Raw genomic sequence first — 72,089 nt, 5'->3', positions numbered from 1 at the left:
GCAGGGATGTCCATACTTTTCTGAATAAATCGATCATCAACAGATCGATTTTTTTTCTTTTACACTTTCGATAATACAGAAAAATGCGACTGCTCCAATAGAAGCTGTTCCGCATACAAGAAAATGCTTGCGGCGCGTTAGAATATATTGATTCAATTTCTTTTGAGTCGAAAATAATTGCAAGCATTAGCTAGTTTTTCGTAGAGGCCTGAATAAGAGAAACGCGGATAGAAAATATGAATCTGCCAACACTGCATTCAATCTTCTTTATCAAAGAACAACACATGAAAAGGAAGAAATGGTTTATGTAGATAAAATCTCACAATCGGCTATTTTATGTGCCCACATCACATAACAATAGAATCCTATAAACAATGGAATTTCAATTCATAATCTATAAATGACTTGCATATATCATTGGAAACTAATGTAAAATACATTCAATTTTGTTTATTTAAAAATGGCATAAAATCGAATTTGGCCGTTTTCAGTATTTGAGCCAACATTTTGGCTGCTTGACAGGTCTCCTGCTCGATTGGCTGCTGTTTTTTGACGGTTCGATTGGCGGCACATACCTATCCGCGTTTCTTTTATTCAGGCCTCTAGTTTTTCGCAAGATTTTTTATCCATAGTTGCCAGCATCCAAGTGCTAACATATATGCGTGGAAAGCAATGTTTAGTTTTTAATAAACCACCAGAAATTTGCATCACATGCAGGTGTTCTCAACAGTTTTTACTTTTCTCGAAAAATGTATTTGATGTTAGTTAAGCAGGAAGGTTTTCGCAACTTCACCTGCCAAAAAATGCCAAAAAAATCCGAGGGGGGGAAGACAAAATAGTCCTTAAATATTTGTATCGGCCTTAAAAGAAATCATATGGACTCGGTGGCCAAACTTAGTTTTATTTACACATTGCATTATTTACAGCAATTCTAGCAATTTGGAGGGCTTTGCTTCTTAACTGTTCAAACTGATCGATTTTTTTTGGAAAAAAAGCTTTTTCAGGATTGGTCATGTTAGGCAGGTGGTGGCTAAAACCGGTACAATTACCCTCTATCAAAATCAATTTGATTCATTAACGAATTCCCCCAGAAGTACTTGAATTATTTTCTACGTCCGTATATGTTTAAACCGTGTGATCAATTTGGTTGACTGCAAACTGAATAGCTAGTTTGCAGTCAGCCAAATTCCGAATTTTCATATTGCGTTTTAGTTAGTTTCACGAACCCGTCTTTACTCAAAATTTTCATTTAGGTTTTACTGTCCTACTGTCAAATTTCAGCTGGATTACTGCCACATTCTAAATAAATTTGAGTGCGATTGTGTTGGTTTTTCACGGCTGTTGTATTTTGTGTTCATATCCTACCATGATTCAATCAGAAAAACAATCTTAGAAATGTGAGTTAAAAAGTGACAAGGGATATTTCAAATAATTTTGTGAATAAACAGATGAATAAATAGATTCAAAATGTTTCATATTTGTAAATTTATTGAGTATTTTCAGAGCGTGATATCATTTTTTTCTCAGTAAAAATTAGGGTATCCAATCATGGTTTAAACCAAATGGCGGGTTTCAGATGAGCCGTCAAAACAAATTTGATTTATTTCATTAAAGGCACATGTTACAACTGCGATTTCTAGTTTATATGAGGGCCGAAAACCTCATTAATAAAGACAATAAAAAATAGTTTATATGGAAGCTTAGTTCATTATCTTTCTAAAAACATCCTGGGTGCACATATTTATGCTTAGTTTCATTGAAAAAAATTAATAATTACATAACTTTGATTCGTACCATGGTTTGAACTACTGCAGCAGCCAGCAGCTCCTAAATATAATACTAATCACATGCATGAAACGCTGAGGAAATCTATAGAAAAGCAAATTTGTTATACTATTCATCTTCTCGCATTAGATTAGTAACTCGAAACGTGTGAAAATCGTCTAAATTATCAATATGAAAATTGCGATTTTTTCATATTGGAAATGTAAACAAAATGCTCCAGCTAGGCGCATGCAGCGCTCCTAGCGGACAGCAGCTTCAAGTTCAAACCATGGTACGAATTTAGTTCGAACCATGATCATTTTTTACCTTGTATAAATGTTACTATTTTAACCATTTGAAACTGTTTCTCAATTGTATGATAATGTCAATCGATTACAGATAAAAATAGCGTTCTTTTGATATATTAATCTCACTCCTGTGTCATAATATGCGTCCTTTACGAGCTTTTTGAAATTATGCCACTCACTGTTCGGTAAATAATTTAACTGATTTTCGGTGATTTTGACAGTTGAGCAATGGAAAAAATTACAAAAAATCTGTAAAATAAATTACCGAACAGTTCCGCTGTTGAGATTTCGGTAAAATTTACCGAATTCGGTGAAATGAGGTAAGTGTGCTGACAGGGGGTATTTAGCGCAAATTCAGGACGTTTTTAAATCGCTCCATTTTATTACTTAAACAATATGTACGAATGTTTAAATAAACTCTATAACTTCCAGTATACCTAAATATGCCATTCATACTGTTTTAGGTTCATTTCCTGCCAATGAGATGGTAATTTCTACAGATTTCAAAATGGTTCAAACCATGATACGCTTTTCACTAGTTCAAACCATGATTGGATACCCTAATAATAAATAATTATTTTCTTGCCTTGTCACTAAGTTAACCAAAATGTTCATCGGGAGTTGATAAACGGATGATAAGCCGTGCAGACAAAATGTCATTCGACTATCATGATAACACTACTTTTGTCAGTAGTTAGATAATTATGTTATCGACACGTGAAATGTCAGCAAGAAAATACAAAGACATGTCACAAGCTCGTAATCTGAACTAAATGCTCGTAAAATTTATATATGTAAATAGTAAAAATGCATGAGCAGTACGATATAATATAAAAATTTCTTTTTCAAATTGATACTTCTCAAACGGACAGAAAAAGTCATTTTAACTACACTCAAATAGTTGACATCCAACACACAGTCGCCAATATTTCACAAATTTGAATGTGCGAATGAATAGGACGGTATGTACACGAACAGCAGGAAGCGTCGAATCTCGGTGTCAGCGTTGTTTTGTGCGGTGTCAAAATCAATCTTCAGTTTAGTACATTGATATTCAATTTGAAATCTCAAAATACTCATACTGCAGTGCATGGATTTAACATTTTCAAGTCAGATTCTTAGAATATAATATAAATCTGTTTAGTATATAAAGTAAAATAATAATCATTCATCGGTGCAAATCAACCGCAATTCCAAATATTCATTTCAACCCCGGTAGATATTCATTTTCTACGTTCGATTATCAATCGGCTGTTAAGGATCGGGTGGATAATTTGGTATGTAAGTTTGACAGCATGCTGCGAGATATTCGTGCCTGCATTGTCGAGCGTCTGATCAAAACGTCTATGCAACTGATAGTAAAACGAAAATTTTCGTCCTTGAGTATAATCTTGTTTTTTCTCTCAGTCGATTCTTTGACTTTTTTATTGTCAAATTTCCCAAAGAACCGTATTATTTGATGCCTTTAAATATTTTTAAAATTAAAACAACAAAAAATTAAAAATATATGGCAGCCAAACGAGCTGCAGAATTGGGCCAATGTAAGATGAAAACCGGCAAAAAAGTGTGAGAACAGAGAGCAAGTATAAAACGAGATGTGAATGCAGAATATTAAGTTATCACTTCAACGGCAACCTCTTATCTTTCCAAATGTTTCACCGTGTATCGATATGATGTACCGGCGGTTCAACGCGCAACATCTAATTTGTTATACATATTAGTAAAAAAATGTCTACCAAATTTTGATTTTGACATTTGATTTTCCGTTGGTATTCGATTAACTTTAATCGATTATGTGCACAAAAAACATAAGACATCCCTATTTTTTGTTGTGATGACATTTTGAAGTGTAGTTAGTAGTTTCGTTTCAGCGTGTATCGATCCTTTTGGGCACGGATGGCGCCACATGCGGTGTCGCCAAAAGATATTTTAGTTACTAGATAAAGATTGTCGCTGTCGTCGCTGTCCGAAACATCTTTTGCTGGCGAGGATAGGGGAGCTAAATGTCAAAGAAGGAAAATCCATACGATTTGACAGGTATGTACCACACATGTTTCGGACAGCAGAACAAAGGGAACAGTAGCGACAATCTTTATCTAGTAACTAAAATATCTTTTGTGTCGCCAAAATTTCGTTAGAGTGAATCATATTGTTAATATAGTATATTTGCTTTTGGTCTATGCGCGTAACTAAAGATCAATTTGCCGGATTCAAATACATGCTCAAAGTGGTTCAAAAGATAGAATGTATTCACAACAAAAACATTCTTGGTGATCAAAAAAAAAACTTTCTGTAGTGTAAGGCCTTTTGATTTATACTCGTAGTCATAGATCAGTGGTCCCCAGTGTGCTTACTATCTAGGGCTGCATAGCAGTTTTGAACTGTTGAAGCGGCGGGCCGCAGTACATTTGCATGCTTTATTTTTCATTTCATGTAGAATTTTACAGTTTAATCAAAATGGTTTTTAATATCTGTTTACCGAAACGTTAAGTAACATTTGTTTTCTTTTATTCATATATTTATTTGGTAGGCACTCTGTGTTCTTAACCGCTACTGCACCGTGATCTACTATGGTATTCTACTGTACAGAATCCACACATAATCTATTTACAGATATCCATTATTCGTTATTGTTGTCGTTGCCAGTTCATCTTGTCGTGAGTCCATTGTGTCCGTTTGTCCATGTCGAGTATCCAATGATCGTTGCATTGCACGGTTGCCATTTAATACGGGTAACGTTGGAGGAATGCCTCCGATGAGAACAAGTTGTCAGTCGTCATCAGGCAGCCGTGACCGGTAAGGCGCGTACCCCAAACGCCACCGTATGGGCCGCGGATCCGGCGACTGACAACGGTGGTGGAGGGGCTGGGAATCGAACCCATGACCATTCGCTTATAAGGCGAAAGTGTAGCCAACTACGCTACGGGACCCCCCTAAGTAAAATTTGTTGTGATGTATCTTCTTTAAATAACATATTTGTATAAACATTTTATTCTACGGATTTTATCACCGTAACTGACAGAAACTTTTGTAGCAACGGACTTGACACGAGAAAAATCTTTCCGCAACAACATGTTCAAGAATAATTTGCTGAACATATAATATATTCATCTATGTCTTCCGATTCTAAGATTTTGAATTTTTGTTGACAGATTATTGTTCACTGCATACAACAGTAACGATTCCATAAACTTATTCTATTGGTTTAAGGATATAAAATAAATTTAAATATGCAAAATTTATGCGCGGAATAAAGAAACTGATAATTTTATTTCCTATTTGAGCAGTCGAATAAATATGAATTCCGCACTATTTACTTTGTTTTTAGATTCCAGATCAATTGAATTTTACAGAAAACTTGTATTCATTAGCTAATCGGAGCATGAGAAAACTCTTGAGTTGTTAAATATTTTAGGTACCATCGTTCAAAGGTTCTTTTGCCAAATCGGGGGCTATTTTGGACATTTTGAAACAAGAATTATAACGTAAATTACTCTCAAATTGGCATTATCACCATTCGGGTGTCGTGTTGAGAGTTGGATGGCAACTTTCTGTTTCAAATTTGATATTTTTTTCCGTTTAGTTTGTTTTAGAAAATAAGAATTCCCAAGTAGCTTCCGTAGTTAAAAGAAGCCTTGCACGACGATAGCGTAAAGTAGGTTCATATTCAGCTTATTTTCTGGAGTTAAAAATAAAGCAAATTTAAATATTGCCAAACCCTAACTTGTTTTGGATGTTTTCTCATTTCAGAGCAGTATATGGTGTAAACTTGACAGATTTCTTGAGTTTAACAAAAAACTGAGCATGATGAAAAGCGTTTCGTGTCGTGTAATGCTTATCAACATGCCACATGTAGTGTATATTCTGAAATCCTTCACGGGCCGCAGGAAAAGGCTTCGAATGCCGCATTCTGCCCGCGGGCCGCACTTTGGGGATCACTGCCATAGATCAATATGCTCGATTCAAAATTGGAACATGCTCTCCGTAGTACAAAGGATAGGGTGTCGACTACCTGGAAAAACCTGGAAAACCTGAAATTATCAGGGAATTATTGTCAACCTGGAAAAATCAGGGAATTATCAGGGAATTCTTGGGACAATCAGGGAAATCACCAAGAGAGAAAGTGAACATGTTATAGTCACATAATTTACTCAAAACTTGAATTGAGTTCAATTACAATTCAAGAAGAAATGTGTTTCTTGTGGTCTTGAACTTTGGCGAAGTTGAAAGGAGGCACGTGACCCACCAAATTAAATATTTATGTTTTTCACCAATTTTATTCTTTTTCAAAGAATTTTTGATGAAATTCCTGCAAAAATTGACGAAGGAATTTCTGAATTGCTTCTAGAATTTCTTCAGGAATTCTTTCGGACATCCTATCAGGTTCTCAGCGGACATTTTTTTTTTAATTATTTCAAAATTCCTAGAATTTTTTAAAGAATTCTTGTTGGGAATCTCCAAAAGAACAGAATTTTTGGGGGAATGGATTTTCCGGAAGAATTACAGAAATAATTGCTGAAGAAATTGTTCGAAGGATATCTTAAAAACTTCAGTAGGAATTCCTGAAGTAATTTCCGAATGTATTTCCACAGGTTTGCTTCGGAGTATTTTCTAAAGAAATTTCCGAAAGAATTCCTTCTGGAATTTCCTAAGGTTTTCCTAAAAGAGTTTTCGATAAAATTTATGGATTCATTTCCGAAAATAAAATCCGGGGTAGGTTTATAATAAATTCCTGATAGAATTTCTGAACGTATTTCCTAAATAATTCCCTAAGGATGAATTTATGAGATAACACCTCGATGTTTTTTTCTAGATATTTCAGGAGGAATTTCTGAAGGAACTCCTGAAGGAAACTCCTAAAGAATTCCTGGAATTTTGAATAGAATAGAATAAGATGTGCCATGAAAAACATTCCAATGAATTTCCGGAGGCTCTCCCAGTTAATTACTTAACCAGAAGATACAATTCAATTACAAGTTCGTGTAATGTTTAAAACTGCCTATAGTGTGCCAAGAAAGAATTTAAGCATTCAATGTTATAAATTCATCATAGTTTCCGAATTATTGTGACAGTTGCCTACAGTGAAACAACGTTTTTACTGATTATTCGCTTATCTGATTAACCTGCTTTTATAATGGCAACCACTTACATAACTATTGATTTCCTGATTACCCTTCAAATTTATTCATACCGTTTTTCAAAAAATAATAAAAAAATCTGCAACATATATGACATAATACCGTGAAAGCTTTTACAACCTTTTGTGTGTATTCAACGTATTTTATTTTATAATCCTGGAAATTTAACAAAAACCCTGGAAAAATCAGGGAATTTTTCTTTAGAAAATGAGTCGACAGCCTGATTGAATCTGTTGACATCATAAGTTTTTAGTCATTCAAATAATCCTGGAGTAAGGCCTTTCAGTCGATAAGCATGAACAAAGTTCAATTTGCCCGATTCAAACATGCTGTCTGTGATACAATGGATAGAATGTATTCACATCATACGTTCTTTATCATACAAGAACTCCAATGTAGTAAGGTCTTTCGCAAGTTCTTTCAGAAGCTCAACGCATCCCGCAAAGGCTTCGTGCCGCGAGCCGAAATGTGCCGGGATAAGGATGGGAGCATCTTGACGGACGAACGTGTGGTGATCGAAAGGTGGAAGCAGCACTACGAGGAACATCTGAATGGCGCTGAGAGTACAGGCAGTGAAAGTCAAGGCAGCGGAGGAGATGACTACGTCAGTTCAGCGGACTATGGAAGCCAACCAGCCCCCACCTTGAGGGAAGTTAAGGATGCCATTCAACAGCTAAAGACCAATAAAGCAGCTGGTAAGGATGATATCGGAGCTGAGCTCATCAAGATGGCCCCGGAAAAGCTGGCCACTTGCCTGCACAAACTGATAGTCAGAATCTGGGAAACTGAACAGCTACCGGAGGAGTGGAAGGAAGGGGTTATATGCCCCATCTACAAGAAAGGCGACAAGCTGGAGTGTGAGAACTTTCGAGCGATCACGCATCATCTCTTCGTTGATTTCAATGCGGCATACGACAGTATAGACCGCGTAGAGCTATGGAAAATTATGGACGAGAACAGCTTCCCTGGGAAGCTTACCATACTGATCAAAGCAACGGTGGATGGTGTGCAAAACTGTGTGAAGATTTCAGGCGAACACTTCAGTTCGTTCGAATCGCGCCGGGGACTAAGACAAGGTGATGGACTTTCGTGCCTGTTGTTCAACATTGCGCTTGAAGGTGTCATGTGGAGAGCTGGGTGTAACAGCCGGGGTACGATTTTTAACAGATCCAGTCAATTTATTTGTTTTGCAGATGACATGGACATTATCGGCCGAACATTTGCAAAGGTGACAGAACTGTACACCCGCCTGAAACGTGAAGCAACAAAAGTTGGACTGGTGGTGAATGCGTCAAAGACAAAGTACATGCTTGTGGGCGGATCCGAGCGCGACAGGGCCCGCCTGGAAAGCAGTGTTACGATAGACGGGGATGCCTTTGAGGTGGTCGAGGAATTCGTCTACCTTGGATCCTTGCTAACGGCTGACAACAACGTTAGTCGTGAAATACGAAGGCGCATCATCTGTGGAAGTCTGGCCTACTACGGGCTCCAGAAGAAACTGCGGTCAAAACAGATTCGCCTCCACACCAAATGTGTCATGTACAAGACGCTAATAAGACCGGTTGTCTTCTACGGACATGTAGCATGACCAATGCTCGAGGAGGACTTGCACTCGGAGTATTTAAGAGACGGGTGCTTAGGACCATCTTTGGCGGTGTGCAAGAAGACGGTGTGTGGCGGCGAAGAATGAACCATGAGCTCGCCCAACTCTACGGCGAACCCAGTATCCAGAAGGTAGCTAAAGCCGGAAGGGTACGATGGGCAGGACATGTTGCAAGAATGCCGGACAGCAATCCTGCAAAGATGGTGTTCGCTTCCGATTCGGCAGGTACGAGACGGCGTGGAGCGCAGCGAGCGAGATGGGCAGACCAGGTGCAAAACGACTTGGCGAGCGTGGGACGTATCCGAGGATGGAGAGATGCGGCCTCGAACCGTGTATTGTGGCGTCAAATTGTTGATTCAGTGTTATCTGTTTAGATGTAAACTAAATAAATGAATGAAGGTCTTTCGATCTACACGCGTAACCAAAGACCAAAATATACGAATAAAAAATGGTACATGTTATAAACAAGGATAAAATGTGTTCACAGCATATGGTTTAGTCATCCAAGAAATCCGTGGAGTTAGACCTTTCGGAGTTAGATCAATTTGTCCGATTTAAATATCATATATACTGCAAATTGCTCGAGTAGATCTGAATGCATTCACATCTGGAAATTCTTGGATAACCAAGAACATCTTCTATACACATACAGGGGATGTCAATATTAACTGGGACAGGCAAATTTCTGGTATAATCTATACCGGGGCAAGTTGAAATGGTAAGTTGAAACAGAAGCAGTAATTTAGATCGGAAATGACCAAATTCTCCTGATTATTTTTCTGAACAAATTAATCCCCTAAAACACACCTTCTGACTGGTATTCTCGGAAAATTGGAGCTATTAAAAGGAATTCTTGCCATTATTGTTTAGTTTTTTTTTTCTGTAGTAAATTAATAATAAAAGTTGTAAAAAAATACAAAAAATTGCAATCTTCTAAAGAATTTACATAATATTTTTTATCTGCATGTATTGCTATGGGACAATTAAATCGACCGAGTAAATGGACGAGTAAATAGGGGAGCTTCTCCATCTCACTGAACATATATTCATCTCATCGCAAAACAGAGAATCTTGTCGCTTCTTTTTGCTAACATGCGTGCTAACTGCTAAAAAAAAGCACTAAAATAAAAAACAAATCAAATTACTTTTCATTGCTTTGTTTTTGATGGGATGGAAATGGGAGCTATGAGATGAAGTGCCGAACCGTTCCCCTATCAAGATAAGACAACACAAGTATGATTTGATTTCAAAATTTCTAGAACAAAGCCTACTATTTTATAAATTTTTCTTAAACAGGAGACAATTTTAAGTTAACTTCTGGAAGATAAACAAAATAGTCACCGTGCATCTTGAGTCTCAATGAGTACAAAAATCAACTTTGAAAAATCGTTTCAACTTGCCCCGGTGCACTGTAATTCTAACTAAGTCAATTATTTTCCGATTTTGACAATTTAGAGATGTATGAACTACAGATTTAAAGTAGTTTTACGATCTGTTCATGGAACCTTGGTCATCGGATACCGGATGGATTAGGATTAGGATTCCCCGGGTTTTTCGAAGGTAGATTCAGAACCGTAAATTTGTGGTGAGTATTAGGATTAGTTGTGGTTAAAAATAGAATAATATTAGTAACTACAAAAAAGTAGGGCTCTTGCAGGTTGGAACCACATCGGACCAGAATCAAGTGAGATATGGGTAAGGCCAAAATTTCATTTAAATCAAACTATTTGACCGATCTTCCATCATGGAAGTCTTATGTACGTCAAGAATGGAAAAATAAACAAAAAGTCGGATCCTAAACTCACTGAGGTGCTCCCGAGGAACCTGTAGAAGGGGACATTTCGGTTTTATTTCCAAAATTAGTCATTCGACCGCTTCTTTTTCATGATTTTCGATCAGGTAGCGAGGTATGAATGTAAAATGAACCATTAGCGACTTTGACCACTTCCGGAACATATAGATTGCCCCAGAGGAACACATAGAAAAGGACATTTCAGTTTTAGCGCCAAAACAAGTCATTTTACGGCTCAATTTTCATGGTATTTGATCAGGAAGCGAGGTATGAAAAAGAAATGGACCATTGACGATTCTGACTGCTCCTGGGACCGGATTTCCCTAGGGGAAACTATAGGGAATTTTTCAGTTTGAATGTCAATATCAATTACTTAGTCAATCGATGGATTGTTTAGAAGCTTTTCATCAGTAAGCCAATTATGAAGAATAAATCATTCATTGACGATTCAGACCGTTTCCATGACTTTCAAATTATCTTAAAGAAGCACGCAGAATGTTATATTTCAGTTCCAGCACCAAATCCAGTCATTTGCTGGCATATCTTTCATGCCTTTGACTCAGACTATGTCATTGACCTACGAGTTTCACCTGCAAATCAGTAGAAGGGGATACATCAGATTTTATGCCAAAACAAGCCATAAGACGACCCTGTAAGTAATCATCTGGTACGCTAGGTAATTACCAAGAATTGGGAGGAGAAGGTTCTACCCAGAGAGAAGGTGTCGTATGTCCCATCTATAAAAAGGTCAATTAGCTGGATTGTGGCAACTGCCGTTCAACCACATTGCTGGAAGCCGCCTACAACGCACTCTCACAAATGTGATGCCGTCTACTAACACCAATTGCAAGAGAGTTCGTGGGGAAGTGTTCTGACGCTTGTTTTGCACTCACCCAGCGTCGCACGAATCAGCCTATTAAGCTTTGCCGGAAAACAATGTTCCAGCATTATATACCCCAGTTCGTTCCGTTTTACTGACTCGTACGCTGCCTTCAAGTCCACAAACAGATAATGAGTCCGCCAGTTATTTTAGTTATAATTGATAAGAATCTGTCGCAGAGTAATCAATAATCATCTGGTCCGTTGTTGATCGTTCTTTTCGAAAACCACTTTAATAGTCTCCGATCGAAACAGTTTCTATCTGCCACTGAAAGTGATTTCCCCAAAAACTAATTATTTTCTATCAAAACATGTTTGTGTCATAAAATATTACTACTGATGGTTCTCGTCATGCTGGTTCCTAAATATTATGCATGTTTTTGTCTCCATTAAAACATAGCCAGTGCTTTACCCCGCAAAGTGTTAGATTCTAGGAATTAGTAAACTTAATCCGATTTATTTGTCTATTGAATTTCCCTGGTTCAGGTGAGATAGATAAATTTAGGTAACTGCTAGACTTTCAGCCCGAAGCTGGTTTGTATCTAATAGTTAATTGTATCATGAACATATAATATTCATGTTAAGCGTATTGATAGGCAGATTGAACTTGATCGAATCTAATAGATTTTTAATTGCTTTATTTTACTCAACGAGTATTATCTTCAGTACTGCCATCTATTGAAATTTATCGATTGAGTTCAGCTATGGAATAACGGTTTGGGATTGAGAAATGTAATATGCAAGTTGTTTAAAATTTTATTATTTATTTTGTGTACACACACGACAGTAATTAGCAGTTAGACAAAATTTGTCATGGTTTGAATTTGATATGAATTTGATTAATTATTGAAATTTTAAATAAACTTGTATTTGTTAAGTGGAATGGTACGATTATTCTATCAGGAACTTTAGGGAGAAATTAATGTGATTGAAGCAGCGTTCTAACAATTTTTGAACTGCCCATATAGTTTACGTATCGTTCATAGTTCAAGCAAATTGATCGTAAGAAGTTAGGCTAATGAAGTCAAAATATATTGAATAATGCGACAAACACTTAACCTTGAACCATTCTGATGCACTCAATCTTACAATATACATCCTGAAACATTCCATTCAATGTGCAATTTCTAAAAAAAACAACAAGACAAAAATACCAGAAGATACGTGGTTAGTGTGATTTTACCTAAATCGTTGCCCTTGCGTCTCCTGCATGAAGGGGCGACGGACGTCTGACTGATCAAGATCTTTGTCCTCTTCGCCTGATCCGATTCCTGCTGGTACATTGTTTCGGCATTTCCTCTTTCGCCGTATGCATACCGTAACGCAGATTGTACGAAAAAGTCCGGACACCCCAGAAGCAAAGCTCTGCGCACCAGCCAGCGCTGAGTGCTCTCAGGCCAAACTGATTCAAGTCCAGGCATGTCTCAGACTGGTAAAAATCGAAAGAATGCTGTTGGAATTTCTTTGATACTGCTGGATGGTCTCTGGCAGCGCGGAGACTTTTTTCCGTTCTTGTTCGTTTTCTGCTGTATAGAGGAATCCTTGACGCTCGGTTAAAAAGACATAAAGAGGAGGGATAAATGCGTCGATACACAGCGAATACGAAGACTGTAAAGCGGGAAAAAACAGAGCAGCGCCCGACTGATTTGATGGACGAATGCGTTTAAGCATGAAAAAGGACAACATAAACATCGGTGTGGTATGAGGTTGCATTCGATGTTGGGATTATTCGAAATTTTGATGGCAAATGGGTTCTTGCCAGGTAAACCGAGCTCTGAATGTTGTACTCGCTACCGATGCCCTACAAGCTTCCGATCTAAAACATGTTTGACGTTGTGATATGAGAAAGACATTATTATTTTTTTTCCAATGATAGAAATAGTCAACACTGCTATTTGGAGCAGCTTTTGGCACTGAAACGAAATGATACGACGAAATCGTGCAATACAATCATCATCATTATCAAATAGTGAATTAGAATCTAATCAACTAGAGTTTGTATGAGAAATTGTGAAAGTGAAATGCCAAAATTGTTTACTTCAATATAAAGCATTTAATCGATCCCTACTTCTGCTAAAATTTTTTTGTAAGGGAAGTTTTCGAAAGTTTCTGGTGTTTCTTCAAAACGAGTGAAGTAAAAATATTTTCTTCTGCTGCTGATAGTTATGACAATACAAATTATTTCAAAGATAATATAATGTTGTCTCAACTGATTATAAAGAAATGAAAACTATATTAATCCACCTAGCATAGATAAAACCTTTTTTCCTCATTATAAAATGTATCTAGAAAAGTTCTTTAGAGAAGTCAAAACAGCACAAATATAAAGCAATTAGTGGCTAAGCGCTGGGAACTGTATACACCCAACCAGCGACTGTTAAATTTTGTAACAATTCTGTATAAGAACCTGCCAAAACCTGCATAAGAATTGGCTATATGCGAAATTGTACAAAAATGTAAGCCCACAAACAAAATTGTAAGGTCTCATACAATATTTGAATAAGATTCTAGCACTTTCGCATATGCCTACTTCTTATAACTTTTTCTTAAAACCCCAAATCCTCATTTTTGATGAAATTTATTTGTTTACGATAATTCTAGCTACGGACTCATTTTGGGACTCAAATTATCTCAAATACTATTCACGGTTGGGTATGAGGAGCTAGTGGTAGATAGGTGTGGGTTACGCCAGAAACTAACCGGGCGACTAGATACTTTGAATCGCTGTGATTAAGGCTGAGCTGGTCATCTCGTAACTCATACTCTGATTTGTGTCTAGAAAGCAGGCATTGCAATATCATCTGAGCACATGATATCATCTTTGCTTGTGCAAAGATATTATCCCTAATCAAAGAGCACTCTGGAAAGATATTATCATTTGAGCATTTGATGATGATCCTGATAGCCAGCGCGGTTCGGGGTTTGTTCACGTTGTGAGGGCGTTGCTACAACAAAAGCAGTGAAAAAACCTTCCTCCATGGCGAACATTACACTTTGTTTACTGAGCAGATAGATAACTAAGATCGATATCCCAGTATATCATCAGTATCTTTGCTCAGAAGATCGAATGATGGGATAAATTGCAATGCCTGCTAGAAAGTCAAATTTGGACCACTTACACCAATATGTATCCAATTAGTCCTACGAATTTAAAATTCCACCGTCCAGGCCACCGATTTTTGATTTTTTTGAAATTTGCTGTGGTTGGCTGTTGGAATAACATCTCAAGGCTTTAAATAGGTACACGAAGGAAAAATTGAGGATAAAAAAGTAACGGATGCTGGGTCATTAGGCCGAAGGCCGTTAGGCCGAATGGTCACTAGGCCGAACGGTCATTAGGCCGAATGGCCATTAGGCCGAATGAGAACTGGGGAGTGAGAAGTGAGTAGTGCGCAGTGAGGAAGAAGTAGAAAGGAAGAAGGAAAATGGAGGAAGAAGTAAAAAGTAAGAAGGAAGAAGGAAGAAGGAAGAAGGAAGAAGAAGAAAGAAGGAAAAAGAAAGATGGAAGAAGGAAGAAGGCAGAAGGAAGAAGAAATAAGAAAGAATTAGGCAGGAGGAAGAAGGATGAAAGAAGAAAAGGCGGAAGAAAACAGAAGAAAGAAGGAAGAAGGAAGAAAACGGAAGAAAGAAGAAATAATAAAGAAGAAGGAATAATAAAGAAGGTAGAAGGAAGAAGGAAGAAGGAAGAAGGAAGAAGGAAGAAGGAAGAAGGAAGAAGGAAGAAGGAAGAAGGAAGAAGGAAGAAGGAAGAAGGAAGAAGGAAGAAGAAAGAAGGAAGAAAGAAGAAGGAAGAAGGAAGAAGGAAAAGGGAAGAATGAAGAAGGAAGAAATAAGAAAGAAGATGCAAGAAGGGAGAAGGTAGAAGGGGTAAGATTAAGAAAGAACTTCTCATTTTGCACTTCTTGCTTCTTTTTGCTAATTCGGCCCATTGGTCATTCGGCCTAATGACCATTCGGCCTAATGGCCATTCGGCCTTCGGCCTAATGGCCTGACACCAAAGTAACGCAATTAGAAAACGCTCACTTCCACAAACATTGAAGTAACTAGGCCATTTCTTTAGAGAATATTTCTGTGCCAAAGGAGCAACAATTTTTTAACAAAATAAAAAAAGAATCCACAAAAAAATACAAACATTCCCCAAAAAAATCAATAAAGAGCAAAAAAATATAAAAATTTCCATTGAAAATATAAAAAAGCAATTGAAGGTGATTATAGAATAAAGCCCGTGGTGAATTTCAAATTCACCACACATTTATCTATTTACATTTTAAAAAGCCCAAATCTGGCGGAATAGTTTTCGTACAGTGCCGAAACTCAAATTATGATTGTTCAGCATAACTAAACAAACGATCTACCATTATTTCAGCCTCATACGCGTTATGGTTCTTTCATCTCGTGCGCTTGAAAAAAATATTGGAAAAGCACGTGGTTTACAAAATGGCCGATTTCTGGCTTCATTCTATAATCACCTGAACTGAGCATTTTCCCATAGATGAATCCTTCTTTAAAAGCGTTTCAAGTTCATGGAAAGTTTTATCAATATTGCTTTTTCGTATTTTTTAAGGAAATTTTCTAATTTTTTATTGCTCTTTTATTTATTATTTTGTGGAAAATTTTCAATTTTCAGTGGAAAAAATAAATTTATTTTGCTAATATTGATTTATCTATGGAATTAAGTTTTTTTTGTGAAAAATCTTGCAATGTTTGCTTTTAAAAGTGCTAATTTATTTTTGTTTGTGGAAAATTCTTAATAGCTTTTGGAAAGTTTGAATTATTTGTGGAAGTTTTATATTTATTAATTGCTCATACTCTGATTTCTTTATTAGCAAATTCCTATTTTTCTATGGAAAATTTCTAATTCTTCTTGGAAATTTGTTCGGCTATAACTTTAAGCATCATTTTCAATACAAAACGATGGAACTGCATCGTAAAATGCAACTTGTTGCAATAAATCGGCAATGCTAAATGAATAATTTATTTGAGAAACTGCAACCTAGCAGTGATGGTGCCTTTCTCGACCGTAAAATGTGTGCGCTCGAAAATAGATGAGCTAGGAGCTAGGAGTAAAATAGAAAAATTTCTGCGTCCGTTCTATGAAAATCGGATTATTTCGGGCAAAGGTATGCTAATATGAATTATACCCTAATTTTGTTTTATCCACTCACATATTTTAAGGATATCATTCTTGGAGGTTCGTTAAACTGAAGTTTCGATCACATAAAAACAGGAAGAAAATGTCATTCCCATAGTTCTGTGGATCAAAATAAAGCAACTGGAAAGTTAAGTATATACTTCCCGAATCTCGTCCCTTTCTTTGGTTCACGGTTGGATCAAAATTTGAATTGGTTTTGATCTGGTTATGATCAAGTGATGGGCGAATTCCCTATTCAAGAAGTGGTAGACAGCTCTAGCGAAGGTTTCGTTGTCGCCAAAATAAACGGGATCTTCGTGTGTAGCTGCTACGCACCCTCAAGGTGGACTTTAGAGCAATATAACCGTTAGTACATTTCGCAGAGACAGCAGGGAGTCCATCATTAACGTGACGTTTTGCAGCCCGTTACTGGTGAGAAACATGAGCTGGAGAGTTTGTGAGGACTACATTCATAGCGATCACCAAGCGATCCGGTATAGTGTTGGAAAACGGCAACCGACGACTCGGAGAGGGATAAGGACTACCGGGCGAAGATGGAAGACGAAGGACTTTTACAAGGAGCTTTTCATCGCAGCACTTCGAGTTGACAGCGGCGCAACAAATCTGGAAGCAGATGAACTGACGGAAACGTTAGCGAGGGCTTGCGATGAGTCGATGCCAAGGAAACCGGAGCCATTGGATAGCCGACGTCCAAATCACTGGTGGAACGAATCTCCTGCCAATCTTCGTGCTGCCTGTCTCAGGGCCAGAAGACGTTTTCAGAGAGCAAGGTCTGAAACGGTAAGAGAAGAGCGTAAAATAATTTTCCGGGAAGCTAGAGCGGCTTTCAAACGGGAGATCAAAGTCAGCAAGTGCAACTGCTTCAATCAGTTGTGCTAAGAAGCTGACGCAGATCCTTGGGGCTATGCTTATCGGGTCGCAATAACGAAGATCAGAGGTCTAGCGACGCCAGCGTAAATGTGTCCTGACAAGCTGAAGATCATCGTTGACGGTCTCTTCCCGCAGCATGATTCTACAGCATGATTGCAGGTATGCAAGTCTCCAACGACGAGCTGTCATCAGTGGCGAAAGGTCTGAAGATGAAGAAAGCTCCGGGTCCGGATGGAATTCCAAACGTGGCTCTAAAAACTGCGATACTTGCGTTTCCAGATTTGTGCAGGATGGTGCTACAGAAATGCCTAGCAGATGGTAACTTTCCGGATAGGTGGAAGATCCAGAAACTAGTGTTGCTGCCGAAACCAGGGAAACCGCCGGGGAATCCATCATCTTATAGGCCCATATGCCTGCTGGATACACTGGGGAAGCTTCTGGAAAGGATTATCCTTAATCGGCTGACGCGGTTCACTAAGGGCGAGACCGGCTTATCGCAGTTGAAAACTGGATGAACGGAGTCAAGCTGCAGCTAGCGCACCACAAAACAGAAGTGATGCTGGTTAGCAACTACCGAGAGATCCAGCGGATCCAGATTACCGTAGGAGGGCACAACATACCGTCCGTGCGGGCTTTGAGGCATCTAGGAGTGATGATCGACGACCGGTTGAATTTCAACACCCATGTGGACTATTCTTGCGAAAAGGCGGCTAAAATGGTCAGTGCGTTTGCAAGGATCATGCCGAACGTGGGTGGTCCTAAAAGCACGGAGCTCCAGCCTGGGGAGCTGCGCTCAAGACGAAACGTAACCGCAGAAAGTTGAACAGCGTGTTTCGCCTAATGGCCGTTCGAGTCGCGAGTGCGTACCGAACCATTTCCTCGGAGGCAGTTTGCGTTATCGCAGGGATGATTCCAATCTGCATAACCCTAGCAGAGGATATCGAGTGTTACCAACGGAGAGATACCAGAAATGTGAGGAAGACGATGAAACTGGACTCAAGTGGCAGCAGGAGTGGGACAATGCGGATAATGGAAGTTGGACTCACCGGATCATCCCCAATGTGTCGACGTGGGTGAACAGAGAGCATGGAGAGGTGAACTTTTACCTCACACAGTTCCTGTCCGAACACGGTTGTTTCCGCCAATATTTGCACCGGTGTGGCCATGCGTCATCGCCATTCTGCCCGGCGTGTATCAACGAAGAGGAGACTCCAGAGCACGTGATATTCGACTGCCCGAGGTTTGCGGAGGCACGTAGAAGAATAACATCGCAGAGCGAATGTGTCGCGATGAAGGTACGTGGAATGCGGTAACCAGAGTCGTGACGCAAATATTGTCAGAGCTGCAGCGTCGAGGGACCAGCAAGTAAGCGTCGGTTTGGAGGGAAATCCAGCACAGTGAGCAGTGTTTGGTCTCGAGTCATCGGGGCGCCAGCGACACAGAAAGATTTGATGATAAGTTCGAATGAGCTCGTAGTAGAAGACGCATCTTGCGGTCCCGGGCAGGAGCAAGATAGTAAAGATAGGAAAGAAGGTTTTTTTTCCCTCATTTGAGGTTTTTCCTCCCATCACAGTGGAAGCATGTTTCCATAGAAACGGGTCTGGGTCATTTGGCATAAAGTCATTTGGCATAACGCCATTTGGCATAAGGTCATTTGGCATAAAGGCCATTTGGCATAATGGTCATTTGGCATAACGGACATTTGGCATAATTTTGAACTGTAAGAAAAGAGTGGGTCATTTGGCATAACGGACATTTGGCATAATTTCGAGCTGTGAAAGCGAAAGAGATATTTCATGTAATGTTTAGCCTAGATTAAGTAGGTCGAGGCTGTTTTCTGATAAATTTAGATTGATGGTAGACATTTCCGAGAGAACGAAATAACAAAACGGCAGAATTACTTCCGAGAGAGGGATCACGAGAGAGGGATGACTTATTCCGGGCACATGCCTACTTTTAAAGTAGGGATTACACCCACCATTGCTTCAATCCGAGCATGCGCCGTAAGACCGGATCAAATCCACCATTGTCTTAATGCGGGTAAGCGCCTAACTTTAAAAACTCAAGCAACACACTTGTCGTAGACGAGTTACTAAAATCAATCAAGTCACATATGAGTTATTGCAACCAAATCAATCTGAATTGAGCTTTTCGGGGAAGAGATCACATCTGCCATTGATTTATTCCCGGCAAGCGCCTACTTATAAAGAAGGAGTCACATCTACCATTGCCATAATCCGGGCAGGGCCTACTTTTAAAGAAGGGATCACATCCACCATTGCATTGCCACAATTCAGGCCACACACCTACTTTTAGAGAAGGGATTACATCCACCATTGCTTCAATCCGGACAAGCGCCTTCTTTGAAATAAGGAATCACATCCACCATTGCCTCAATCGGGGCAAGCGCCTTCTTTTAAAGAAGGAATCACATCCCCCATTGTCATAATCCGGGAAAGTGCCTACTTTTAAAGAAGGGATCACATCCTCCATTGCCATAGTCCATGCAACCGCCTACTTTTAAAGAAGGGATTGCATCCACCATGGCCTTAATCCGGGCATGCGCCTACTTTTAAAGAAGGGATCACTTCCACCATTGCCTTAATCCGGGCAAACGCCTTTTTTAAAGAAGGAATCACATCCAACATTGTCATAATCCGGGCAAGCGCATACTTTTAAAAAAGGGATCACATCCTCCATTGCCATAATCCATGCAAGTGCCTACTTTTAAAGAAGGGATCGCATCCACCATGACCTTAATCCGGGCATGCGCCTACTTTTCAAGAAGGGATCACTTCCACCATTGCCTTAATTCGGGCTTCTTTTAAAGAAGGCATCACATCCACCATTGTCATAATCCGGACAAGCGCCTACTTTTAAAGAAGGGATCACATCATCCATTGCGATAATCTATGCAAGCGCCTACTTTTAAAGAAGGGATCGCGACCACCATGACCTTAATCCGGGCAAGCACTTACTTTTAAAGAGGAGATCATATCCTCCATCGCCATGATCCGGTCAAGCACCTACTTTTAAAGAAGGGATCACATCCTTCATTGCCATAATCCGTCAACACGCCTTCTTTTAAAGAGGGGATTATATCCACCACTGCTCTAATCCGGGCAAGCGCCTACTTTTGCATTGCATTGCAAATGTATTCTTTCCACGGGAGGACAATGTCTATTTAATATTGTTATCGACGGGTGTTATATTTACTATTCCGGGATGTTTCCCGCACCACTTAGTCACCATTTAGCGAACGCAAAGAAAAATTATGCCAAATGTCCGTTATGCCAAAAGACCCTCACTTTTGACGTTGGTTGCAATTATGCCAAATGTCCGTTATGCCAAATGACCGTTATGCCAATTGGCCTTTATGCCAAATGACCTTATGCCAAATGGCGTTATGCCAAATGGCCCGCTCCCCATAGAAACAAGGATTACCTAATTATAGGTATCATAGCAGGCGTGAGCCCCAGAGTCCAAATCCCCCTAGCAGGCAGCAAGGGGCAGTTTCCAAGCAGTTTTGCGAGGAAGTGCAGACAGAAGTGTCATAACTCAATAAAAAAACACACACACAGACGTCACCTCAATTCGTCGAACTGAGTCGATTGGTATATAACACTATGGGTCTCCGGGCCTCCTATAAAAAGTTCATTCTGGAGCGAACATATAGCCTTTACGTATACTTTGTATACGAAAAAGGCAAAAAAAGAAAAAAAATGGCATCCCGAGCACTTCAACCAGGGCTATAAGTTCTACTATGTCCAGCAGTCTACAGCACAGATGTCACCCAAACTCGACCCCTCAAGTGATTTCCGCCACAACTCTGATCCTCAAGATGGTATCTTCCCCTTGGACAACCATAACTCTACCAACACGTCGGCCACCTTGCCCCTACCCTCAACTAGATCAAGTCAGGATAGTTTGTTTGCCAATCTTCTTCAACGGCCATTCGGTTACCGCCAGTCGGTCCATTCTCCCCATACTCAAGTGAGAAGTGTCTTCGGACCTTTTTGGGAGCAACTACTTCCCAATAAAGGTCACTGCTCACGCCTCACCTCCTAGCACCTACCGAAGGCCACGATGGCGATACGATGCCGCCGACTGAAAAGTCTATTACCTCCACCTCCGACACGCCCTTTTTTTTTTTTTTTTTACAAGGGAGAATGCATTTACACACTAACCCAGTACACGTGCATTGTAGTTGCCAAACTACCACACGGAAGTGTACTGGAGTGTCGGACTCCACCATACCGGTAATACCGACTAAACTCCCTTGGGCTCCACCATCGTTTCCCCCAGGAACTACCTCGCAGTACTACTTCTGGGGGATGGCAGTACTAAGCGTACTCGCTCATTATCGCTCACACAGGCACTCGTCCCACGCGAGACTGACTTGGGTGCTCGCACACCATTCACTCCATTTGAGTCTTACTTGGATGCTCTCCCGGGCGCTCCGCTGCCATGCCTCGAGGTGTCAATAGCGGTAACTGCCTGGGCCTACAGATATTACGCTACGACACTCCTGCCTCAGCACGAGCAGATCAATCACACCACTGCCGAAGCAGACCACACGCTACCCTGCCGAAGCAGGGACACTCCCCATGCACCACATGTGCACAACTGTAGGTGTGTGGGTACAACCCACTGCTACCCTGCCGCCGAAGCAGCTTCTCCAAAGACCATTCGCTCCATGTGACCCTTTTTCGGGTGCTCACTCTAACACTCCACTGCAATGCCTCGAGGTGTCGAGGTGTCCACTGCAATGCCTCAACTCCTACCTCAGCATGTGCAGTCCATACTCAGACTTCTGCTGCGCTTCGAGGTGACAATAGCGGCGACACGCTATGACACTCCTGCCTCAGCACAACCAGATCACTCACTCCCTGCCGAAGCAGCTCACGCGCTACCCTACCGGAGTAGGGACACTCCCCATGCCAATTGGCACTCCCTGGGCTTGTGCTTTTGAAGCGGCACACAGTCGCTTTGATAGAGTCTGATTACGGGCACTTGTGGTTTTTTTGGGAGGGATTTTAGCAGAGCCCACTGCTAAATCCCACCACGCCCTAGGCAGTTCTCCCTGACTCGCAGACAGCTGGGGAGGGGTCGTCAAGCCCTTGGACATGGTCCATGCTGTCCCTGCTGTCCCTGCTGCCCCCTCCGACACGCCCTTGAGAATAGCACTCCGTCAACACTATCAGAATTCGCCCAGGTCGTCTTGGATGCTGCTGGGACGTTTATTCCACAAACCAGAAGCCGACCTGGGCGTAAAGCCCTTCGTTGGTGGTCGAACGAAACGCGTCGGGTGGTAAAAGCGCGTATAAAGGCCCTCCGATTCCTTAGGAGACATCCCGCTAGTCATCTAAGAAAGGTAAGTGCGCTACAAACATACAGAGAAACACATTACGAGTGCCGTGCCGTCATCCAAGAAGCCTAGATAGAGCATTGGTAGGACTTTCCTTTGAACCAGATGGGATAGGATACCCGATGATTAAAAACCTTCCCTTGTCCCACTAAAGCCTTATTTCTGGATGTGGTCAACCAAGAGGGCCAACTGGTCGGGCCAAATCTTTCCAGAAAAATGGCGGCTCAGCACGTCATCCCAATACCGAAGGATAGCGTCTCACCCAGGATGCCTCGAAATACCGCCCTATCACGCTAACCTCCTGAGTCTCTAAGGTTGTCGAGAGGCTAGTTAACCGTCGTCTACGCGAGAAACTCGAGGCCGATGGAAGATTTGGCTTTCAACCACATGCCTTTCGTCATGGGTTCGGAACTGGAACCTACTTCGTCGGCCTAGGAAATGTCCTTCAGAATGTCTTCGAGGAGGGTAAACATGTTGATTTGGTATCCATTGACATCTCGTTCAATCGGTTGTGGACATTGTTAGATATGCAGCAATTCAGCGAATGGTGATTCCTGGGTATTTGCTCGGAATTTCCGAAAAGGGCGATCGTTTCAAGTCGTCATCGCAAATCAGTCTTCCGGAATCTACCAGAACTCGCGTATCCCAAAGGTCGGTTCTGGCGGTCACCTTATTTTTGGTCACCATGAACGTTTTCATAATACGCCGACGACATCCTATTGGTCGTCGTCGAAGATACATTTTTAGAGCACAATCCACTGCAAGAGCCGTCCTCCATTGCACAATGGAAAAAAATGTCCATAACGCGAATAAATTCAATATCTCGGTTCGGTATGGGCGGATTGCGCTGAAATTTTGTATTTTATTAAGTTCGGAGTAACAAATAATCGACAAAACGTAACACATTTGACCTCAAATTTTGCCAAAAATTGTGTTATGTGAGATCTGTCTACTGCACGATGTTGGTAATTGAGATCTTGCTGATTTTACCCCACGTTCCCATATTCCTCAAATTGCTTACTAATAACCTCACAGTACTAGTCTGATCTATTAGGCCCTCCTTAGCCGTGTGGTAAGACGCGCGGCTACAAAGCAAGACCATGCTGAGGGTGGCTGGGTTCGATTCCCGGTGCCGGTCTAGGCAATTTTCGGATTGGAAATTGTCTCGACTTCCCTGGGCATAAAAGTACCTCATGATATACGAATGCAAAAATTGTAACTTGGCTTAGAAACCTCGCAGTTAAAAACTGTGGAAGTGCTTAATGAACACTAAACTGCGAGGCGGCTCTGTCCCAGTGTGGGGATGTAATGCCAATATGAAAAAGAAGAAGACAAGTCTGATCTAGATTTTTTCAGACAATCGAGTGGAGTTATTTTTGTTCACCGCACGACGCTGTATTGAACTCCTAGAATTAAAAAAACACATAAATAAAGTTAAAAAAAATCACCACACGACAAAAAAAGCTAAAATATTGCTCATTTGACCTAAGGTTCTATCATTTTTGAACTACTACCCAAAAGGCCAAGGTTTTTCGGAAAGTATAACAAATTAGGGACATTAGGTTAAAACAAGGTCTTGCAGCTTCGAGCAATCGCCGTACCAAAAATCAAAATCAATTACGTCAGTTTGAAAAAAGACCCTAGATTTGCATCCTAGAATACTAGCAAGTAGAAAGTGCACAACGATCTGATGGAGGTCAACAAGTTTATCCTTCTCAACAAGGAAGGATATGTCACTTGAATGCCGGTATAACTGTTCGAGTTCCGAATTTGTAAGATCCACACAAAGAGGGGTCTGACTCGATTCGAAGAAAATGTTTGTCCCTCGCTCGAAGATAATAAAGATCTATTTTCCATTGGAATTTTTTGCCTGCACTTCATTCCACACACCTTATATTAATAATGACGACGACGATGCCGGTCGGAATGAGCCTCTAGAATCGTTCTCGGAATTTAGAAATATCAGACAAATGGGCAGGAGGAACTACACGCTGTGAGCTATAAATGTGCGCAGCAAAACTGGTCCGAACTAACGCATCGGAAGCCTGTCTGGGAGGTACCGGTCTGATGCAATGGCAAATTGAGGTACCTGGAATTTAGAATGAGATCACCCTCATTCGCTTCGGCAAAGAACCCGGGAAGGATGGTGACACATCGCGAGAACAAAGCGGAACGCATGTTTTGAAAGGTCCAATTATTCATGATCACAACATCCGCCGCATTCAGGTCGGGTAACCTTAGAACTGATTTTATGTGCTCGCACGTCATCCCCTTTGTCGCCACGGTTGTCGTCGTCGTCGTCATCGTGATCAATGAACGGCTGCTTCCGGGAACCCTGGACCACCACAATCTGGCGCAATATATCACCTCAACAGCAGATCATTCAATAGGATCAAAGTCTGGCGTTATAGCATGAAAAAGTAGGAAAGGGATCATGCACTAATTACGTAAGAAATTACTTTGATTGTCCACCCCTAGGTCATGATAGGACTTTTTATAATAAATGAATTTTGATTTAAAAATTTATGTTCGGAGCGTGAGAAAATGCCAAACTTCCACCCCTCTATGTCCTTACATTATTAGTGCATGACCCCGAAGCTCTGCGCAGCTTCAAGTTGGGTAGGTTCCGCACTTCAAGAAGGCAGCTGAGCTGAAAAAGGGCATCTCACGCACGCGCAAAGTCCATTACCCGCGGGAGTAGGTACGTGAGTCGAGACATTTTTGGTTGGAGCCCGGCAGTCAGCGCAGAGCGCAGCGAGCGCGACATGCGACTGATAATGAAAACATCTATTGGCTTTTAGCACGCATTAACCTAGAAATCACGAATGAATAATGCTTAGTTATGGAGGCGCTTGCGAGACGGTGCATCGTATGATCAGCAGGGCGCAATAGTCTGCTGCAGCACTTATGCAGTTTTAACGAAGCGCGTTCCGCCGTGCTAAATTACAATCGACTGAATGTCCCTTCTATCAAACGGCCTGCCTTTTGGAATGCATTTTTGTCGCGTCACTAAGACCCTATGCATAGTTCAATTTACAGGCAATTAGAAAATACACCATCCAAATAGGCAGAAGAACTGAGGAAGTTAGAAGAAAAAGGAAGAAAAGAAAAATGAAGCAACGGAGAAAAAGGGTTGAATAGCAGATAGAAGAATTAAGATAAAGAGGGAAAGAGGATATAAGAAATAAGAAAGAAGATACAAGAAAGTAGAAAAAAAACATAGAACTAAGAAAAATAGTCAAGAAAAAAAATATCAAGGAAAAATAAAAGAAAATGAAAATTAGTTTAAGCTTTTAATGGAGTATCTTTACTTGTCATAAGACGGGTTTGTACGATTCCATTTAATTCTAACAACTTGATTATGCCGTTGGCAGATACGTATTTCGTACAGGTACAATCAAGTGGTGGAATTATTTAGAATTGTACAATATCGTCTTATGACAAAAGAAAATGAAAAAAGAGATAAAAACACAAAAAAAAAATAAAGCAAAATAAAAAATAAATATAAAGAGAAAAAGAAGATGCCACAAATAAGGAAAGAGAAATACAAGAAAAGAGAAGAAATAAGGAAGAGGAATACGAATGAAGAAGAGAAATTCGAGCAAAAGGATGAAGCAAAAGCAGAATGAACAAAAAATAAACTAAAAGTAAGAAAGATAGAAAGAAAATTTAAACAAACCAAACCAAATTATGGTTTTACACAGATGATGAAATTTTGAACTATGTTTTTGAATGGATTTCACATTATGGAAAATTAGCTCAACACGCGAAAATAATCGGTCAATTACAAAACATCTGTACAAACACCGTTCGATTCATGTTTCACTTACTCACCCTCGCAAGATGTCAATCCGAAAAGAAACTTTCGATGTTAATGTCAATGAGAACATTATTTGATCGTATAATTCCAGCCGAGATATCATTAATCATGTTCCCGTCCAAGGCATCGCTCGCACCGTGTGGTTTCTGTCGCGATTTGCGCAGACCCACTCTTACCCGGATTTTTGGCTGGTTTTGTTTTGAGCTGCTGCACTCCCCACGACGATGATGACGACGACGATGGAGTAAAAGATGAAACGATCGATGGATGCAGCAACTGTCCATTATCGCACAATCCAACCCGGACCAGGGACCGCCTCATCAACCGCTATGACAGCATCGGGCCAGCAGACAGTCCGCTGAACAACTTAAGCGATTCGAACCATTTTCTCAGATAGATAATCGATTGTTTGATTTCAACTAATGGATCATTAAATCGATCGTTTTGCATTGCTTAGCTTTGCATTATTTCATTGCTTTACTTGGTTCAGAGTGACTATCTTTTGTTTTGTTGGTGATTAACTTTACTTTGCTTTATCTTACACACCTTTTCTATATTCTGCGTTGATATACTTTGATTTGTTTTAAAACTATGAATCCAATAACTACTGTTCTAATACTCAGAACAAAGTTTAATTGTACCTACTTGATAAATTCGATCTGCCGCTGAAACATGCCCAATGCTACAACTGCTCTGCACTCTGTTCGATATTGGTTTCCGTATGCATTCGCTCAGTTTTGGCAGACATCTCGCCAAAAGCGTTAATTTTTCACAAAAAGTGCTCAACCACGCGAAGCTTGCACCGGGTACTTAATCATAATTTAATCGGTGGATAAACTGCTCATTTTACGGTGGATCCCTCCTCTCGCCGTCCTGCCATGTTGCCGGTCATTCAATGCACGGTTGAACCCTGTTGGACGGACAAAAAGTCAGCGAATCACTTCAATCAAAATCGGAGAAAAGAAAGGCTTTTCGTTTCGCTGCTGATGCACCTGCTGGCCGCTCACTGTGAATGGGAAGGGTAAGCTCGCGCGTTTGCCCACAAATAAGAGATAATCATTGTGGTGAGATCATTTTTGCAATCGCCTGGCCTGTGTTAGCTACTCACGTATTTGGTTAGGATTGCTTCCAAAGGAGGTGGTATAAACGATGGGTTCAATGGTGTGTGCAGGAAGGGATTACAACAAAAAATCGGATAAAACACCGTTCCATATTTTCGATTTTTCCGGTAGCACCCTCAACCCCGTTGTAAACGTTTATTACTGAGCCTCAGTCCAAAAAAATACTCAAAAGCATCTTAAGATTTCTAACGATGTCAATTAGTTGAAATTCGCTTAGAACAATCCTTTATCAATACATTATCTATTTTTAGGGAACAAATAAACATTATTTAAAAAAGATTTTACCTACTTTTTGCACTGGTGCCCTTATAATTTTAGAATTTTTCAATTACTTTTTGAACAAGCATTATGGTCATAACTCCGATTTGTCATAGTATAGATCTCTGCCTATCTAAACCTCCCCTTTTTTATCCGCCTCTGGCAATGGCGATTAGTATGATGCAACGTCCCAAATCGGAGGACCTGCTACCAGCTACCAGAAGCTCTTCCACCAACAGTTCGACAATCCAACGGTGAAGATCACATAAAACTCCGAAGACGGTTGTTGGTCCCGGGTGAGGTTGGTGCGATCTCATCATCATCATCATCATTGCGCATCGACCTCCAGTATCTGGTGCGGTGGTTGTTGGTCTGACGATCTCACAGAGGCCGGCCTCTTTCTCTCAGCCCTCACGTCGGCCGATTGACCGACCGACCAACCATCCGACTACACATGAACTAATGCATTAAATGAGGTTCGTTAATTTAGCGATGGTAGTTTTTATCCCTCCCTTATTTGTGATATTTCAATTTTCACTTGCAAATTGATGATTTATAAGCGATAAATTGCAGAAAATGAGTCTCGCATGTGCGGACCTCTCACCCGGCCGGCGGCAATCGATGGACGGTCGAGGGAAGACGGACAACCACGCGGCCTGATGATGAAAGCGGGCCGGGTCGGACTTGCACGGGTGTAATCAGGTGAATCGCCGAAGCATCGGACGCGCTACCGTGTAAGTAGGTCTAATTCGAGTCAAGTGCTTCGGCTGCATTCCAGGGGAGTGGAAGGGTCTGTAAGTAGCCTAATCGAGCGTTTTGTGTAATGACTTATTTGCGTTGATTGTTCCGGACAAAACGATGGCGAACGATGAATAATTGCTTTGATCTGTGTGAACAACAAAAATTTCTTAGTAAATAGTTACTGAATTACAAAAATACATAGGTTGAGATTCTGAAACTGTTGAATGTAAATGTAAATGTAAAATACCAGCATACGATGAGTTTAGGTAAACGGTAAACTTTCGTACTGATGTAGATGGACTAACATATAGTTAAAACAAAACTCTCTCACAATAAAAAATCGAGTAGAAATTCACAGAAGGAACTTTTCAAGGATTACATTCTATTCCAGTTACTTTGGGGTTACAATGAGGAATAATTTTATTATTCAACACCACAACAGCAGTTGACATAAATGATTAGTCGATAAACAAGTCAAACCTCACAAAGCCGTATCGTTTTAAAATATATGTCTATTTCATGCTTTTGGGCTTCTTGTATGCACCACCTAATAAATATACATAATTGTAGGACGAAATTGTGAACATTTTAACATGGGAGTTTTATTTAGTGTGCAGTGTTTTTCCGTTCTGTTAATCAATTTATTATTTTTAATGTCCATAATTGTGAGTCCCATGTTAAAATGTTCACAATTTCGTCCTACAATTATGTATATTTATTAGGTGGTGCATACAAGAAGCCCAAAAGCATGAAACAGACATAGGGGTAATGACGGCTTTGGCAGGTTTTGTTCTATTATTGGCAGGGGGGTTTTTATGACTGAAATTTGGCCCAAACATTCTTTGCATATCAAAGAATATTGTGGCCAAATTTCATAAAATTCGGTCGACAAAAACCCCTCTGCCAATAATAGAACAAAACCTGCCAAAGCCGTCTGTTCCCCTATATTTTAAAACGAAAAACGGTTGATTGAGTAGGTTTACGTTCAATAATTGTTATGTGTTAAGTTAACTAATTGTGCAATGTGTTATTTTTAGTAATTTTCCCTTGAAAAAGGCAGAATACATCCTGCCGAAACGTCGGGCAATTCAAAATATAGCCGTTTTGATCAACCCATAGACTGAGTAAGCCAGATCCCTAATGCAACAATTTTTCCAGTCGTTAATTAATAACACATATTCTTTTATTTATAATTTCCGTAATGAAAAAAGGCGAGATGAAACAATGAGAGGGTTTCCTAGACTCTGTGAACACGTCTCAATCCACCGCCGAACTTTGAAGAAAAGTTTGCTCCAACAACGAAAAGCAAAGATCTGCTCTCTTCCACTTGAGTGTTTAAAATTGGATCATCTCCGATCCTCAGGAAATTGCCGTCGCACTTGGTGAGTACTATGAGTCTCTTGTCATGGTTAGTGGATACCCCGCAACTTCAGCTACCTATCGTCACTAGAACCCTGACATTGGATAACTTTCAAATCCCTCCTGACTTATATAAGCAGTCCTTTGACATATCCTGGAGCAGAGGTAAGTCATCTGGATAGAATGGAATTGGATACTCCATGCTTAAAAATCTCTCCTTTTCCGACGAAGCCCTATTCTTGGAGCTGATCAACACAAAAAGGCGTGACCGCACCGCAGTTTTCCAGATAAGGTGAGACATAGCTATGGTATACCGATTCCAAAAAGCAACGTCCTTACTCGGAACCCGCCGCAATTCCGGCCTATCCCACTAATCTCCTGTATCTCAATGAATGTATCACAACACAAGGGTCAGTCTTGGCGTTTACACTATTTTAGTCGCCATGCTAGAAGTATTCCGCCATCTACCATAAAACATCAACACCGACTACATTCTGACGGTTATTGTCGCTAGTGGAGTCCTCTACTGGGCTACATCCGTGGGATTCCCCATGACAGGGAGCAAATGCGTTCATAGGCACCTATACCAGCTGATAGGTCCCAGCATCAGGCTAGGTGAGCAACTTATTCTTAATCGGAAGATTGTGATCGATCGAACGAGTTCTGACGTTCCTTCCCCATTGTAGCTCCGTAAAGGTCATCTGCCGTACAATAGTCAATTTAGACCCACAGAGTGGACAGTGGACAGCAGACAGTAGACTGCAGTATGGACTCAAGCTCACCAGAGCCTTTCCCACGGGGACCCAACAGATATTCTGCCGCTGACATTCAATCAATAAATTCAATCTACTTCTGAACTCCTGGGTCATTGATGTCACCGGCAGTCTGGAGGTCGTAGAGCAAAATCGTTCAGGAAGGCTTCTTATATTTTAGTCTTCTTGCCCTCAGATACATTCAATCCATTCTACAAGCATTCTAAGTGGTTGAAATAATGACCTATTCTCACCCCCATTTGACCCATTGTCACCCCCGACGATGGCATATATAAAAAAAAGTTTTATTGGATTTCGATCAATACAACTAAACGACTCTCGTTGGTTCATCTAGCAACAAATATATGCAACGTGTTTAGAAGTATAACTTCGACTCACACAGTCTTCCCGACTTCGTTCCACTTTAAAGGGGACAAGGATGCAAATAAGCATTGTGCCAATTCCACTAACATCGCTCTTCGCTATCTCTATTACCCTTCTACTTGTGATTATATGATAATTATCACATTCACATAATACAGAACAAGGATTGTGAAAATCTTCTATCACTGCTTCTCCCGTCATGTGTATACACCCAATATTTTTTTTACACGGTTGGTATTCTTTAATTTCCCGGCTTACCTGATTTTTCACAGCTTTCCAAATACCACCTGAATTTTCTTTGATTTTTTGAGAATTTTTTCATGGGGTTAACTCATAGTTTCATCAACGCTAAAGGTCGAAATCAACTAAAACCCACCCGTGTAAAAAAAGAATCGGGTGTGGCTAACGCGTCAGTTGAAAAGCGCTAGTCTTGGTGGAGGGCTTAGGTTCAATTCTCGTCATCGGTCAAGAATATAAAGAATTGTTCCTCGACGAAAGTATGAAAATAGATTCTATGTAGACACAAACGCATTACTTTTACTTGATGTGCTACAGTTATTCGATGAACCTACGCCGAATGGAGTATCCTTCTCCACTGGACTCGATCCTGGGTCAATCGCTTCCAGTCGCCCTAAACATCGAGCGCCCTCAGGCCCTCTTCAACTGCAAAAAGCCATCGTGTACGCGGCCTTCCACGAAGCCTGCGGCCTCTTCCTGGTTCTCTATTAAATATTATCTTTGCATCACGTTTTTCCGGCATATGAACAACGTGTCCAGCTCACCGTAGTCGGCCGTGTTGTATAAGCTCAATAATATCCTGAAACTAAATTTTCCTGAATTGTCAACAATCAATAGCCAGGCCAGACCAGGGTCGGCTAACTACTGGGTAATCAAGGGTTTTTCTAGGTAAACAAAAACTAACACCGGGAACTTTAACTTTACTTGCATAATTTTTATTTGTTCCTAATTGTGGCGTGTGCGTGTTGTTCTGTGTAATAAAATTATGTGTTAATTTGTTATGTGTAACCTAATTTAACTGTTGGTACCGGGTACCGGTACATACCGCTGCTGCTGGTGGTGACGGGAGCAGAATGGCCGACACAGCGACTCCTGTAGAGTAGAGTGGGGCAAGAGTACGCACTTAGTTTTCAATCGATCATGTGGCCCTTATGAAGCAAACTTCTGCATATCAAATCAGTGTCGATGATTCATATACTCTTCCTTTATGGTACCCAGTGGAAAAAATATTGAAATTATTGAGATTCGTTTTAGTAGAACCCTTATTGCAAGACAAGTTAAAAACGCACTCTTACCCCACCGGTGGGGTAAAAGTGCGCATAGGGTGGGGTAAGAGTACGCATTTATCCAATCATGTGCTTTAAATATATATTAACACAAACAAGAGTTAATAACATTTAATTGATGTTTAATGAGCATATATTAGGGAATGTTTAAATATTACGTAACTCTTAAAGGGGAAGGGGTCCTAAAAATGTGCACTTTCATACGAAAAACCATTGTTTTTTTATAAATACAAAAAACTACAGAGGTAAAAATATATATCACGTTTCGCGTGGCGTATACAAAGGCATTTTCCTTAAAGAAAGTCCACCAATCACGTAACGTAAAATTTGACTATTTCATCACCCCTTCCCCCTATCTTACACTATTTGTATGAATCCTCTAAAAATTATATGGATCGTCACACATCTCACAACCCCTCCCAGCTAAACGTTGCGTAATTTATGAATGTTTCTTTTGATTTAATGACATTATCATTTAGATGAAATTGTGTTTTCGTACTATGTTTAGGTGTACAACAAGTCCTAATACAATTTCATTATTTCGCTTCAGTGCTTTGTTCGCTAAGTCCTTTCTAACACCGAATTACTTCAACTTATCCTAAAAACTTGTGATAATTTCAAATTCTGTCCCGTTTTTCTTAGTTGTGGATCTTTACGCTTTGGAAGAAGTCTTATTTCGGCCGGAGATACGGGTTTGACATCATAACTTGAAGATTCATATGCGTACTCTTGCCCCACCGGTTCCTGCGTACTTTTACCCCACAGTCCCAAAAATGATTCAAGTAATGGTTTTGACTTCTTGGAAAACCAACCGGATTGGTGTTCTGTACCATAAAGAACTCTATAAAATAGGTTATCGAAATGGTATAATGTTCACCTGATTGAACGTATATATGGTAATGAAATACTAGTTGCGGAAATCCTAATATTTTTAGCAAAATGACCAAAAAGGTTTTCTAACTCCATATCTCCCTTGTTGTTTATTCAAATCGTTTACAATTACACATGATAATAGTTGGCCAGAATACCTGTCAAACTGATGCAGAACTGCTAGTTTATCTTTTTTTATTACTTCAAAAAACGAACAGTGGGTAATGTCTGTGACATAACCGCTAAGTGGACGTAGGACTTGACTTGACCATGCCTTTAAGATACATAATATGTCCAAATTTCTTACATCAACTATTTTGGATAAATAATCGGCGTTGCATACCATTCCTTGGCAAAATCTTCTCATCAAACCGACACAGAAATCAAATCTACCTCGAACAAGAATCATCAAAAAAATTCAGGAAGTATCTGTCCGGTCACGAAATATTAGCCTCGACAGTGGCAACCTTCCCACTGAAGGACTGCCTGAAATAAACCACAAGTTGGCTCAGCAGGGGATGTAGACTGTATCTCAGCCCTTCCACTGAAGAGCCTTCTAATCCGAGCGATAGCGACTGAAGCAGAACATTATTTTGAACTCTTAGAGCCTTGAAAAAGGCTGTTTGCTTCGGCTAAGTGCAAAAAGTAAGAAAACGATCTTTTCAAAAAACCGCGAATTTCTAGTGATGGTATAAAAAAGACTGAATGCTCTGCGAGCGAATGCACTTTTATACCCTATCTTGAATCTTCTCTGCTTCCCAATTGGTGGGCCAATCAACTAGTGTCTTGTATCCCGCTTCTTTGTTAGCCAAAGCGTCATCATCATCAACGCGTTCGATAAGGGCTTCTTCTTTTTTACGCTTGTTGCTCGATGCTGGCGTCTATTTCCTAACGGGACTTTTCGCTAGATACAGACCAATAAGCCGGGCAAGCGAGCTTAGAATTGCAGTTCAGGTGGGAAGTACGTGTTCTTTTCTGAGACAACATTGTTAGTAGTAGAAGGAAGGAAACACCCGGACATGGGATTTCGGGTGATAAGATTTAGAATTGGTAACATGGGATGATCATTCAGTCACGTTCGCTTTGTGTGCGGTCAGTATCAAACAATGTTTATCTACATATTTTTTTATCAATGCCAAAAAATCCAACATTTGATGAAAAATCGATTGATAGTTTATTAATGTTTGAGCTGTTATCGGTGTTTTTTTTTATCCAAATAAGATTATGTGTGAGATTTGGACATCTTATGAATCTTTAAAGGCATGGTCAATCGAAGTCCTTCGTCCACTTCGCGGTTAAATCAGAAAAATTATCCACTGTTAATTTTGACGCTATTTATGAAAATCACGCATAAAATTTTATCTCTAGAATATTGGATTTGTACAATTTCTATCCCGAAGGGTATTGAAAGCATTGATATTGATCTCTATTATTAGCTCTCTGAAGAACCGTTTGTTTTTTGGACATACATGTTGCTGCATCATGTGGCTTTTCTTCAGCCTGTCTCGGCTCAGCACCGATGCCGGCCGGTCTCGGCTCGACTCTGCTGCTGCTGCCGGTATCTGCTCAGCATTGCTGCTTTGTCGGGTCTGTAGGGAGGACTGCTGATGTACTGGCTAGGTTTCGGCTGATGATGGTCGCTTCGATGGTGTCGAGCCGAAAAAGCGGTCGGTGCAGACTTCATTCCCTGTTAAAAGGTGTGAGTGCTGTTCAATCGATGATGCGGTTGCTTCGCTTGTCCCGGTCAGAATAAAAGGGAAAAAATTGCGTTGCGCTATTTTATGGCTTCTCGGCAGACCCAGCGGCTGCTCATTCGCTGGTGTCTGCACCAATCAGAACGTGGTAATGGAATGATGCAAGAATTATGCGGTACCCATATTTATAGGTTCCCTTGATCTCAATGTTTTCAGGGTGGCCACTGAAATTCGATTTTCAAATTCCCGGTTTTTTCCCGCTTTTCCCGATATTTTTTGTCAATTTTTCCCGGTTTTTATTTAACTTAAAAAAACATGGAAACAGTTTTAAAATTTTGATTGGGTGTTTTATTTTTTGTCTAAATTAGCGGCCAGTTTTATATCGAAGCGACTGATAATTTGTAACGAACTTTTGAAATAAATACTTATATTTACCAACAACGAGTAATGCAAAATGCTTTAATCTACAGACACACTTAAACTGTGCGCTTCGTGGTCATGTAATGGTAGTGTCAACGGACATTTAATCACCACAATACCACATAAGTACCTTATTACAAAGTTCTTATTCTTTTATTGGTTGCAAAACTTTCGTAAGTTTCCGACAGAATCAATGGACATTGCATGCCAGTTTAGTTTTATTCATATTTCTTAGTGCATAATGATCACAGAATAGAGTACAAACGTATCTTATATAGTATCTTATAGTACAGCAGAACTATTATCAATGTTCAGTTCTCTATTTGATCTTATTCAGACTATAGCAGTGACAGTAAAGACAGTAAAGCAGTGGATAACGTCATCATAGTTATTGGTATTGCTTTTTTTTAAAGCACAAAATTATAAAACAACTAATTTGAACACAGCTTAATCTGGCGACCCAAATCTTTATTTCCGATCAAAATCATTATTTTGTTTTCAAAAATATATTTACCAACATTTTGGGTAATTCTAGGCATTCGTAATTTAATCAATATTATATTTAAAATTTCCAAAATTTGGCGTTCTGATTTCTAGTTCTATCCATTAAAATAAAATCTTGAATTTTTTATTATTATCAATTCAGTGCAAATCCGAATTATAGCCGCTAACGAAGTTGGATTTTTCTCACAATCCATACGTTAAACCTAACTTCGGAAGTAGTGCGCTGTTTTCATTTGGTGATTTGCTATACAGCGCACCACTTCCGAAATTAGGTTTAACGTATGGATTGTGAGAAAAATCCAATTTCGATAGCGGCTATAATTCGGTTTTCTACTGAATTTATAATAAAAAGTTATGCAGAAATGTGTGTTTCAATAGTATGGGAGGGGACTTGAACCATCGTAGAAACATTTCTTGTCTTCAAAAACTTCGACATGCCAAATTTAGTTCCACTTGCTCGAATAATTCTCGAGTTAAGCAGACGTTTACGTTTATTTTATACGGGAGCCCCCATCTTAGAGTGGGTAGGTGTCTCGAACCCCTCATAAGAACCTTCCCTGGCCCCAAAAATCCCTGTATTCAAATTTTCACGCCGATCGGTTATGTAGTGTCCATGTCTATAATGGCCAGACAGGAGGTCCTTCATAGCTTAGTTGGTTAAAAGCACCAGTCTAGCATACTGAGGGTTGTGTGTTCGAGTTCCATCAAAGGAAAGTGGTTACCTCCAATACATTTTTCAAATTAAAATAATGTGTACATATTCACATCTGAGTTTTCAAAACATAGTAAATTAATGTCAAATTCGGGTGGCATAATACCCGGAAAATAGGCAATTAACTTTGATTGAACTGATTTTTTTTTTTTGCTTTATTAATGTGTTTTTTTAATTCTAGGATTAAGTTCAACACATGATTGAACTGAATATGTATTTATGATATACTTGCAGACCCAACGAACTTCGTTTCGCCTAAATTTGATTTATTCGCTGATTAGTTCTCGAGTTATGCAGAAATTTATGCTTCATTTGTATGGGGGGAGCTTTCCTAAGCGGGGAGGGGTCTCGAACCATCTCAAAAATCTTCCCCGGCCCCAAAAACCTATGCATACAAATTTTCACGCCGTTCGGTTCAGTAGTTTCCGAGTCTATAAGGTTCAGACAGACAGAAATTCATTTTTAAGTGTATAGAAGATGTCATTCGAAATTGATATCAAAATGAGCTAGTGGCAATATAAACTGGATTAGGAAAAAGGTCTACCCATTTTTTGTAACTCACAAATACCATATACTGAAATCAAATAATTCAGTTATAGCTTAGCTTAGCTTAGAATGCCACTGAGTAATAAACATTAAATAATAAATCTCAATAGATTTGAATGTAACTTGACGAAAATTTATTTTTCCCGGTACATGTCCTGAATTCCCGGTTTTTCCCGCTTTTTTTCCCGGTGACTTCAATTTCCCGTCTTTTTCCCGCGTTTCCCGTTTTTCCCGGTTCGGTGGCCACCCTGTGTTTTTCATTGAAAACAGTCTCATGCCTATTGAAACAAGTTTTTCGGGTATTATCAAGCATGGACATGGAAGGCATACTTGAAATCTGTCGATTGAGGGGCTTACCGCAGAAATTCGTCCACTGGGACGATCGCTATTAACGTTTAAAATCTTTCAACACAGCGTAACGCGGTCGATTTGAATATTTTGAAATGACACCCTTTATAATGAAGAGAGACGTAAGTCCTACGTCAAAAATCGAAAACGTACTCTTACCCCACGCGCACTCTTTCCCCACTCTACTCTACAGCTGTGCGACCAGAAATCTCGCTGGAATAGCGAGGCGAGCGGTGAACGGGCAATCTTTGTCCGACGGGGCCAGCGGGCGTTGCTGGACGATGGTGGGCAGGCGTCTTCCCTCGTCGGCGCAATCAGCCGGCCGTGGCTTAGCCACCTTGGACGGCCGAGAGGGGAAATCTCCTTTTCGGTTAGGGCCTACGGCCCGAGATAAAGTTCCTCCTTTGAGGATCCACGATCTTTTACGTTTAGGCGCGGAAGCCGATTGGCTTCGCGGGCTGAGCCGTGTGCTGAGCGGAATCTACCACAAAAGGTAGAGGAAGAGACAAAAGAGAGGTCCTAAAGGACATATTGGTATTAAAACCGAGCTTTGCAGCGAACAGCGTCGGATTACCTGAACTCTTTTTCCCAACTATTGAATCTAGATCCTGCTAGTAAAAGGGGGAGGTGGTAGGGAGGGGTGGTTCACTCACTTTATTACACTGCACTTTAAAATTCACGTCGTCAGCACACGGACGCCTGTTTTATTAAAAGGCCGAAATTGGGCAATTGCTACTCTTTTATAACAAATTCCCACTTTATTTTCCCGCTATTTTCTATCCATTTTCCGCCAACATGACATTTGCTTCCATAATGATGCCATGTTGAATAATTGGTAGCATGTTCATTCTTTTACAGCGGCACAATCCCTAACGCTTCTGTCGTAGCATCTACTGTTATTGCACAAGAAACGTGAAGGTTCCGACAAAACATCATAAAAACAAAACAAAAATCAACAATTTGTAACCAAACGGTTACAATCCAACTCTTTATACATCTGGTACAACTCGTATGCGACACCACCAGATACCGTTCTCCTGTTTGCCGCGGAGTTTTGTCCTGCAGCACCTTATGCTCAAACACTCCTGTGGAGCTTATTGTGGGAATAGGCAAGCGGGAGTCTTCCGGAAAACTATCACTCCTGTCTGCGATGGTTCACCACATGTCTTTGACTGACGGCAAATTGCCACGATTGCTTTGATTGATAATTTGGTGGCTCACCGTTGTCGTTCATATAAAGCCTACTTCGATACTTTCAAATCAATTAGATATTTCCTTTCCATACTTAAAACCCAGTGCCATTTCACTGCCACACATTCCCCCTCTTCTCAGGGATTGTTTTGTTATGGCAAGTAACATTCTAAAACTCTAACGCCAGCTGACCTTGTATTTGTTTAACAGACGGCGAGCATCAAAATATTTCAAAGGCAGGCATCGAGATTTTTTTTTTATCTGGCATAAAACAGAAAGATAATATAAACACAACATACTCAAAAAAATTAACAAAGTAAATCATGTACCCATAAAAATAGGTCAATTGCCGATAATTAGTATTTGTTAAACAAGAACCTTTAACCCTAAATGGGTGAGAACCACGGTAGAGTTCAGAAATGTCAGCCACAATAGACGCTCTGACAATAAGGTACACATTATAATAAATAAGTGATCAACAAATTAGAAAACTATGTTTTAGTACTTGCTGCAAGTAAACATAGATAAAAAAAAACTGGTGTCTCTAAAAGCGAGGGGTGCATTGGAAATAACATGCGGATAACATTTTAGTACAACTTAGACGGTTGAGGTGATTATTGGATATATAAATAACGGGTAAATAAACAATATAATAAACATAAATTACAAAGATCTCAAAACATTTTTCTTCTGTTTTGATACACTACAATGTTTCACCAGCCTGTTATATACTTTACCGCTAAAGCTGAATTCACCAATACTGAACACCATATGTGAACACCACGCGATCTCATTATAAAAATCAGCATTGTAAAAACCGTACTGAGCACCTTATGCGAGCACCACTCGCGCTCATTACAAAATCAAGCAACGCTAAGTTGCACTGTGCACTTTATGCGAGCACCACTCGCGCTCATTACAAATTCAAGCAACATTTAGTCGCACTGAGCACTTTATACGAGCACCACTCGCACTCATTACGAAATCAAGCAACATTTAGTCGCACTGAGCACTTTATGCGAGCACCACTCGCGCTCATTACAAAATCAAGCAACATTTAGTAGCACTGAGCACCTTATGCGAGCACCACTCGCGCTCATTACAAAATCAAGCAACGCTAAGTTGCACTGAGCACTTTATGCGAGCACCACTCGCGCTCATTATAAAATCAAGCAACATTTAGTCGCACTGAGCACTTTATGCGAGCACCACTCGCGCTCATTACAAAATCAAGCAACATTTAGTCGCACTGAGCACTTTATGCGAGCACCACTCGCGCTCATTACAAAATCAAGCAACGCTAAGTTGCACTGAGCACTTTATGCGAGCACCACTCGTGCTCATTACAAAATCAAGCAACACTTGGTCGCACTGAGCACTTTATGCGAGCACCACTCGCGCTCATTACGAAATCAAGCAACACTAAGTTGCACTGAGCACTTCAAGCGAGCATCACTCGCGCTCATTACAAAATCAAGCAACATTTAGTCGCACTGAGCACTTTATGCGAGCACCACTCGCGCTCATTACAAAATCAAGCAACATTTAGTCGCACTGAGCACTTTATGCGAGCACCACTCGCGCTCATTACAAAATCAAGCAACGCTAAGTTGCACTGAGCACTTTATGCGAGCACCACTCGCGCTCATTACAAAATCAAGCAACGCTAAGTTGCACTGAGCACTTTATGCGAGCACCACTCGCGCTCATTACAAAATCAAGCAACGCTAAGTTGCACTGAGCACTTTATGCGAGCACCACTCGCGCTCATTACAAAATCAAGCAACATTTAGTCGCACTGAGCACTTTATGCGAGCACCACTCGCGCTCATTACAAAATCAAGCAACGCTAAGTTGCACTGAGCACTTTATGCGAGCACCACTCGCGCTCATTACAAAATCAAGCAACGCTAAGTTGCACTGAGCACTTTATGCGAGCACCACTCGCGCTCATTACAAAATCAAGGAACACTAAGTCTGCATGTTGAAGATGGTCATTTTCCAATAGAGTCCTACTTTTAAAATTAGTACTACAATTAATATAATCGGCGTAAATAAGGCCCAAGGGGTGTCAGGAGGGCTTGCCCGTGCCAAGACCCACTTGTGGCTACCTTCTGAAATTTATATAATAAACTCACGGTCTCCTATATCTCTTCAAATAACCTAATTTCGAAATTATAGAAAAGTATCCTAATCTGATTCCTACAGACTTCGCAAATACTGAAAAATCTTTCCTTCTCGAACTTCAACAACAGATTTTTTTTTATTATTATTAATTGGATTCACATTTGAAATGTTAACCGTAGCTTCACTGTTATGACCAGGTAGCATTAAATCCTCGGGAATCCATAATTATTTTGAAGCTTCGTGGAATTAATTCCACATCCATTCCACAAAATTTGCAAATCTGATTCCGAAAACCTTGTGCATAATTCGTAAAAATGCTATAATAAATCACATGCAGTTCATACGCGATTACGAAGCCTCAATCTACCTCACTCATTTGTCTTCAATTATTACAATGTGATATGAAAAGTAGTCACCGTGTTGATTTGATACAATCACACCATTATTGAAAACCTGTTGATTTTCTTTTTTCTCAGTTGAGTAATGATAATAACAAGACAAATGACCAACAAAAGAATTAAAGACTAAGAAAATTATCTCTCAACAGCTGGAGTCATGTTCCCCATAGACCGGGACTATATATAAACTATAGTTACGACTATGAACAAAAATTTTTTTGTTCAGTCGTTTGCTTGACTGAAGAAAAAAATTACTATAAGATCTTTAACAACCTTAGTAGTAGTAATTTTTTTGCTTTTTCGTGAGCATTGTCATGGTATGTACCTATCATGCATTTGTTGTTGTTGCCGTTTCCTCCCGATCATAAAGTCTATTCTCTAAGAGGTATATTTTTTGCAGGTAAACTATAGACGTACACGTGTATATAAATCTTTGATTTTGCAGCTTTTGTCTTAAAAATAACATTTCTGATATGTTTCTATCAACGTTATTATCAACAGGTTTCAACACTATTAAAAGAATTTTTCGCCAGTCACGTGCAATGAAAATTATGACACTATCAATACTTTTGATCACAACACTGGATCGTGTCTAAGTTTCTTATAGATGCTATGAATAATTAAATCAAAATATCATGAAAACAACTTGTTTAAATCACGTCCCTTAACAATAAAATCTGCATCAAACTGCAATTCTCGAAATAACTTACACAGAAAAAATTTTTTTACTAAATGTGAAAATTGTGAAATGTTTGAAATGTCATAACTTTTGTTTATTAGTTTACCATCACCAAATTTTATGGTAGATAGCTAATATAATGGACCGTTTCCCTAAAAAATTACGTTCGAAAAAAGATAGGGTTTTGAGATATTTGAGTTTTTGTGACAAAATGATATTTTTAAAGAGCAAAAAAATTTTTTTTACTGTGCACATTTTCTTAAGAACCACCATTTAGTTGTCTAACTTTGCTGAAAAATCATAACAATCGAACATTCCGTTTTGCTGTGCAGCTTTTTAAATATTTTTGAACCATTTTCACATACACCCTTTTGAAAAGTTAGTCGTGACTCAATATGAAGATTTGATATCGAAAAATGACGATTTAGATGAAATTGAAAAACTGTGCAGAGTTTCAAATATTTTCGAAATGGTCGCTCAGGATCGACTGACATGTCCCCGTGGAATGCCTCAAAAGCCTCTTCCACGGCACGGCGATCAATACCGATAATATCAATATTATCCGCAAATCCCAGGAGCATATGCGATCTTGTGATAATGGTACCGCTTCTTCACGGATAAACTCAGAAACTCATTAATGAGTAAAAAAGTACTCACTTTAAGATGTTATATGTAACTGTCAAAAAATGAGGGAAAATTGACAACTTTAAATGGGTGGAAAAACACCCATTTTAAGAATGGGATTCTAGTTCAAAAATTAATAGTATAGACACAAATGGGTGAAAAAAAAATGGGGAGAAATTGCCAGTCCGATTGCCTCGAGGTTAAAGTTTTAAAAGTGATTCCTTTTTTTGCCATTAAATCTCGTTTAAAATAAGGATGATGAAAAGTGTTGTCTTAACATGTAAGTATTTTTAACGTATCAAACATTATTGTCGATTAATATTCGTTCTTTCAGCTACTACAAATGATAACCTAGATAAAATAGCCGGAGATTTCAATCAAACTACATTAAGCGTCTGCCGAACACCACCACCAGAGTTGTGAGAACAGCCCTCGGAACTGCCTATATGGACCTGATATGGACCATCTTGCGAACATCGTTTTCGGTAATCTCAGACTATTCGGAAATGAGGAATGTGTCTACGCAGACATATATGGAGTTGAATGAGTTTCCAAATTTTTGTAACTTTACAATTGTACCTACCCAATTATGTTAAGTCGCCTTAGTACCCCTTAATGTTAAGTCGCAGTATGTTTATTTAACTTTTTCATTTGTTTTCCACGGATTTCTTAAAAATAAGCTACGTATTACGGGTTTTCCATAAAAAATCTTTTCTCAAAGTGGATATTTTTCCCCCATTTCGAGCTATAATCTGAAGCGTTATAATGGGTAAAAATACCACACTTTTTGACGTATACCGTGTTTACTCATTAATGAGTAAATCCATATTTACTCATTTTATGAGTAGATCCACTTATTCCCCAAAATGAGTGAAATTTTACCCCTTAATGAGTTTCTGAAGTTCTCCGTGTTTGCACACCAGCTCTGCTGCAGTAGATTCGAGATGGCATCACCTGCTTTAATGCATCTAAGGTAACAAATTATGTCGATATTTCATCCGCAACCCTTACACTTGATTTCGATCCATCTAACTTATACGAATCAGCCGTATCAATTTCGCCGGAAAACCATGTTCTAGCATAATTTGTCATAATTCATTCCGTTTCCCTGAATCGTACGCCGCCTTGAAATCAATAAACAGAAGATGTGTCTGCAAGCTGTACTCCCGGAATTTATCAAGGATTTGTCTCAGGGTAAACATTTGATCCGTCGTTGAACCGCCCTCTCGAAAACCTGCTTGCCCTAGCAGCACACATGTACCACGTAGGTTACTGCAACTCATATGTGACCAAGTTCGGTCACAATCAAGTTGCAACAAAAATGTATGTCTGACTTGTGCTGCTTGAGTGGTATTCGCCAACGAAGGACTCTTTAACAGCTTTTTTAACCTCATCTAGTGTAGGTGACTCCACAGTTTGTCCATCGTTGCTAATATTTATTCTGTTCACCGATGCACCGTCACTTCCACTATTCAACAAAGTCTCGAAGTGTTGCTCCTACCTGGCAGCCACTTTGGTTTTATCTGTCAGCAAATTCCCTTGTTGGTCGTTGCACATGACGGGAGATGGCGCTGTCTTTCTCCGCACGCCATTGACAGACTCATAGACCCTCCGCATATCGTTCTGCTCCATTTTTTTCCTGCGCCTCGCTAATTAGGGTTAAGGCAGGTATTTTCGTCTTTTCGTCATAGTCTCGAAAACCAATAAAGGAGACGCTTTTTTGACCAACTCATTCGTATCAAATCTTAAGCTCAGGAGATACGTTCTGCTATAGTGGAGCTCTAGCGAATGGATGTTGCTTTCGATGGTTTTAGCCCCTATGACGATGGACGGAAATACCTGCCGTGTTCGCTTTTCGGCTGATCTTACTTCCTTGTACCGATCTCTATTCAATCGGGTACCCGAAACCAACATCTGACTTCTGGCAACGTTCTTCTCGTCTGTCACTCTCTGACACTCCACATCGAACCAACCCGTCCTGGGTCGCCTCTGTGCAGTGCCTACCACTTCTCGTGCTGTTGTGCTCACCGCTCCATGGATCGACTCCCATAGATCGTTGATGTAATTATTATTATAATCTTTATTAAAGAGGTTTTTAGCCCAAGGCTAGTTCACCTCCGCGATCGTTGATGTTGTCCCTAACGTTGATTGCACTTATCCGTTCGTCGACCTTCTGGCGGTACTCAACCGATACTCCTTCCACCAACAATCGCTGGATATTGTAACGCATCGTTCGCTGTGATCTGTCGTTCGATACAGTTGACAACCGTGATCGAATTTTACTGACAACGACGTAGCGATCAGAGTCAATGTTCGGACCTCTGAATGTCCGCACATCGATAACATCCGAGAAATGGCGCTCATCCATCAGAACATGGTCTATCTGGTTGCAAGTTTCACCATTTAGGTGTCTCCTGGTGTGCTTTCGGGCGTTCTTTCGTGCTAAGTAGGTGCTACTGATGGCCACCCCTCTGGCAGCAGCAAAATTTACTAGCCGTAGGCCGTTGTCATTGGTAGCGGAGTGAAGGCTCTTCCTACCAATTATGGGACGGAAAAGGTCCTCTCTACCGACCTAAGCTTTAGCGTCTCCGATAAAAATTTTCACAAAATGCGTCGTCGGATTTATCGTTTGTCGGTGCGTAAACGTTGATTAGGCTGTAATGAATTATTGGCAGTGGCTGATTTTCTACTCGCCGCCGTCACATCCAGGCGCTATAGTATATGCGCAAAACAGCCAGCAAGAGTTAACCGCCAGAAATTTGTGTGGCGAAAGTCATCTAACGCGGGTTTTCTCAAAATAAGAAACTTTTCATGAAAAACTATTTGGTACCGATTATGCAGGAAGGTGTCCGCTACCATACCTACCAAATATTGTTTTGATGAAAGTGTTTATTTTTGAGAAATCGAGCCTTAGATGCCTTTCGCCATACTGATTTCAGAAAGTTAACTCCTTGTGTGCCGCTGTAAGCACGCTCAAAACAGGCGATTCATTGAAAAATTCCCCCCCTCGCTTCATCTGCTTGCCCATCACTACGAAACCAACTCCATGCTCTGCTTTGCTGCCGCCGCTGTAATAGATGTTATACTTGAAAGCAGTGTTAGTCGTGCGGTCCACGGCTTGGAATTCACGTTCTCCGGTCTAGGCCATCGGACTTCTTGAATAGCGGCCACGTTCTCTCCAACAATAAACCTGTTCACCATTTTTAAAAGTATTCCAGATTCGAAGTGCCACCTCTCTATTTCAATGAGTATCTGACCAGTTTTCAGCCAAATGGGGATTCAGAGGTGCATTAAACGAGATTTGTGATATTTTTGACTTTTTCATAGAAATCTCGTCTGAATCTATCAATTTTACTCAACGTGTAAACCATTTTCAAAAATAAGTTAGCTCGTAATTTTTAAAATTATTTTGAATTCCATTGGCTATACCTTGCTGTGGTAAATTTTTGCTATATTACTTTTTCTCTGATAATAGCGTTCATTCGGTACTCCTACACTAAGATAATACGCTTTTTCCTGGCGAAACGAAACGGAACGAAATTTAATATGTCTATGTGGATTCGAAATGAAACAAAACGAAATATAGATTTATTTCCGAGACCTCGAAACGATAGGAAATGAAGGTTCATTTAATTCGAAATTTTTCGAAACGAAACGAAATTTATATTTTTTTCCGTGGAATTTTTGTTTTTGTACGCAATTTAAATTAAATTTTTCGGAAGTTAAATAAGGTCGTTACAAAAATTTAATTTTAATTTTAATTATATTATAATGTTTTCAAATGGTTGATGGTGAAAGGCCCTCCGACGAGACAGGAGGTTTGCGCAGGCCCAATAAGCCGCCTGGAAAACCAATCATTACGAACAATATAAGAGATAATGCGACTCGATATAATCGGCAAAGACTTAGGCGACGAATAAAGGATCACGATTGGAAGCTTGGAACATGGAACTGCAAGTCGCTAGGCTTCGAAGGTTGCGACAGAATAATCTGTGCACAGCCCACACGAAGGGAGACCCGACGACGAGAAAGAAGCGTTCTATGCACAGCTAGAGCAGACATACGATGGATGCCCACTGCGGGACGTCAAAATCGTCGTCGGTGACATGAACGCTCAGGTAGGAAGGGAGGAAATGTATAGACCGGTCATCGGACCGAATAGTCTGCATACCGTATCGAACGACAACAGCCAACGATGCATAAACTTTGCAGAATCCCGCGGAATGGTAGTCCGAAGCACTTTCTTCCCCCGCAAGAATATGCACAAGGCCACATGGAAATCAACTAATCAAGTAACGAAAAAAAAGCACCGCAACCGCTGCACTAGGCACGGTGGCCCCGGATCAGAGAAACGACTGGTATCACGGCGAATGTGAGCAGTTAGTTGAGGAGAAGAATGCAGCATGGGCGAGATTGCTGCAACACCGCACGAGGGCCAACGAGGCACGATACAAACGGGCTCGGAACAGACAAAACTCGATTTTCCGGAGGAAAAAGCGCCAGCTGGCAGATCGAGACCGTGAAGAGACGGAGAACCAATACCACGCTAATAACACACGGAAGTTCTATGAGAAGTTAAACCGTTCACGTAAGGGCCACGTGCCACAGCCCGATACGTGTAAGTACATAAACGGGAACCTTCTTACAAACGAGCGTGAGGTGATCCAAAGGTGGCGGCAGAACTACGAAGAGCACCTCAATGGCGATATGGCAGACAACGGTGGTGGCATGGTAATGAACCTAGGAGCACGCGAGCAGGACATGCGACTTCCGGCTTCGAATCTCCACGAAATCCAGGAGGATATCGGCCGGCTGAAAAATAACAAAGCCCCTGGAGTTGACCAACTATCAGGAGAGCTGTTTAAACACGGTGGTGAGCCACTGGCTAGAGCGCTGGACTGGGTGATCACCAAGGTTTGGGAGGACGAGGTTCTGCCGCAGGAGTGGATGGAAGGTGCCGTGTGTCCCATCTACAAAAAGGGCGATAAGCTGGATTGTAGCAACTACCGCGCAATCACATTGTTGAACGCCGCCTACAAGGTACTCTGCCAAATTTTATGCCACCGACTAACACCAATTGCAAGAGAGTTTGTGGGGCAGTACCAGGCGAGATTTATGGATGAGCGCTCCACCACGGACCAGGTGTTCGCCGTACGTCAAGTATTACAGAAATGCCGCGAATACAACGTGCCCACATATCATCTATTTATCGACTTAAAAGCCGCATATGATACAATCTATCGAGACCAGCTATGGCAGCTAATGCACGAAAAAGGATTTCCGGATAAAATGATACGGTTGATCAAGGTGACGATGGATCGGGTTATAGGCGTAGTTCGAGTCTTTCGTGTCTGCTATTCAACATCGCTTTGGAGGGAGTAATACGAAGGGCAGGGATTGACACGAGTGGTACGATTCTCACGAAGTCCGTCCAGTTATTTGGTTTCGCCGACGACATTGATATCATCGCACGTAACTTTGAGAGGATGGAGGAAGCCTACATCAGTCTAAAAAGCGAAGTTAAACAGATTGGACTAGTCATCAACAAGTCGAAGACGAAGTACATGATAGGAAAAGGTCAATGTAAGCCACCCACCATGAGTTTCTATCGGTGGTGACGAAATCGAGGTGGTTGAAGAATTCGTGTACTTGAACATGAGCACCAAGCAGAGAAATTCAGAGACGCATCATGGCAGGAAATCGCACGTACTTGGACTCCGCAAAACAAAACTGACTATCTACAAAACCCTTACTACTACCGGTCTAGTTCTCTACGAACACGAGACCTGGACAATGCTTGTACGCGTACTGGGAATTTTGCGAAAGGAAAGTGCAGCACCATCTATGGTGGGGTGCAGATGGCGGACGGTACGTGGAAAAGGTGAATGAACCACGAGTTGCATCAGCTGTTGGGAGAACCATCTATCGTCCACACCGCGAAAATCGAAAGACTGCGGTGGGCCGGACACGTTGCCAGAATGTCGGACAGTAATCCGGTGAAAATGGTTCTCGACAACGATCCGACGGGAACAAAAAGGTGAGGTAGGCGGGCAAGGTGGATCGATCAGGTGGAGGACGATTTGCGGACCCTCCGCAGACTGCGTCGAAGTTCAGTCATGGACCGAGCTGAATGGAGAAGACTTTTGTGTATTGCACAGGCCACTCCGGCCTTAGTCTGGTAATAAATAAATAAAAATACTCATACACAGCAAACAATTTTGAGAATTCAACGAAGTGTAAAATTGCAGCTTATCCCATCAAACGAACATTAGCGAACATTGCACTTTGTTTACTGAGCAGATAGATAACTAAGATCGATATCCCTTCATATCATCAGTATCTTTGCTCAGAAGAATAATGAGATAAATTGCAATGCCTGGGCGAAGGCCTTTAGCAAGAAAGAGGCGCCTAGAAAAAACTTCGTCAAGACCGCCAGAAATCAACGACTTTGCCTGCTAGACAAAGTTTTCAGTATAACTAATTCTTATTACGAACATTTACACTCTAAGCCTGACATACTAAAAATTGCGTCAAGTCCGACTCATTTTTGTATAAATAGGATAACCCAAAATTAAGTAAACGACGCTTTTCGTTTCCTGTTGAACATTTCCAACAAAACACTGAAGACGTTTTCTAGAAGAAAATTCAGTACGTATTTGTCGACTCGGAATAGGGTTACGTAAATAGTAGGCGTCAATATAAAAAAAACTTGTATAGGTAAGAAAATTATTTTAAGCTTTTAGTGGAATGTATTCACTTGTCATAAGATGTGTTAGTACTATTCCATTTAATTCCACTACTTTATTGTACCTTTGACAGACATGTATTTCGACCTCAACAATAAGGTCGTCTGAGACACTGAAGACAGCCTTACTGTTGAGGTCGAAATACGTATCTGTCAAAGGTACAATAAAGTAGTGGAATTAAATGGAATCATACTTACTCGTCTTATGACAAGATTGTATAGGTAACAAAATTTAAAAACAACCTCTATGATTTTTTTCTGCTGCCCGGCCGAAATTTTGAGTAATTTGATGTATGAATTAATTTAATTACATAATTTAATTTAGTTTAGAAATTCCGCAGAATTACATTAAATTTCGTAAAAGCTAGTTTTTGATGGCGTAATTTATGTAAATTATCGAAACGGAACGAAATCAATAAATAAGATCTCGCCATGCTTAAATTCCGCGAAATTCGACAGAATTTCGTTTTGAACCACCTGAAACGATTTTTTTTTTCGAAATACCGCATGTCATGGTACTTTGAGGGTTTAAGCGGTTCACGGTTGTTGAACATTTCTTAAAGCAAGAAAATATAAACAAAATAATTAAAAACAAATAAACATAATTGGAAGACATCCAATTGTTTGCATTTCGGCAATCTACTTATCTATCATGCCATTCTACCACGTTTCAAGTGTTCCTAAAATGTCTGTCCACAATGCTAAGCAATATTCCCTCCATTGATTCTGACTCATCTCTTTGTTTCAACTGCCTAACTTTTTAAAATTCCATTTTATCCTCCGTCGCACCAGTCATCGAGATCAAGTTTCTCCGATAGTGCCAGTCAAACCGGCGGCTTGTGCATCCAGAATCGAAATCCCAGAATTAATCTTCAATTACCGAAAGCCGGTGGGACGAGGAACGGGGACAGAAAGAAAGTGAGCGAACGAAAACAAATAAAATATTCCAAACATCGCGCGGCCACAAATATTCATAAGCTCATTACATGGGCCTAATGATGAGAATTAGTGGGACTTCATAGAGCCCTAGCCTGGGCTCTGAGGGCTGTGACTTTCATGTGCTTGTGCGCCCTTACTTTGAACAAAATCACCTCAAGGTGCGAGAAAACAGAATGTCTCAGCCCTATTTAGAACCCATCAGAAAAAGAGCGGTGGTCCGGGGGTGGTGGATGGAGCAGCTCTAATCCGTCCTCAACCGAAAACGAAAGAACCAAAAACAACAACAGTCGCTTCTGGTGCAGTCGTCGGATGGTCTTGGCCGTCACTGTGACACACCATCGTATCGCGCCGCCCGGTCGAGTCCAGTTCACTGTTCAGCAGAGCACGTTTAGAGCTGAAATGAGGAGTGGAAGAATCACACTCTATACTGCAATTATCATATTAAAAGAAGAGTCATAAAACGACGACGTGCGATCGGAATCAGAAAAATACGGCGTGGGGCGTGTAGGCATAAACTGAGACCTCAGCAGAGCAGAGCGAGAGATGCCCGATCCGATGACGACGGATACACTTTTGACCGGGCGCGCGGCGATCCATCGGTATTGGGTTCACCCATACGGCGGGCAATAAGGCAACCAAACGGTGATCGCACAAGGGGCAAGGCGATAAAATGGAAAATTATTATTTTACGCCAACAATTTATTCGAATTCTAATTTTGTTACTTTTTTACGACCGCTAAACGTTGCACGGTCTGACTAGCGGAGGAAGATTAACGAAGCGTGTTACATACTAGGATAGGAAAAATGGAGGGTGATAATCATGATGGACAAGACCCATCTAAGGTTTCATATGGTGGATTTTACCAGCGTCATACCGGACTGTTCCAATTCAAAAATGCATGGAATTGGCGTAAATTGCTCTATTAATGGAGAGTACAAGTTGGTCTATTAATTGTGCCACGTTACTTGTTTTTATTACACTTAAAACCTAACCCTCAAAGAACCGATATGCTTGGTGTGAAGATTGATGTTGCGTTATGTAAAGAATCATAATAGTTGATTAACACAATTATTTGTACCATGATGTACCTTGCACATATGATTGTCCGAAACGTGAATCAGAAATACTTTCTAAAAATTTCACATCAATATTTTTTTACTATTGGAAAAACTTATCATATTTGTTGTTGAATGTTGTTCTTCTGTTCTCTTGTGTTCATCACTGGGTTCTACAGTAAACACATATGTAAAACGGAATGAATTTTACAATTATTCAGAAACATGTTCAGCGGACTTCAATCTATCTGTACTACCAACAAGACGACAAGCCCCTTCAAATCAACGGAGCACGCTAAAACAATAAACACATTACCGTCGACAATTCAATTCTGCACAGACAAAGTGTTAGATTGTTTGCCGGATCCGCTGCGAGGCTGCACACGCCAAAGCCATTCATCAAAGGCTTGGCTGCAACTATTTCGCGCTGTTCTCCCCAGAAAAGAACGTGTCTTACCTGTCTGTCTGTTGGTGCCATACGCGGGCGCGCGCGCTTACTCCAAACCAAATAACCAGCAACTGTGCACTTAATCTTCAACACCTACTCACACCTTCCCAGGGCATAATTGCCTCCGAGAAGGCAATCAACAACTTTATAATAAAATGACACTTTCCGTCTCTCTGGCAAGCCGCGGTAAATGCTGCTGAGGAGTCCCACTCGGTTGCGCAACTTCCAAACAAACCTAATGTAGAATAAAATAAAACTGCATCCTCTCGAACAATTTGATGACTAAATCGGTCCAAACCGTAACCTGACGCTCGGTGCCGCATTGCCCAGTTTCCATCAGACCTGTGGTGTCTCGAAATATGCAAATAATTTAATTACTGCAGCAGAGGCACACATTCCAGAAACACACTTTCGCTTGAAACAGAACGAAGGGGCGCGCGGATTGAACCGGTGCACTCGCAGTGACCGCCATCCGTGCACCGATCATCGGCTGGGGACAGGAAAACTTCACTTTTTCTTCCCGCATGGCTTCTTAGTCCCTCGACAGTAGTGTTGTGGTCCACGGTCGTGGTGGTTGAGCCGGCAAAGAGCGCGCGAAAGATAATTTGCATAACAATCAAAAAACGCGAAAAGATAAGTGCGGACTTCCACTTTGGAGACTGGGCGATTCAAGTACCAGTGCACCACTCTGTGCAGCGGCCATCAGCGTTCGGTTTGTTTCAGTTACCTAGCTTTTGCGGGCATACATGTTGGTCTGCATGCAGCGAGAATGCACTTCGTTTGTTGAGTGTCATATGTGCGTAAGTGCAAATTTAAGAATGTGTCACGTTAAATATAATGACGTTGGATGAAATCCTCCATAATTTATTATTCGATGCCAAAGCTATCATGCCAAACGTCAATTATAGCCATCATATATAGGCTAAATGTATTTATGCCTAACGGAGAATTGATCAAATTTAAAGTGATCAAGAGAATCGCAACATAAACTTCCATCGGAAGGGCCCCCATACAAATGCCGGACAAAACCTAATATATTGCTCGAATTTTTGGAACGCTAATTTCATTTTGGGGTTAGAATTGTTATCCAACATAGACTATGCTACTCGAAAACTATTGGAGGCGCAAGCCTTATGGTCTGAAGCATTAACAGCGTCCTCATTCTAACATCGAAACAGTCCATTTCCAGCTTTGGAACAGCTAGGAGCAAATCACCACACTAACCACCAGAAAGTAGACAAAAAATAGGTTTTAATACATGATACCAGATCGTTTCAAATCTTTCCCGAAAAAAGTTTTTCTTTTGCCATACAAATTTGTTCGAGAGATGCTTTACAGTCAGTGATCCCCAAAGTGCGGCCCGCAGACTACTGTGCAGCCCTCAAGCCTTTTCCTGCGGCCCGCGAAGGACTTCAGAAAATATACTACATGTGGCCCATTGATCAGCCATACATAATAGAAAAATCTTTCCATCGTAATCATTTGTTCGTTGTACTCTGGGAACCTGTCAAGTTCACATCATTATTGATGTTGAAATTATTAATGAAATTTTTAATGAAATATATCACTTCTTAAATGTTGTGTAGGTCAACAGCAAACACACTACGAGTTTATTGCTTAGGGTTTATCATGGCATATATGTAATTTTTCTAAAATCTAAGCTTGTTTAAAGGGGAGTTTCAGGTAAAAATAATGTTATCATTTGCTTTTCCATACCATGAATGCTTTCCATCTTCGAAATAAGTTGGAATTGAGAAAACATTCAACTGATAAATTGCTGAATGATCACCACAAAAAAAAACGAGCAATGGGTAATGTTTTCAACATAACCGCGAGTAGACGTAGGACTTGTATAAACGTAACGTATTTACATTTAACTTCTAACTTTTGGATCTATGGAGTTATTAGCAATTTGTTTATTCAAAACTTCTGGAAATAAAACTAATAATTAAATACATAATTAGAATTGCTTTGTTTCTATCTATTAAGCCCTTATTTATTCAAGCAAATGTAGGGCATTTATAGATTTCTTATTGATGGTAGTATTTGAAGTTTAAAAATTCTATTTTTAAAATTTTCAGGCTTGGGCAAAATGTGCTATTTTAGGGGAACTGTCCCGTTTTCAAAACAAAAAAAACAGCACCAATTCCGTTGCTTCTTTTTGCTAACATGCGTGCTTACTGCTGAAAAAACCACAAGAATAAGATACAAGTCAAGGAGCAGTAACTCTACTAAAATAGAGGAGGTCAACGAATCATTATTTAATGTTTTTATTCTAAACTCCGAGTCTACGTCAAGTTTAATCATACAATTTCTCTGAAAATGAAAAACAAAGAATAAGATAAAGTTTATTTAAATATTTTTCTGGAAATTATTTTTTGCGGACTTTTTTAAAACATTTACATGTAATACAGCGAAATTTGTTAATCTAAAATGGATATTAACACTATTGCTGATTGTGCATCTTTAATTGCTAATGCCTTCTGCAAATAAATGAAAGTAATTATTTCAATCAAATTTTTATTTTCATCAGTGTAGTTGATTTTTGCTTTTTGCTGGGAAATCTGAATTGTTATAGTAGCATCATGTTTTAATGTACGTGTCGTTTAGTACCAAACACAACTTAACATATGGTCAGTCATATGACATGACTCGTACCCATTCCGGTATCATGTGGATTATGAAACCAATCACCTGGATGAGCAGACCAGATCTCTCTAATTTTATTCTTCTTCATCCACCACCGCTGCCTCAGCCATCATCGGCCTCTAGCCGTGAGCTCCGAGCGATGCGATGGGCGATTGCATCCATCGCAACCGACACCCACTGCATCCGACCATCATCAAGCACAGAATGACCAAAAAATGCGCCCACTTCTTTCATGCATATTCGCAGACCCACCTGCAGTTCTACCGGTGGTGACTGCATGATGTCGCTATGTAGGTAAACACCGCGAACGAACTAACGAAACGAAAAATAAGCGAGCAAAAAGCACGTCAGTGCGCGCTGCTATCTAAATTGTAATGACTCGCACACGATAGGAACTGCTTCTTTTATACACAAAGAAAATCTTGCGGTAGACCCGAAGGCCCGTGACATACCGCATTCTGATGTCCGTGTTAGGAGTGCACGGGATTGGTTACATATGAAATTTTTACTGGCTTTGACAAAAATTGAAATTTTCAATAGCTTATGGTTGATAATCTTTAATTTCAATTAAATATTCAAAATGGTGGAGAGTATCCGAGTCGATTGATATATAAATCTTAAAAATCCATCGAAAGATAAAAGCGCTAGTAACGCTCAAAATCTTCCCTTCCAGCGTAACGCTCTCAATTTCTAAAAATCTAAATGACACCCAGTATAGTAAAGAAAGACGTAAGTCCTACGTCAAAAATGTTTTTCCAATGGAGAAAACAACAATGTTTTTTTTGGTTCAACCAAAGTAAATTGCCTATTTCCGGGGATTAAACCACCCGACTTGGTCATTAATTTACAATGTTGTGAAAACTCATATGTGAGTATGTACATTATGTGGAATATATTGATTTGAAAAATGTATAGGAGGTATCGGTATCGGTCGTCAAGCTCATACCCGACCGACTGACTGGCAAATAGCTCACACAACCTCACTTGATCAGTACAGTTGCTGATGAAGAATGTGTGTAGCCGCCAGACATTCTAAATACTCACGCTCCTCTAATGTGAACGTGTACTATACACATGTGGAAGTGTTGGCTTGACAAATGGATTGCGAGTGATTTGACTATGCGTCCAATTTGAGAATTTCGAGCTCATTCAGTAGCCGCTAGGTTGCGAAGGCCGACGGAGGTCCTTCGTAGCTTAGTTGGCTAAAACACCAGTCTAGCGTAGTGAGGGTCGTGGGTTCGAGTCCCATCGAAGGGAAAGTGGTTATCTCCAATACATTTTTCAAATCAATATCTTCCACATAATATACATATTCACATATGAGTTTTCACAAAATGTAAATTAATGTTTTTTTGATAGCTTCGGAACGCAATGGCCGATTGGGCCAGTTTTCTATAGCGAAAAATTAGGAAGGATTCCGCATCGAATGCAACCTATTGCAAACAAATCGGATAAGGCTAAGTACTAAAAAGTGTGTCTCACTTTTTTTTTTACACACACACACATACATACATACATACACACATACAGACATCACCTCAATTCGTCGAGCTGAGTCGATTGGTATATAACACTATGGGTCTCCGAGCCTTCTATCAAAAGTTCGGTTTTGGAGTGATCTAATAGCCTTTACGTATACTTAGTGTACGCGAAAGGTAAAAAAGATGGGTGAGAAAAGGTGAGTCTCCCTTCTTGCTTCGCTCTTCTCACTTTTCACAGTGAGAATTAGGAAATGAGAAGTGAGAACTGAGACGTCTAACTACTTATTACCCACTTCTTGTCTCATCAGAAGTGAGAAGTAAGAAATGCTTAGTTAGAAAGGTGGTATGAGAAATAAGGAGTGACACGTGAGAATTTCTCATTCTTACTTCTCACTGCGAAAAATGAGTGTGAGGTGAAAAGTGAGACTGTAACCGTTCGCGAATTGTTTTCGAGGTGATTTTACAACACGGTGGCTTGAGCGCCACTCTCGAAGAGAGACCACCGGTCGTGTTCTCTATTTGACGGACTTTTACATTTGTCGCTGGCTCCAAAATTACTTACGCTTAATATTTACTTCCCCACTTCCCGCTAATTTTCCACCTACCTGAACTTGCTTAATCTGCTGAAAAGAGAACGGAAAGCAACTTCGAAGCCAACTTTCAAACTGTAGCCACGGCAAACGCAATGGGAGTGAATTTTCCCAGCCCCGTGAAACGGAATACAACTTAAAACTCAAGCTAACTTCTTCAAATCACTTAACGACATTTATACTCTAATTCGGGTTGGACGTGTCGAAACGGAATGGAAAAAGAGCTTATCATGGCCAGGGAATAACAAGCTCATATACCTGCGCAGGTTTTTGCTTCTCGATACTGCATTGAAATTACTCCACCGAGAAGATGGCGACGATGACCTCCGACCAGGATGTGGCGATGCCGACTGATTGGCTTTGCCGCAGATGCTGCAGATAGGCGCGCAGCGATGGAAGTCGAGCTCGAAAAATATGGCCGACACTAAAGAAGCGGAGGGAGTGGCGGCTGAACCGAAGGCTTCCGATTTCGGTCCGGAATAACCGTTCCCTCAAGCTAGTAGCTTCATCTCCCTAACGACCCGGCTTCGCGTACCTTTCCAGTTCACCGAGCGAGGACTAAAAGAAAAACTACTAACCGTCGGTTCGGGTTCGGTCCTGCGTACGATTATTGACGACGTACTCTCGGGAATGATCCACGGGAATTGGCTTGAGGATTTTACCTTCGACGGTTGATTGGCGACAGCCGAGTTTTCGCTTTTTGACGAGCGACTTCACTCCTCCTCCGTTTGACTATCTTTACAGGCGGGCCTTAACGTATGCTCGAGCTCTTGAAGTCCGTTGGACGAAATGGCGGGCCCTGTAGACGCCACACGTATTCCCCCATCCGACTGCGGTCGAATACACAAACTCCAGCCCGTACCAAAAAGCGCAATGCGCTGGAAAGTCCAACGCGAATTCGTTTCATTAAAACAATATTAACGTTATAATTTGTTTTACCTTTTTGTACGTTTCACACAATAACACGGAGTTTGCGTGTTAAATACGTTCCAATGACATCTGCTACGTTAATTGTTTATCTATAAATTTGATTAAAATAGAATCAAACAATTCACTTCAATCACGTTTTACCTCTTAATCAAAACTGGCTTAACTCAACTTCAAAAACTAAAAAACTTCGTAGTCTACTCCGGCCTTAGCTACCTTCTGGGTACTGGGTTCATCGTAGAGTTGGGCGAGCTCGTGGTTCATTCTTCACCGCCACACACCGTCTTCTTGCACGCCGCCAAAGATGGTCCTAAGCATCCGTCTCTCGAATACTCCGAGTGCTTGCAACTCGTCCTCGAGCATTGTCCATGTTTCATGCCCGTAGAGGACTACCGGTCTTACTAGCGTCTTGTACATGACACATTTGGTGCGGTGGTGAATCTTTTTACTGCAGTTTCTTCTGGAGCCCGTAGTAGGCCCGACTTCCACAGATGAAGCGCCTTCGTATTTCACGACTAACATTGTTATCAGCCGTTGGCAAGGATCCAAGGTAGACGAATTTCTCGACAATCTCAAAGGTATCCCCGTCTATCGTAACACTGCTTTCCAGGCGTGCTCTGTCGCGCTCGGTTCCGCCCACAAGCATGTACTTTGTCTTCGAAGCATTCACCACCAGTCCCACTTTTGTTGCTTCATGTTTCAGGCGGGTGTACGTACAGTTCTGCCACCTTTACAAATGTTTGGCCGAGAATGTACATGTCAGACGCGAAACAAATAAATTGACTGGATCTGTTGAAAATCAAACCCCGGCAGTTACACCCGGCTCTCCGCACGACACCTTTTTAGGGCAATGTTGAACAACAGGCACGAAAGTCCATCACCTTGTCTTAGTCTCCGGCTAAATTTGAACGAACTGGAGTGTTCGCCTGAAATCTTCACACAGTTTTGCACACCATCCACCCTTGCTTTGATCAGTCTGGTAAGCTTCCCTGGGAAGCTGTTCTCGTCCTTTATTTTCCATAACTCTACGCGGTCTATAATGTTGTATGCCGCCTTGAAATCAACGAACAGATGGTGCGTTGGAACCTGGTATTCACGGCATTTTTGAAGGATTTGCCGTAAGGTAAAGATCTGGTCCGTTGTCGAGCAGCCGTCAACGAAGCCGGCTTGATAATTGCCGACGAACTCATTCACTAATGGTGACAGACGTCGGAAGATAATCTGGGATATCACTTTGTAGGCGACATTAAGGATGGTGATCGCTCGAAAGTTCTCACACTCCAGTTCTTCTCCTCCAGAATCTGTCTGCACTGTTCGTCGAACCAATCGTTCCGTCGACTTCGTCCCATATACCCGACGTTGTTCTCCGCTGCATCGTTAAGGGCTGCTTTGACTGTATTCCAGCAGTCCTCAAGAGGGGCCCCATCGAGCTCACCCTCTTCCAGCAACGCTGCCTTGAGATGCTGCGCGTATGCAGTAGCGTCATCAAACTGCTTCAGTCGCTCTAGGTCGTACCGTGGCGGTCGTTGGTACCGAACATTGTTGATGACGGATAGTTTTGGGCAGAGTTTAACCATCACCAGATAGTGGTCAGAGGTGATCGTTCACAATTACACATGATAATAGATGGTCAGAATACCTGTCAAACGAACTCTTACCCCAACGCGCACTCTTGCTCCTCTCTACTCTAATAATCTTGCCCGGATTCAATGGTGGATATGATCCTTTCTTAAAAAGAAGGCGCTTATCCGGATTAAGGAAATGGTGGATGTGATCCCTTCCTTAAACGTAGGCGTTTGCCTGAATTAAGGCAAGGGTAGATGTTATCTTTAGGCGTTTGCCAGAAATAAGGCAATGGTGGATATGATTCCTTCTTTAGAAATAGACATTTGCTTAAATATAATTTCTTCAAAAAAGCAAATAGCTGTCTAGCATAACTTAAAGTGATATTATACTTTCGCAGAAGGCAAACATTTGCTTGGTATTAGGAAAGAAGTGATATCCTTTCGTTACGAGCATGAGTTTCCAAGGCAATGGTAGATATAATTCAATCTTTGAAATGAAGGCTGCATCTGGAATGCGGCAAAGAAATATGACATCCATTCGTAAACAGTTTGTTTGGTATTAGGCAACTATGAATGTATTTCTTTGATAAATAGTATCCATCTTTTCAAAAATGGTCTAGTATGATAAATAACTTCTTTTATAAAAATTAGGTACCGGAGAACCTTTCATTAGTAAATCATGCCAAATCCCCGTTATGCAAAATTACCTTCTTTCACTATTTTTTAACTACCAATAATAATCGGTTGTTCGCTTTAATTTTTCTGGGGAATAGTACATTCTGACAAATGGTCTATTCTGTGGAATGGCTTTCTGGCATTTGGTCCATTCTGGCAAAAATCATTCTGGCGAATTGATGCGCGCAAATTGTGTATAATAAGGTACCAGTCAAAACGATCAATGCAAGAGATGGCGTTTTTTCAATGGTAGTAAAATCGAAATTTCATTACTATTAGACTACTAATCAGTGCAACCAAAGTGTAGGAGATAATCTTTTCACCTCATATTTCATTCCTTATCACTACTTTCTTCTAAAACCACACCATTTCCCATAAATTTACAAAATACCTGATTTTCCCATACATTTCATCGATTTCCAACTACCATTCTTCCATGAGCTCATGGCGAAAGTTTTGAAAATCTCAAAACATAGAGTAGCAGGTTTAACAACATAGATAGAAACGCCGGTATCGCCACTCAGTGACGAGTACCGTAAACATAGTGCACGGAAGGTTGTTGTCTACACTGTTTACGGCTGCTGCACCCTGGAAGGAAATGTCATCGAAGTAAACAGGCAGTCCCTCATTGTTGAATAAACCTGTGAGCTATTTCCGAAAAAAAAAAATCAAGAGGATTTCTCGACGGAATTCCAGGAAGCATTTTCACATGAATTCCTTTATGATTTTCCTGAGGTTCTTGAGAAATTTTTAAGAAACTCTTGGACAACATCCGCCGGAATTTTTGGAGAATTTTTCACAGAAATTCCTAAAGTAGTTTCTGTAGATATTGCGCTGAAGATTTTTTGAAGGAATTCCCGATGAATCTTTTGCAATTATTGAGGTACCCCCTATTTTTTGCTGTAAATGAAAATAAGCATAGGTAATAAATTTAAAAACCCTGATTATTCCACCTAGCGGTGTTGGTTCCTTTCTGGCGCATTATTTTTTTTTTTCAAAAAAAATATGAGCAAGTATTTTTAGCGTGCTTTGCGTATTAGAAAAAGTTTTTGGCCATAACTTCTAATCCCACAGTCCGATCTGGCCAACTTTAAATAGCAAACAATGGGATATGTTTCCCCGTCTAATGAAATGTGTTGCGAGTAAATCGGCCGTTGCTGTGTTCCAAAAAGAGTGCCTACAAATTGTTGTACACAAACACACATACACACATAACAGACATCACCTTAATAAGGCAAAGACAAAGGTGCTGTTTGAACGAGATGGCGCCACAACATTTAAAGTAAAATAAATTTCCTTGTATGGACAAATCATCCGTTCTCATTAACTACGCATCGCATCAATATGAAACCTAGGTCAAAAAGCAACAAATAATTTTTAGATTTTTTGTTCCCACGACTTGTTTTACAGTTCTAAACAATAAAAGAGATTTCATTGTACCTCCATACTAAATTCTAGCTGTATACTTTCAATTTCTTCAAGACTGTTCTCCACCTCGTGTGTGTGGAAGCAACATTGAAAGCTTACGATATCGAACAGCAGATGTCACTAGTGTATATGCAATATTACATTGATACAAACAGTGTTGTAAAATGTCATTTGCATTCGTTTGTATAATTTTCTCAGAACTTTTTTCAGAAGTTAGCTATCACTTTCTGAGATATGGCGAAGTTATAGCGCTTAAATGTGCCTCCAACTTTGTCTAACAAGACATTGCTGTAAATATGTAATCTAGGGCGTGAGAGGCAAAATGTCATTCAAATGACATTATGTCAAATGACACGTGACATTTTGGAGAGTTTTCACTTTCCAGCCGCATATGTTATATTTAGAGTAATGTACCCTTGGACAAAAATATAGCCCTACTCAAGCGTTATGAGTACATCTAAAATTATGAAAAAAAATTTGCTTCTTAAGAAAGTTATGAACAAATTAGTCAAATGACATGCAGATGACATTTTACAAGCCTGGATACAAACACACAGCAACACCACCTGTCGCCTGATAATGGAAATATTGCAATTATACCATCAGGTGTAGTGGCTGTTGTTAAAATATTTAGGAAGGGCCTCAAGCGGAATTTTTGCTAGAATGCAACTGACGATCTCCTATTGGTCGAGCTGAGTCGACTGATATACAACACTATGTGTCGCCAAGCCTTCAATCAAAAGTTCGGTTCGGGAGTGATCCTAGAGTCTTTACGTATACTCAGTATATGAGAGAGTCAAAAACGGACCTGAAAACTAACGGGATATAAGGCTCTCCATGAAGTTGGCTGAAATTTTCATTATTCTTTTTGACTGTTGGAGGCTTACGAGCCTCTTGAAAGGTGGCTTATAAGCCTTAGATGACGAGGCTTACAAGCCTTTTGTAAGGAGGCTTCCGAGCTTCTTGAAAGCAAGCTTCCAAGCCTCTTGAAAGAAAGCTTACGAGCCTCTTGAAGCTTCCGAGCATATTGAAAGACAGCCACTCCAAAGGAAACTTTTAAGCCTCTTGAAAGTACGTTTTCAAGCCTTTTGGAAGAAGAATATCGACCCTCTTGTAAGCAGACTTACGAGCCTCTTGAAAGGAGGCTTCCATGCCTCTTGAACAGAGGCTTCCATGCCTCTTGAGTAGAGGCTTCAGGGAGTCTCGAAAGGAGGCTTCCGAGCCTCCTGAAGTGAGGCTTCCGAGCTTCTCGAAGGTAGGCCTCAGAGCCACATGAAAGGCGGCTTCCGAGCATCCCGAAAAGAGGCTTCAGACTCTTTTGAAAGGTGGCTTTCGAGACACTTAAAAGGAGGCTTCTGACCCTCTTGAAAGTACTTCCAAACCTCTAGAAAGAAGAATTCCGAACCTCTTGGAAGGAGGCTTACGAGTCTCTTGGAAGGAGCCTTACGAGCCTCTTGAAAGGACCCTTCCAAGCGTCTTGAAAGTAGGCTTCCGTGCCTTTTGAAAAGAGGCTTCCACGTATCTTGAAAGAAGGCTTCCAAGCCTCTCGAATGAGGGCTTCGTAACATCTTTCAGGGAGCCTTTTGAATGGGAGATTCCAAATCTCTCGAAAGGAGGCTTCAAAGCCGCGAGAAAGCAGCCTTTCGAGTCTCTTGAAAGGGGCCTTCTGATCCTCTTGAAAGGAGGCTTCTGATCCTCTTGCAAGTAGCCTTCCGAGGCTCTTGAAAGTAGACTACCGCGCCTTTTGAGCCTCTTGAAAGTACGCTAAAGCCTTTTAAAAGAAGAATTCCGAGCCTCTTCGAGTTACTCAAATGGAGGCTTCTGAGTATCTTGAAAGTAAGCTTCCAAGCCTCTCCAAACCAAGAGAACGAATAATTCAGAGCCTCTTGAAGTGAGGCTTCCGAGTCTCTTGATAGGAGACTTCTAAGCCTCTTGAAAAAAGGCTTCTGAGCCTCTTGCATATAGGTTTCCACGCCTTTTGAAAAGAGACTTTCGAGCTACTTGAAGAGGGGCTTCCAAGCCTCTTGAAGGGGGCTTCCGGGCCTCATGAAAGGAGACTTCTGAGCCTCTTGAAAGGAGGCTTCGAGCTGCTTGGAAGGAGAAGCGTAGAAGTGTGCTTCCAGATCTCTTGCAACGAAGCTACTGATCTTTTCGGTAAAAAGCCTTCATGCCTCTCAAATGGAGGCTTCCGTACCTGCAGACTCTAGATTTTAGTTCAGAAATATGTTAACATATTATTACCCAGTCAACACAAGATCGTATATGATGTTATATAAGTGGAGGCGATATAGCTACTTCCCCTTACAACTTGTACGTATATCGCCTCCACTTTAGCATCTAAGGTTGCATCATATACGATTTTAAATTGACGGGGTATTTTGTTTTAATATTTAAAAAAAAATTCGAGTGGGTAGATAGCATTTTTAAAATTTGGTCATTCAACTTTTTGTCCTTTTGATAATTTGTCGTGAGGCGCTTCACATACTGTGCTAGTTTCGAAGGGGAGGATTCAATTGGCTTTGTCTAATTTGGCCAACCCTAAAAAATGCATATTTTCCAAAAAATAAATTTTGTTGGGGCTTATAAAACCCTCGAAAATTGCTTTTCTTTTGGAGTTACGCGAAAAACTGGCCAAATAAGGAACATGGCCAAAACTGGTACAGTTACTACTTTATCAAAAAGCTTTGATTGGAATTGTAATACATCCGCCATTACGCATTCTTGTCCGAGGTACCCCCTGGGGCCAGCGAAGGTACCCCAGGGGTACATTTACCCCAGGTTGAGGACCGCTGCTCTAGATATTGCCTTCCGAAGCTGTTGACATATTGTCATTTATTTTCATAGGGAAAAAGTTAAATCCTGTGCTATTTTTGACCTTTCTTAAGTGATTGTTTTCGTTACCTTCTTCAATGCATGAGAAAGGCATCATCACTGCTAGGTGGATTAATCTAGTTTTTTTTATTGTTTCATGACAATTAAAACTAATAAAATACTATTTTTCTTTGAAACTGAGTGGACTTCATTTGTTATAATTCATTATTAGCCGGATTTTCAGCCGAGCCACAAAATTAAAATGTCCAAAAATTCCAAATTTGCGAAATTAACAAAAAAATGTTTCAAATCGATGAAATCAAACCAATTTCTTCTCTAGCAGTAAGGTTGTACGTCTAGCTTTCCATTGGTATAAAAATGTAGACATAATACCAACTAGAACCAAAGTTATGGACAAAATTCAAAAGGGTGCCCACAACCGAACCTTCTCCCCTAATAAATAATTTTAGAGATATGATATGATTGTCAAATGAATCTTTGCTGCAGAGACGAGTGAAAAAAAAAAATCAATTCACAGTTGGTGTGACCATTTACCATTAGCGCAATTCTGTTTTATTCCATAATCTTTTTTATGCATAAATGCTCATGTTGAATATATTAACTGCACAAACTTTTTTAAAACCTCAGTCTTTAAGTTTCGGTATCCTCAAAATGACCGAGTGACTTCTCAAAAAGATCGAATAAATGGGTGCTTGGCCAATTTGGTAACGGCATCATATAAACACTCGCTGACCAGCTAACATGTAGAAAGAGTCGCCTTCTTAGAGAATATTGATTAATCGGTATGCGTCTCAAGTAAGGATTCTTTCCACTAATTCTCAATTCCTATACAGGCTCAAACAGCAGCATCTATGAGTTAGACTCAAAAGTTTAACATGATTTGTGTTAAGTAAAGCTGGATAATGGTTTCTTCGAAAGTGGAATATAATATGGAATGAGCCACATATCCACTCATGTGAAGCTTGTCGGTGCCAAGGGTGGAGGACTTGACGTCAATCTGACAATGGTGTTTTTTTGTTTGCGTGGTCTCTATTACACATACGTTAATTATCTCAATAATCCACTATATCCAAATTTTCATTATATTCGCTGATTAGAACATTATAATGCTGGAAGTTTGAAGTGGGATTTTGCAGTTGTGAGATCTTGAGAACGACTTACCAGTTGTCTGAGATTCTTAACTCAAAACAGCTAAATCGAGCATAAATATTTAATCCAAAACATAAATTTGCACATACAAACAAATATGAGGGTATCGTTTTAAACGAGGGGACTGCCGTATAAAACAAACCGAGCCGTCTTTAAATTTATTTTGTTTAAATATTAGGTGCTCATTTTGGCGTAATTGATAGCTCTCAATTGTAATGGTTGTTGCTACTACAACCTTCACGAGGGAGTGATAATAAAATTTAATTGAACCGTTCGTTTGAGAAACTGCATATGTAACATTTTTGGCCAATATGAGATTTTCATATATTCTGAATCCTCGTTCAAAAATACGTATCCTGGCAAAAATACGAATCAAAATTTTTGTTCAGGAATGTATGAATTTTTTTCCATTTGTTTGAGAAACTATGCATATACGTGCACGCACTTTGAAGAGCAATTATGAAATACTGCTTACAGTTTTCGCACTAAAAGTGCCCCAGAGTGTTGAGTTTTGCCATAAACTATTGATCTGTATCGAAGAAATCGAAAGATTCGGTGCCAATTTGTTTAAAAACAGGTTTTTGTTATTTTCTCGAAATTGTGTAAAATGGATATATGCAGTTTCTCAAACAAATGATTCAATTATTGTCGTAATTCTGGGAAGGATGGTTTAAGGAATTTTACAATATTGTTCGATATGGTTTGGTGAGCTTAAAGATAGTACGAAAATAACATTGAATGATGCGTTATGTAACACATACCCGTTGCACTGCAGCCCATTCGGTTAATTTATTATCAACTACTTAAGAAAGCGCTGCTCTCGTGTTTCGAAGAAAGGGAACAAAAAGTGGGCTGATAAGTCTCGCTTAATTTATTGTCATGACTTTTTAATGGTTAGGTAAATGGATTTTTCCTTGCATAATTCCCCGTCTGGAGTGTCCACGATGACTGTGCTAGTGGCTGTTTTGCCTCATTGGCTATGTCCTATCCAAAGATTGAGTAAGGCGGTATATTTTGAGATTCATTTGTCGTTTGTTTTCGGCTTAAGAAGCAAAATAACAAACGTAGTTTTTTTTATTGAAATTGATGTGAAAATGTAGAAGTATAAAGTCAATCTCGTGGAACTAAATCTTAATCATTTACATTACATCATTCATTTTTCATATTTGTTTCAAAAAATGTCCGCTGTTTGAAAAACAAATATTTTATTTAAATTTTGATGTTTTCAATTAAAAAAAATGGATTTTATAACCTAACATTTAGAATTAGTCGATGGAATGACCAATTTATAAGATTACAGTTACCCTACAGTTATGGATCTCAGTAAGTGCAGCAGATAAAATCAGCAAATTTAATTTAAATTAACTGATATTTAAGTAATATCTTTATATAGATTTAAGGCGTAGTATTTTACTTGTCATAAGACGAGTTTATACAATCCCATTTAATTCCACCACTTAATTGTACCTTGACAGATACGTATTTCGACCTCAACAGAAAGGTCGTCCTCAGTGTCTCGTACTCGACTCGACTTAGTATTTTACTTGCTGTTATCATTAGATTTATATTGGTCTGGTGTGTCTGTTGCTGTTCATGGCAATGCACTACGCTTTACTGATTTTTTCGCGAAAGTTCTTAAATGAATGCTCAGGCATACATTCAAAGAAATATTAGCCAATTTAAAGTTATTTTCCATGCCCATTTTCCAACATAAATACAAAAATATTCAGATTGGCAAGTATAAAAGCAGAGTTGCTAGAAATGACATAACGTAAACTTTTGTTTTTCTCATTTTAAGTTCAGTTGTTCAGTTTGTACATGTCGGTAAATTACTATAACTTTTAGCTCTATTTTGGCTGTCAGCTGATTTGAAGCTACGGGAGGACTGTATTTGTATTTATTTATACGAATATAAAAAAACTTGTTTGCCTCTGCATAAAGTGCATTTCAATCCCCATTCTGCAGAATTGGTTCAATTTCAGCTTCTGCTCTAAGTCCACAACATGGGTATCGGAGGAACTAAGGAGCCACGACGACGGTTGTGATCCCGCTCGTGCGCGTTCCAGAATAGGATAAAAGGGCACGATAAGTGCGCACGCGGGTAATGGGTTTGGCTGCCTGCGCTGGAGTTGATCAATGTCAGCGGCAGGTAAGCGATGCAAGCACTCAGTGGACGTACATTCAAAAGTTGCACTTCTGAGCTGGCTGGCCGTAACTGTGCCTAGTGCCTGGTCGGCAACTGTAGCAACAGGAACATGGACGCCCACGGCCGGAGCCAGAATATGGTTATGTTTGCTGGGTGAAGATAACACAGAAGTTGTCCCCAATCTGGCTTTGCTCCGGTTTTGGCCGAGTTCTGCCAATAGGTTCAGTGGAATTGAGCCGGTTTCAAACTCGAATCAATGATGGAAAAATGTCCACAGTGGATATACATATTTATAAGCAATTTGTTTATCCAACTTTTATTGTAATAACACATTCCGTCCTTGTGTTTTTTTAACGTGAATAACAGTAATAATCGTTGTTGTTTCCATTAGGGGCCATCCACAAAGTACGTCACGCTCCTAGGGGGGAGGAGGGGTTCCGAGCAGCGTGACGACTCATACAAAAAATTTAGAGTTGTAATACAAAAAGTGTGACGAAGGGGGGAGGGGGGTTGAAAATCGCCGATTTTTGTGTGACGTACTTTATGGATCTTCCCTTATTAAGTGTAAAATCAACGACAAAATCACAATCATTGATCAATCTAAACGGTTGCTTTTGAGAATGGTGTTTGAAAATCCCAATCCGAAAATTTATTTGCTCATATTATTAATAAAATGGGCCGCCAAAAAGAATAATAAATTTCAATTTAGGATGGAAAAATTACGACAGTAGGATTATTATATTCAGGTTTTGTTTATTTGTTCTCTGAAAAGTTCAGAACAACATATTCTTGGTTATTAAATAGGTATTTTTACAGCACGTATTATATTTTGTTCTTGACTCAGTGCTCAATCCATCACAGTATTATCCATTACATTCTCATTACAGTAGATCACTCTTCTGCCTTAAAAAATATGTCGCTGATGTCTCAAGGCAAACCGATCCATGATCAAGACGCTGAAGGTATCGTAAAAGGTAAATTAACATAAAATTGGTGAATGTTAAATATGGCATTAAATCATAACACCTACGTTATTTGTTTTAGCTGAAATCAATTTGCAGTAAACATTAACAATCCTTTCACGTTGTCCAAGCAAGAAAACCTTCGATATGGAATCCCCTCGAGTCATTCAGCTGGGATCATCCACAGAAAGTACCCGTGCACGAACAATCTCTCAATATACCAAACCGACCAATTGAGCTGTCAAACTAATTTGGCTCATCCCAAATGAGAACTACCGCAAATATCACAGCACAAAGTCCCAGAAAAAAAGAGCACACACCACATGAATCCAAACCATTAGGCAAATTTTACGCAATCCCAATCAACCACCACACACGGCCCTCCACCCCGTGCACTGACCTCGCGCGCCATCTCGGGAGCAGCCGATTAAAGTCATTAGCTAATGGATGCAGCTCGACCAGCACTGCACGCAAGGAAACTACTGCTACTAAATCAGGTAAGTATCCGCTGCGCATCGCACGGATCGGAGGCAGGGCCAATACTCGGCCAACAGCCATAAATCGTCGATCGGTGGCCCCAAAGCCGAGCGGTTCGCGATGGTCCGTTTAATCTGCGCTCAACGCTTTTGCATAATGAAGGGGCCCGGGCGCGCGAAGATAATCGAGTAATTTATGAGGTCGCCTGTTTGAGTTGCCTCTCACTCTGCCGTAGCTACCAGACGGGTGTCATAGACTTATTGGTGTTTGAGGAGTCATTCGATGCTAACCGATCGCTCACCGATTGATTATTTTTCAGAGAAGGCACGCCATCAACTCAAAATCCCTGAATCGTGACGCAATGATAAGCATTTGTTTTGCTGCACGCACCGTTTAGGTCAGCTCACGCCCCAGGAGGCATTGCCACCATTTCGAACAGCCTTATTTATGCGAAGCGATGAGCCCGGAGCCCGCGAAAGGACTTCCTCTTCGCAGCGATTGTCCTCAGGTGCTTCGTGTGCCAGTCAGTCATCCACAGTGAGTGGCCCTGCTGTGACATCTCGTACCAGCTCGGGCGATTATTGAAATCAAATCTCGCCTTGCTGGTGGGACCATCGGATGGCAACTTACAGATGTGCTTCTTCCTGGCTCGATCCACCTTCCCTACGCCAACGCCAACGGACACCCGGTTTCCCATAGGTGGATATTGCGATATTAGTCATACACCTCGCTTTGAATGCCAATAAAATGAATAACGAGACAATTTATCAACGATCAAAACCCCACAGAAAGCGTGTTTGTGTACAAAACGGATACGTCATACTGTGTGATTCGCCTCTTTGAATGGACTCTTGGCAGCCAGGACACCTAACGTTTTCCCAGAACCGCTTAGAAGCCATGGCTGCTTCTGCCATCGTCGTCGTCGTCGTCGATAGCTCTTTAGCTGCCAGTGTTTTCCCGGGATTTTGATTAGGTTCATTTATTACGAGATTACTGCTCATTGGAAGACTGGCCAACGAATATTCATGCGAGCGAACAAATAGATGCGGTTGCGATATACGAATAAACGAGGCGATGGTACACTTGGCCGCGGCACACCTGAAGAAGTGAGCGAACCCCGTAATGTAGATGTTCTGCTTAGCTGGTGCGCTGTCTTTGGGAGGCATGGCTGCTGGGGCAAGATCGGATCGATGAGATAAAGATGCCTGAGAATTGAATTGTCATTTGATTAAGTGCCTAGTGTGAAGCAAAGCGTGCTCGTTGAGTTGAATTCAGCAACAACTGCAGTCAAAACGGCTTCACGGGAAAGCGTTTCAAATGCGAATAATAAAACCGTGTACCTAAACGTATTTTTCAATAAAAATCAAATTACACAAGATTCGAACAAAATTTGAATAAAAAAATGCATTTTTTCCACATAAAAATGCTGCAACTGCACTACGCGATATGTACAGTGCAGCCGATTGAAATTATATCAGCGGCGGTGACGTGGCGACGTCACATCGTTCTTCTACGAATCATTCAGGATCTTCCTCCACAAGTTCGTTAAGAAGTTCATCAAGAAATTCTTGCGGAAGGTCATCCAGGAATTTCTCCGGTACTTCATCCAGGAATTCCTCATCAAGTTCCTCCAGGATTTCGTCTGGAAGTTCTTCCGTTGATTCCTCCGAAAGTTCCTCCAGAAATTAGTTTGGAATTTCCTCCAGGAATTCTTCGGAAAGTTTCTCCAAAAAATCCATCCAAGCTCCTCCTCGAGAAGTTTCTTCAAGAATCTCTTCTGAAGTTCCTCCAGGAATTTCTCGGAAAGTTTCTCCAAGAATTCTTCCCAGAATTCCTCACAAATTCCACGCAAATTCCTCGAGCAATTCCACAGGAAGTTACTTTAAGAATTTCTTCGGAATTTCCTCCGAGGATCCTTCCTGATGTTCTTTGAAGAATTGCTCCGGAAGTTCCTCTAGAATTCCCTTCAAAAGTTCTTTCAACAATTCCTTCGGAATTCCTCCAGGAATTCTTTTGAAAGTTACACAAGAAATTAGTAGGGAAGTTCGTCCTAGAATTCTTCAGGAAGCTTTTCCAAGAATTCTTCGGAAGGTTCCTCCAAAAATTCTTCCCAGAATTCCTACAAAAGATGCATCAAAATCTTTACGATATTTCTTCGGAACTTTCTGCACGAATTCATTGCCGCTTTCGAAGAGATGAGATGTGATATCGCTGACGAATTTCGTTCACCACAGTTTCACTATTGTGATGATTAAACTTTCTGTGATACCAGTCTACCAAAAACTCAGTAATACGGTGATTTTTAGGAAGGATCACTGGAAATTTGGCGTCTTATGTAACATACGGAGAAGCTTCAATGCGGCCTTCCATACGAAGTACCCCGAGATTATCAAGGAACGGTGAAAGTTTCCTAATCGGACTGCTTTTCTCAAGTTTCTCTGACTGACTTCCTTCACAAAGTTCAGCTCTTTTCAAAATAGCTATCTCTTTTTCATATGCTTGACCTTGCGCTAACCGCCATAATGCCCGTTCTGCTCGAAGAAGGTCTTCCTGCATCAGTTCGCATTTAGCCACTGCCCCTTTGTTGTCAAGCGTGAATTAATGATCCATAAACGAGTATTTATAAGCCGTGGATCGTAACATTCGTTCCCACTTCGAGAAACGACCTGGTTCGATGTAATTTGGCATGATGCACATGAATGGTCCGTAACTCTTCTTCAGGGTTAATTAGAGGTGTCTGCTGTTGTGGCCACTTCTTCTCTGGTTTGAGTAGAAAGTCGGGTCCTATAAACCAACGGCTCTCGGGATGAAAAATGGGTCCTTTTCCCCATTTTGTGGCCTCATCTGCCACGTTCTGTTTAGTGGGTATCCAGTTCCATTCAGCAGGTTGGGTTTCGTCCAATATTTCTCCAATACGCACCGCAACATACTGACGATATTTTCGAGCATCTAAGTTGATCCAAGCTAAAACTGTCTCAGAATCACTCCAAAAGTATGTACGACCAATGGAGAGTGTGTGATATTCTGCTATAGATTTCGCTAATCGGCTTCCAATAACCGCCGCTTGCAGTTCAATGGCTTTGATGGTGCTACTTTGGTCTTAGAAGTGATCAAAGTACATCTTGGTTGTCCTTTGTCAACGATCCGAAAATATGCGACACAAGCAAAAGCGGACTCGCTTGCATCCACAAAAAACATGAAGCTGCAGGGTTAGGAAACTTTCTAGTACATATCCGGGAAAATGACATCGTGAGATCCGTATCTGGCTCAGATTTGAGAGTTGTTCAATCCATC

The sequence above is a fragment of the Armigeres subalbatus genome, chromosome 2 (genome assembly GCF_024139115.2).
Source record: "Armigeres subalbatus isolate Guangzhou_Male chromosome 2, GZ_Asu_2, whole genome shotgun sequence".
NCBI classification, from domain to species: domain Eukaryota; kingdom Metazoa; phylum Arthropoda; class Insecta; order Diptera; family Culicidae; genus Armigeres; species Armigeres subalbatus.
Note: the sequence above shows the minus strand (reverse complement) of the source record.